Source organism: Ipomoea nil, unplaced genomic scaffold, assembly GCF_001879475.1.
Source record: "Ipomoea nil cultivar Tokyo-kokei standard unplaced genomic scaffold, Asagao_1.1 scaffold1833, whole genome shotgun sequence".
Classification (NCBI taxonomy): domain Eukaryota; kingdom Viridiplantae; phylum Streptophyta; class Magnoliopsida; order Solanales; family Convolvulaceae; genus Ipomoea; species Ipomoea nil.
In genome coordinates this window covers 92,582-164,670 of record NW_017618261.1, presented here as the reverse complement: position 1 = coordinate 164,670, position 72,089 = coordinate 92,582, and the positions used below count along the sequence as shown (strand labels likewise).

The 72,089-nt window shown below is 37.1% G+C and overlaps 3 protein-coding genes and 1 long non-coding RNA gene across 7 annotated transcripts in view; 3 read left to right on the top strand and 1 right to left on the bottom strand.

Moving 5' to 3' along the window:
- Nucleotides 1-24,173: 24,173 nt before the first annotated feature.
- Nucleotides 24,174-28,853, top strand: LOC109192736 (probable cinnamyl alcohol dehydrogenase 1). Its single transcript, XM_019343439.1, has 4 exons — nt 24,174-24,308; nt 24,537-24,636; nt 25,243-25,356; nt 28,604-28,853. The coding sequence occupies exons 2-4, from the start codon at nt 24,548-24,550 to the stop codon at nt 28,836-28,838; spliced, it is 438 nt and encodes a 145-aa protein (XP_019198984.1). The 5' UTR covers nt 24,174-24,308; nt 24,537-24,547; the 3' UTR covers nt 28,839-28,853.
- A 192-nt stretch (nt 28,854-29,045) lies between these two features.
- On the bottom strand, nt 29,046-30,952 carry LOC109192706. The gene is made up of 3 exons (XM_019343410.1): nt 30,785-30,952; nt 29,515-30,442; nt 29,046-29,380 (listed from the first exon to the last, which is right to left on the bottom strand). Exons 1-3 carry the CDS (start codon nt 30,950-30,952, stop codon nt 29,046-29,048), a joined length of 1,431 nt encoding a protein of 476 aa, XP_019198955.1.
- Nucleotides 30,953-35,665: 4,713 nt separating this feature from the next.
- LOC109192734 (probable cinnamyl alcohol dehydrogenase 1) lies at nt 35,666-38,373 on the top strand. 3 transcript variants are annotated; one of them, XM_019343435.1, is made up of 8 exons: nt 35,666-35,809; nt 36,044-36,143; nt 36,684-36,797; nt 36,899-37,129; nt 37,205-37,490; nt 37,586-37,736; nt 37,822-38,054; nt 38,211-38,373. In XM_019343435.1, the coding sequence occupies exons 2-7, from the start codon at nt 36,055-36,057 to the stop codon at nt 38,016-38,018; spliced, it is 1,068 nt and encodes a 355-aa protein (XP_019198980.1). In that variant the 5' UTR covers nt 35,666-35,809; nt 36,044-36,054; the 3' UTR covers nt 38,019-38,054; nt 38,211-38,373. The 3 variants fall into 3 exon arrangements, with proteins under 3 accessions (XP_019198980.1, XP_019198978.1, XP_019198979.1); XM_019343433.1 differs by having other exon boundaries at nt 37,822-38,267; XM_019343434.1 differs by having other exon boundaries at nt 36,023-36,143; nt 37,822-38,267.
- Nucleotides 38,374-58,771: 20,398 nt separating this feature from the next.
- The window catches only part of LOC109192737, a 16,265-nt gene continuing 2,947 nt past the window's right edge, over nt 58,772-72,089 (top strand). The window contains exons 1-3 of one of the 2 annotated variants that reach the window (XR_002056148.1): nt 58,772-58,858; nt 59,778-59,827; nt 60,720-60,733. This is a non-coding gene — a long non-coding RNA (uncharacterized LOC109192737). Of the gene's footprint in view, nt 58,859-59,777; nt 59,832-60,719; nt 60,734-72,089 lie in introns of those variants that run through there. The other variant, XR_002056147.1, reaches the window with a different exon arrangement.

Sequence of the window (72,089 nt, the reverse complement as noted above, 5' to 3'; positions counted from 1 at the left end):
ATCAGAAAGAAAAATATGTATGTTGTAGACTGGAACACAACCAAAGACTCTGTATGTCTTGTAGCAAACAACTCAAGCAATGTGGTTTGGGAATGGCACAAAAAGTTGAGTCATCTCAACTTCAAAACCATTAACAAGCTCGTGACGAGAAATCTAGTCAAAGGACTACCCAACATCACCTACAGAAAGGATCAGATTTGCGATGCATGTCAAAAGGGAAAGCAAATCAAATCATCCTTCAAGACAAAAACACACGAATCAAGTCAAAGACCTCTTAGTCTACTACATATGGATCTGTTTGGTCCTGTGGAGCCAGTAAGTATGAGTGGTAAGAAATATACTCTTGTTGTTGTTGATGACTTTTCCAGGTACACATGGACGATATTTCTCAGGAAGAAAAATGAAGTAGAGAAGAAGCTACCAGAACTTCTCAAACAGCTTCAAAATGAAAAGGAAGTCAACATTGTCAAAATTCGTACCGATAAAGGAACAGAGTTTGTGAATAGCGTAATTCAAAATTACTGCAATACTCAAGGAATTTTGCATCAACTATCAGCCGCAAGAACTCCACAACAAAACGGAGTTGCCGAAAGGAGGAATCTTACACTTAAAGAAGCCGCACGAGTAATGATAGCTGCAGCCGAGCTACCTAAACGCTTTTGGGGCGAAGCAATAAATACTGCTTGCTATACCCAAAACAGAAGTCTAATCTACAAGCTGCACGACAAGACACCTTATGAATTGTGGAAAGGGAGAAAACCTAACCTTAGTTATTTTCATTCATTTGGTTGCAAATGTTTTGTTCTTAATAATGGCAAAATCTATCTAAGAACATTTGATCAACGTGCAGATGAAGCAATATTCTTAGGATATTCTTCCACCAGCAGAGCATTCAGAGTATTAAATAAATCAACAATGATGGTTGAAGAATCCATTCATGTTGTATTTGATGAGTTCTCGAAAAGCAAGGAATCTCCAACATTTGGTATCAATATTCCTAAACACGTAGAGAATGCTAATGAAATTTCTGAAGATATTTTGCAGGGAAATAGCAATCTAAACTGCTCCGGAACAGAAATCGATGTGGAAGATGAAATAAGGGAAGAAGTAAGGGAATGTGTTGGGGTTGGAGTTGGAACTAATAATGAGGATCAACGAATGAATCAAACCGCAAATCCAAATCCTTCCACCTCACACGAACCCTCTACTTCTCAAGGAAACTTTCAACCGGATTTGAAGTGGCTAAGAAACCATCCACAAGATCAAATCATTGGAGAAATTCATGATGGCGTGAGAACTAGATCTACATTATAAGAAACCCTATTTTCATGTTTTCTTTCTCAGGTTGAACCGAAGGACATAGATGAAGCTTTAAAAGATCCTAGTTGGATTGAAGCGATGCAAGAAGAGCTAAATTAGTTTGAACGCAACGATGTTTGGGAGCTTGTTTCGAGACCATCTAATCACAACGTGATTGGAACAAAATGGGTCTTTAGAAATAAAGCAAATGAACATGGAATCGTTGTTAGGAATAAAGCAAGGCTAGTCGCAAAGGGCTACTCGCAAGAAGAAGGAATAGATTTTGATGAGACATTTGCCCCGGTTGCAAGATTGGAAGCAATAAGAATTTTTCTAGCCTTTGCAGCTTACAAGAATTTTACAGTCTATCAAATGGATGTAAAAAGTGCATTCTTAAATGGCCTACTCGAAGAAGAAGTATATGTTGAGCAACCCCCAGGTTTCAAGGTAAAAGGTAATGTTGATAAGGTCTATAAACTAAAGAAGGCATTATATGGGTTAAAACAAACACCGAGAGCTTGGTATGACACCCTATCAATGTTCTTAATTAGTTGTGGGTTTACCAAAGGCCTTGTTGACAAAACCTTATTTAAAATTCAAGAAAATGATCATATATTATTAGTACAAATTTATGTTGATGATATCATTTTTGGAAGTACTAATAAATTGTTATGTGAGAAATTTTCTAAACTCATGCAGAACAAGTTTGAAATGAGCATGATGGGAGAGCTAAACTACTTCCTTGGACTGCAAGTAAAACAACTGAAGGAAGGAATACTCATAAATCAGGCCAAATACACCAAAGATCTTATTAAAAGATTCGGTCAAGAAGGAAAAAGCTCAGTAAAAATTCCAATGAGCACATCAGTCAAATTAGACAAGGACGATGAAGGCAAAGATGTTCACGAGACGCAATATCGAGGAATGATTGGATCTCTATTATATCTCACTGCGAGTAGACCCGATATATCCTACTCAGTGGGTGTATGTGCAAGATTCCAATCTAAGCCAAAAGAAAGTCATCTACTTGCCGTCAAGAAGATTATCCGATATCTTAAAGGAACCATTAATGTTGGATTATGATATCCTAAAGAAGGAAATTTTGAACTAACCGGTTTTTCAGATGCAGACTTTGCAGGGTGCAAAATTGATAGAAAAAGTACCTCAGGAACGTGCCAGTTCTTAGGGGGAAGGTTAGTTTCATGGTTTAGCAAGAAGCAAAACTCCATTGCAACAAGCACAGCCGAAGCCGAATATATCGCTGCAGGGAGTTGTTGCGCACAAATTCTATGGATGAAGCAACAATTAAAAGATTATGGAGTCAATTGCAATGAAGTTAGTATTTTCTGTGATAATACTAGCGCCATAACAATTTCTCAAAACCCAGTACTTCATTCAAGAACAAAGCACATTGATGTCCGACACCATTTCATACGAGATCATGTTGAGAAGAAAGACATCAAAATCAATCACGTACCAACAGAAAATCAACTAGCAGATATTCTAACAAAGCCTTTGTGCGAATCACGATTTATCACTCTAAGGCATGAGTTGGGCATGATCGAAATGAGCTAAGTATCACGTTCTCTCTTCTTAAGCTCAATTTATTTAATTTAATTTTGGTTATTGTGTTTATTTTATTTGTCACGTACCTATATGTGTTAATTGCATAATTATTTATGTTAATTGTGTATTTGCATGCTATGTGATTTTGTGTTAATTAAAGTACATTTAAAAAAAAATCGTATCTTATAATCCTTAATTCTTAAGGTTGTCTTTTGCATCTTTTAATTAAGTTTGTATGTGTCTAATGTGTGATTTTACAAAATTTTTACCCTACTCACTAGCATAGCCATCTGTAAAGTCATAGAGTTTTTACCTGGCACATAAAAATTTACCTTGGAAAAGGATTTGTCTTGTTTGTATAACACATGTACATAGTGTCAGAGAATGAAATTTATTGTGCATCTACCCCATTGAATTTGGTTGATCTAATCATTATCTCTTTTTAACAAAATATTTTTGTATGTATCTTTTATGCATGTATCTAATTCATCTGAGATATCCTTGAGCTGAACATTTTTCATACTCAATAAATTGACCAAATTACCCTCAATTTTCAAACCCCACTAAGCTTATTATTAAGGGTATTTTCGTCCCTTTAGTCCTAAAAGTCTTAAAAGACTCTTCCACTTCCAAGCAAACCCAATTTCAAAAACCTTCTTCTCTCTCTTTTACGAGACACCATAGCCGAAACCTCTCAAAACCTCTCATTCTCACAAAACTTTGATACCCACTCCAAAATAACTTCACAAATGGCATCCTCAAGTAGAAAATCATCCAAGAACACACAACCCACGGAGAAAGTCAACACGGGGCATCTCCTCGACCCAGTCGATTTCAAAGGTGTGTGTACAAATCTAGTTCTTGCTCAAGAGATTTTGGATGGATTGGAGAAATGTGGACTACAAAAGGTTTACATGTTTCGTTATATGGGTATTTTTTATGATGAAGCATTTGATCTTTTCAAGCATGCTAAAATGAAGAACAATGTGATTAAATCTTCTGTTAATGGCGTACGGGTATCTATTAGTCAAAATGATATTAGGGAGTTGTTTGATTTCTCTAAGAATGATATTACTCTAGATAATTATTATTTTGATCAGTTTGAGTTTTGGACAAAAATTTGAATAAATGATAGTTTGAATGTACCCAAATTTTCTGGGAGGAAGTCCGAATTGTTCAAATGGGAATTTTGTAAACTTGTCGAAGTTCTTGCCAAGTGTGTATTGTGTAAATTAGGTGGATTTGATAAATCTACTTTACAAATAGCAAGTATGATGCATGTTGTGGTTCATGGAAAGAAGTTGGATTGGAGCGAGGTAATTTTCAACCGATTGGTTACCATGGTGAATAAAGAAGACAAGCCTAGTTATGGTCTCATGATTGGTGAACTCTTGAGAAGGAAAGGCATCCAAATGAAGGATAGAAAGTTAATTCTTTCTAGCAAGTACCTATTTCGGGTTAATGTCAAAAGAGAAAGAATTGAGGAACATGAAAGTGAAGAAGAACAATTGGATGATGACATACCCTTAAGCCGTGTGTTTAGAAAGAAAAGAACACCGAGAGTTGAGATTAGAGACCAAGATGAGACTGCTAATGTTGAGACAGTTGCTGCTGAGGAACAGAATGAAGTCTTGGATGCTTCCAACGCCATCCAAACAGAAGAAATTGAAGCAGTTCAAGAAGAAGAAGCAGGGGATGATGTAGGGGATGACCAGAGAGACGACACAGGGGATGACCTTATGGCAGATTTGGATACTCACTGTGTGGCAGATTTGAACACTGATTTTGTGGTGGCTGATGAACCAGTGTTACCAACTGATTTAGGGGCTGATCCAGAGGCCAAGGAAGGAGAACAACAAGAAGATGTTGAGATGAATGACCAAGCAAAGGAAGATGAAGTTCAAAAAGATGGTGATGAGCATATTGTTGTTGACATTTTGGAAGAAAATTCGAATGAAGATGAGGAAATTAACAAAAGTGACAAAGCAAAAGGTTCTAATGCTGAGGTGATCAAAGCCTTGAAGGAACTAAAAGAAGCCATTGGAGCACGTGATGAAAATTCTAACCCAACAACTGTTGAGTTTTTGAATTCTTTTGTTGACAGGTTAACTATAGCCCTTGAGGAGGAAAGAAGTGCTCAAGTCAATCTTGAAAAGTCTCATCATGCCGAAAATATGATGCACAAAATTAGGCATGAGAAGCTGCTTTTCAAAGTATGCGTGGAGGTTGAGGATCTCCGAAAAACAATTGAAAAGATTGACACTCATGGAGAAGATATCTGAATGATCAAGAAGGAGTTATCCACAATTAAGGATTTTCTCCAAGGAATGGCTAGCACGACCTTGCATACCGACTCGGTGGTCAAGGAAATTGTGACTTTATCCAAGAAGGGCACTGATATGGTCAAGACGATTTTTGATGACACCAAAAAGGGGGAAAGAGAACAACCCTCTCATTTTGGTGGCTCTCATTTTGGTGGTGGATTTGGACATGGTGGACAAGGCTCGAGCAGTTCGGGCGGTGCATACCTTCAGGGAGAAGGAAGTTCACCAAATGAAGATATCATTGCATCATTTGCCGCACTCGTACCGGATTGGACGAACTAAAGGAAGGAAGAAGCATTTTCGAATGTGCCAAGTGGTACACTAGAAATGTCTTTCCAACAAGCAAGGGAGATGTACGTGGAGCTTTTTCATGCTATCTTAAAGGACAAGTGAAGCAATTATATTATCATGCTAATTGCAAAGGTAATTTTATTAAGCTAAGCGCTAGAGTAAATAGCATGATAGGACCGTGAAGATGCTTAAGATTTCGGTACATTTTGCTAAGTTTGTAATATGGCTTGTTGAACTTGATGCAATTAATCTATCTAGTCATATTTTATTTAGCTTTATGCTTTTTAATTTTTAGACACATGTTTAGCTTTGTAAAATGCAATTTGAGGGAAGAAAACAAGTTGATAAAATAAATTAAAATTAATCCTCAAAAATTGCAACATTTTTACGTGTCTAAAAGTAAAATGTCTTTAGGTCTAAAAATTGTCAAACTCGTCAATTGGCTAGTCAAAATAAAATAAAAGAAAGAAAAATAAAAGATTATTGTTTTTTACTGGACTAAGACAAAATGATCTGGTATAGGTTTTGGCATCATCAAAAAGGGGGAATTTGTTAGGAATAAAATGTAATAGTTTTGATGAGCCAAATTTGTATTTTTAGAACCCCCCTATTTTATTTTGAGTCTAAGTTGTCTATTAGTCTAAGTCCCAAGTCAAGCCATAAAGTCTACGAATTCTTAGCAAAATATACTTATCCAGAATGTTACTATTTGAAAATTATTTATCTTGGAAGACACCAAAGGATGAAGCGGTGAAGTGGATAAAGAACTAGGTTGCTAAAGAAGGGGACGATGAAGAGGCTGATAGGGGACGACCAAGAAGCAGACTTGGATTAATTTGTGAATTAATCTAAAATGCTACTAAAGCCATTCTAGGAATAAAGATTAAATCCAGAAATATTAACTAATGAGTTAGTATGGTGTAGTGGTATAAGTGTGGGAGATATAAGTTGTTGGCTTGTGTTCAAATCTCATTGGAAGCAAAAATTCATACTTTTGAAAGATGACACTTGTTAGGTGCATGCTACAATGTGGACACTGGAAAGCTAAATTGACTACAAGTGTGGAAGCTTGTGGATGACACTTGTTAGGTGCATGCTACAATGTGGACACTGGAAAGCTAAATTGACTACAAGTGTGGAAGCTTGTGGACATGATAAGGAAGATGCACGTGAATTCTTCTACACATCTTCTTTCTCATTTAAATCTCTTACTATGCATCTTAAATCATTTCAGAAGAAGAAGAAAAAATGGTCGAAGATATATTTTTTACTCAAGCAAGAATCAGCAGCAAATCTTTTGGAAGATTTCATCATTTTGAATCCGTCAAGATAAGGAAATTATTTTTCGGAGAAGTTTCAGCTGATGAGCCGACATATATGACTTTTGAAGATTTGTCAGGTGAGGATTTTCAAACTCACTGTAAGAAGCCCATCTCTTGCATTAAATTACCGCAATGCAAGTTGGCAATAATGTGTAGCTGATCAAGATGAACGATCAATATCAAGTGATGCTACAACGGTAATATAGCTTCTTCAGCTATATATACCAGAAGACTTGAAGACATGAAGCTGTGAGTGTAGCTACAAGTCTGTGAGACACTCGTGGTTGTTGAGTGTAGCTGTGTGCGAGACGCTCGGTGGTGCTAAGTGTAGCTGGGTGCAAGACACTTAGTTGGTGTAGAGTATAGCTTTGTGCGAGAAACTCGGGAGTATAGCTTTGTGCGACATACTCGGGATTGAGTGTAGCTGTGTGCAAAACACTCGGGAAGTGCCTGTGTGCACTTGATTCACTATTTGTATCTGGGTGAACGAGATAGTGAATTTCCTCCTTGGAGTGAAAGGAGAAGAGCGGACTAGGAGGATTACACCACTTCTGAACCACTATAAATTGCCTCTCTCTCATTTACTTACTGCTTTTATTTATTATTGCATGCATACTAACCCATTTACTATTCGTCATATTTATCTATCTCATTTTTTAGGTTATGTGACTTTACAAGTGCATGCAGACACTATTCCATTTGGATTCATTCATTGATTGACACGTGATATCACACACATATTTAGTGAACCATCTCTTTAAATATTTTGTTGTCTTATGTTGAATATTTGACTGACCCATCTTATATTGTGCGAAAATATTCATCTGGGTTTAGTAGTTTTCACGTATGCATGCGGGCATAAATTTGCATACTGATTATTTGAGTCATACCAAGCATATCCATCATATTTCATGTGATATATCTCTTTAATTTTACGTAACACTTGGTTGTTTTAATTATTCCGCTGCGCATCTAAGTTTCATATCTTGTTACTTAGAGTTGAAATTACCAAAGTGTTATTAATTGTGAAAAAGTTTAAAAAGTCTATTCACCCCCCCTCTAGACTTTTTACCACCCTATCGGGACCAACAACTTGGTAACTCCAAGGTATATGCATTATCATTAACTCATGCCAATACTTTAAAAGGTCCATCCCCACGAGGAAGCAGTTTGGATTTCCTTTGAGTTGGAAATCTTTCCTTGCGCATGTGTACTCAAACTAAGTCCCCGGGCTTGAAGATCACTTGCTTTCTACCTTTATTGACTTGCTTTGCCACTTGCTCGTTCCTTTTAGCCATTTGCTGGCTGACCATCGCATGCATTGAGTTAACCATCTTAGCTTTCTTAGTGCCATCCGTGTTCAAATACTCTTTTACAAGTAATGGCAACAAATCAAGCGGAGTTAAAGGGTTAAAACCATATACTACTTCAAAAGGGGAAAAACATGTAGTACTATGCACATGCCTATTGTATGCAAACTCGGCAATTGGAATGCAATCTCCCCATGTTCTCACATTTTTTTTTTACTAACACTCTTAACAATGTGCCCAAAGTTCGGTTTACCACTTTTGTCTGTCCATCCATTTGAGGATGACAAGTAGTTGAAAACAACAATTTGGTGCCTAACTTACCCCATTGTGTTTTCCAAAAGTAACTCAAAAACTTGACATCCCTATCAGACACAATGGTCTTAGGTATGCCATGTAACCTTACTATCTCCTTGAAGAATAAGTTTGCTACGTTACTTGTGTCATCTGTTTTATGGCTGGGAATGAAGTGTGCCATTTTAGAAAAACTGTTCACTACAACAAATATAGAATCATGCCCTTGCTTAATTCTAGGCAATCCCAGAACAAAGTCCATCGAGATGTCGAGCCAAGGGTGCTCAGCCATGGGTAAAGGAAGATACAATCCATGAGGCATGCTTGTAGACTTAGCTTGCCTACAAATAATGCAATGCTCACAAACTCTACCAACATCCCTTTTCATTCTGGGCCAATAAAAATGTTCACACAAAACGTCATAAGTCTTGTGTATCCTATAATGTCCCATTAAACTCCCTCCGTGGGCTTCTTTGACTAGCATTTCTCACAATGAACAATGCGGAATGCATAATCTATCAGCCTTGTACAGGAATCCCTCATGCAAATAATATTTCCCATGTGACCCCCTCTAACATGCTGCAAAAAACACTACTAAAATCACTATCATGCACACATAATCCTTTTCAGTGCTCAAATCCCAGAAATCGTGCATGCAATGCAGTCAACAAAGTATACCTACGAGACAACGCATCAACTACAACATTCTCGTTACCATGCTTATATTTGATCACATATGGAAATGATTTAATGTACTCCACCCATTTTGCATAGCGTTTATTGAGTTTTCTCTGTCCTCGTAAATATTTTAGGGACTCATGATCTGTATGAATCACAAATTCTTTAGGCCTTAAGTAGTGCTCCCAATGTTCTAGTGCCCTAACAAGAGCATAGAACTCTTTATCATAGGTTGGATAGACTTGCCCCATTTAATTTTTCACTGAAGTAAGCAACTGACTTACCTCCTTGCATTAGGAAAATGCCTATACCCACCCCGGAAGCATCGCAATCTAACTCAAAGGCTGCTTCAAAATTAGGCAAAGCAAGTACGGGCGCAATGCTTAATTTTTCTTTTAGAAGGTTGAATGCACGTTCTTGCTTTTCCCCCATTGAAATCCCACATTTTTTTCTAATCACCTCAGTTAGTGAAGCAGCAATAATACTAAAGTCTTTCACAAATCGGCGATAGAAACTAGCTAAGCCGTGAAAGCTCCGTACTTCACTAACGTTTCTTGGTGTGGGCCATTCTTGGATAGCCTTAACTTTGGCACTATCCACTTCAATTTCATTGGCATTCACAATATAGCCAAGAAAATGAACGAAATTTGTGCAAAATTCACACTTCTTAAGGTTAACATATAATTGATGTTTCCTCAAGAGTGTAAATACTTTTCGTAGGTGCCCAATATGTTCTTCGAGACTTTTGCTATAGATTAGTATATCATCAAAATATACCACTATTTTCCCTATGAAGTCTCGGAGCACATGATTCATAAGTCTCATGAATGTACTAGCTGCATTAGTGAGTCTAAATGGCATAACAAACTATTCGTATATACCTTGTTTGGTCTTGAATGTTGTTTTCCATTGGTCCCCCTCACGTATTCTAATTTGGTGATAACCAGATCTTAGATCAATCTTAGGAAACATACATGCACCATGCAATTCATCTAACATATCATCTAGACGAGAATGGGAAAACTATATCTAATAGTTTTTTTTTATTGCACGGCAATCAACACACATTCTCCATGATCCATATTTTTTGGGCACAAGTAACACTGGTACTACACAAGGACTGAGACTTTCCCTCACATGTCCTTTGGACAATAACTCCTCCACCTGTTTTTGTATTTCTTTAGTTTCATCAGGACTGTATCTATAGGCGGGATGATTGGGAATTGGTGCCCCTGGAACCAAGTCTATTTGGTGTTCAATCCCCCTTATTGGCGGTAGTCCGGTGGGCATCTCTGTGGAAAAGATGTCCTCAAAGTCCTGTATCAAAGAAGACACTGCCTCGGGCAAATGCTTGAGGTTAGTAGTCTCAGGACTAGGTCCCTTATATAATATTATTAAAATTGACCTCCCAGCTTTTATAGCTTGTTCAACCTCTCTGTTTTTGCAAAAGAATTTTTTTTACTACTTCTCTCATCCTCTTGTGCACTCAATTCATTTTTTTCTTTTTTGTTTTTCTGTCTTGTTTTTTCTCTCTATTTCTTTTTCATTCAATTTCTTTTCATCTTCATAAATTTTTTGTGGCGACAAAGGTACAAGAGTGATTTTCTGCCCATTGTGTACAAAAGAGCACCTACTGCTATGTCCTTCATGAATAGTTTTTTTTGTCAAATTTCCAAGGCCTTCCTAGAAGTATATGCGCATCTTGCATCGACACTATGTCGCATAAAATTTCATCTATATATCTCCCTATAAAAAAATGTTACCAAAACCTGTTTATTCACTTTGATTTCACCTACTTTGTTGAGAAATTGTAATGAATAGGGCATAGGATGTTCCCTTACGGTTAATCCCAATTTCATAACTAGCTCGGTACTAGCAACATTGGCACAACTCCATCCGTCAATTATCACCTTACACACCTTGCCTTGAATATGGCATCGTGTATGAAAAATGTTTCTCTTTGTTCTCCATCGACTCTTGCTTGCAAATTAAGTAATCTCCTTACCATTAATGTTTCTCCTTCCACTAGATGCTCAATAACGTTCTCATCTTCACTTATCGTAGCATTCTCCCCTCTCAAATCATCTTGTTGATTTCCATGTTCAGAGTCTGTTTCTATTTTCACAGTTGAACGCATTATCATGGCCTTTTTGTTTGGAAATTCTCTTGCAATGTGTCCCCTTCCCATGCATTTTAAGCATTTAACGCCACTTGGTTTGCTTGTAGAAGCTTTCACCTTCCCTTTTTCATTACCCTCCTCGACTTCCTTTCCTTTAATTTATTAGTCTCAACTCTAGGCTTGCGTTCACTTTTTTCCTCCTTTTGCTCTTTGCCTACTTTCCAGTTATAAATATGTGCACGTCTTTTTTTCCTTTTGAGCTTCTTTTCAATTTGTATTGCCTTTTGTACTAGCTCTTCATAATAAAAAAAAAATCATACATCTCAATCTCGTCCTGAATATCCCAATTTAATCCCTTGATGAACCCAGATATCGTTGTTTCAAGATCTTCCCCAAGCCTTATTTTGGTCATAATCTTTTCAGTTTCATGATCATATTCAGCCACCGTCATTCTACCTTGGATAAGATCTTGTAGTTGTTGGTGTAATTCTCGATGGAACCAATTGGGCATGAACTTTTTCCTCATTACTATCTTCATCTCCCTCCAAGTTTCGAACGGTCTGTCCCCACTCCTTCTTCTACTAAGAACTACCTTACCCCCACCATAATATTGCATAGTCGGTGAATTCTAAGGCTGCTAAGTTTACTTTCTTCCTCTCAGAGTAATTATGACAAGCAAACACTCCCTCTACTTTCTTCTCACATTCTAGGTTTCATGATCATATCATATTCAGCCACCGTCATTCTACCTTGGATAAGATCTTGTAGTTGTTAGTGTAGTTCACGGTGGAACCAATTGGGCACGAACTTTTTCCTCATTACTATCTTATCTCCCTCCAAGTTTCGAACGGTCTGTCCCCACTCCTTCTTATACTAAGAACTACCTTATCCCACCATTCTTATACTCCCTTCTATATTCTCTGTCCCTCATTCTTCTCCTTCTATCATTTTCTTCTTCCCCATCTTGCTCACTCTCACTTTCCTCAGCCCTTTCTTCTTCATCCTCACACCTTCTCACATTACCTCTCCCATTTTGATTTTGTCGTTGAACTTCCTCAACTCTCTCAATTCGTTCACTCAACCCCTCAATCACATTACTAAACTTAGAGAATAGTCCTTTCATGGCTCTAATCATGAGGCGCATGTCAAGACTCAAGTCTTGCTCATCTATCTCACTTGGACCCGACATGATGTACCTTGCACGGCTACACAAAAATAAAATAGGACATCACGTCACTTCCTCACGCAGGCTCTTTAATGGGGTGGTCACTCGTTCTTTTACGACTCGTGTATTAAAAAAACACTCTAATAATCTAACCAAATTATACCCTCTTATTAGAAAACAAAGTTCTCTCGTCCGAGTTCTAATCGAGTTCTAACAACTAAGATCAAGAATTTCCGACCGAGTGGCTAGGTGAGTATATTCTGGGTTTTATTTGGTAATAATTTGTTTATAATTTTTTATTTTATTTTTTGCTATTGGGTTATATCACCAGGTAATTGGGTGGGTAACACAATTTGGGTAAGTTTAAAGAAGATAATAATTCTAGATGAACAAATAATCCAAGTAACACGAAACAAAAAATTACTCTTACTGTACTTTTTTTTTTTTTTGCTATTCTATTTTTCTCCTCTTCTTCTTTGTTTTTTTTTTTTTTTTGTTTTTTTTTTTGTTTTGTTTTGTCCTTTCAGGAAATAATAGTATGACAAAATATGTGCTTTACACATTGAATAAAAGTTCATAGTACACATGCTAGAGTGCTAAAGTTTCTTTAGATTTTAGCAAGTTGGTAGCAATGTATGTAGTTCATGAAAACAACCAATTCTAAATGTCTCAAGGTGATATGAAGATCTTACGTGTACCAATTGGATAACTAGGCTTTGATACCAAAATGTTGCGAACCGGCAGTCTGGAGTGAAGCTACGATCTGCCGAGGGATGTTTGGATCAGTCCAGTTGGTGTCTACATAGTTATGGTAGTTTCAGCGAAAGAAACAGACAGTTGACAGGTTGGTTTGTTGCAGGTTTAGGGAGCGTTGGTTTGGAGTTAAGGTGTTCTTGTTTTTGGATTTTGGTGTATAGCGGTTTGCCACGTCCGGCTGTAGAACGATAAAAACCGAGGATGACGCCACAAGGCTGGTATTTTCCTTTATAAGTCGAAGAGCTCACATAGGATCCAGTGAGAGAAAACTTGTGTTATGATGCACAATACTTTGATTTCTAATCTTATACATTGTCTGACTTCAAAGCAAAATAAAGAGGCTATTTGTACTACTATAACAGCTTTATTTTCAGCTAACTAAAGAGAAGAAATAACTAAAAATTGGGCTAAGAATTAGCTACTATTTCAAGAGACTAGGACCAATTTGTTAAGCTAGAAAATTGAATTTTCAGCCAACTAAAGAGAAGAAATAACTAAAAACTAGACTAAAGATTAGCTACTATCTCAACAGACTAGGGAGCAATTTGTTAAGCTAGAAAATTGAATTTTGAATTCAATTTTTATTTGCAAGTCTCATTCCCATTATTTGGCCAGCTTCTTTGAAACTCAATCCTGGACCGCAACCAAATTGACATATTTAGCTTCACTTCCCTCCCTAAGTTCCCATAGCTCGGTCTTCCTGTTTTTAAACTTATTTATGAGACCATTTAATGTTTTTTGCAGCCTCTTTGCCCTTACCCGTGAGATAGGACCTTCCATGACTCGCAACGGGTCTTACATATTATTAGTTTGTCCTCCGTTGTCCTCAACACTCATTAAGGAAATCCATCCAAAATAATTCCAAGGTGTTATCCTTTGATTTAATTATCAATGATATTAGGGGAATAACTAAAGAGTTTTCAAATCTCTGTTTTATGTTTGTTAAACGATCTACGAACATGGTAGCACATGCTGTAGTAAGGGAAGCCTTGTCTAAGTCATATGGAAAATTATACCGTGCACCAGGACACACAATGCATTGTGCGCCCTAGCCAAAACGACGTCGTTTTCCGTTTCTGCTGTTAACTTTTTTTTTTTTAAAATATTTGTTTCGGATATACAGAATTGTATAGTAGAATACACATAATCTCCTAACATAATGCTCATAATCTAATATAATACATAATACACATAAACTCTTAACATAATACACAGAAATTCTTAACAGAATACAAGTAGTGTTAAAAAAAAAAAAAAAAGGACATTTAACATAATACCCAAAAACTCTTAACACAATACACATAAACTCTTAATAGACACAAACTTTTAACAGAATATACATAAAACACATGTTAAAAACAAAACTGTAACGGAATTGGACGGACGGAAAGGTGTCCGTCGTGTCAACTCCCCATACAACTTATAAAAACGACGTCGTTTTGGGACAAGGCGCACAATTCATTGTGTGCCCGGTGCAGGATATAACGATTGAAGTCAGATTGTGCGGTTTGTTTTTATTTTCCGTTTTCCTCTATCGTCCATGTATTACAACTTGACTTGAATTAATGGAAGTTATCTTTTCGTTCAAAAAGAAAAAAAAAATTACTTATTATTGGATTGGTGGAGTATAAGATTTGCTAGTTTATGAAATATTAAAGACCTTATGGTCAAGCTGTTAGAATATTTTATTCTAATGTTATTGTGGTCCATGTATTAAAGTGGTCTGGACAATTAAAATCCCGTTGTGATAGGTAATAGGAATAAAATATGTAATGGATCAAGGGGTTATTACTCCCCTCTCTTTGGCTTTCAATAAGGCTATTTAAGCCTACTTAATATTTGGTTTATGGCCATTATTGCCATAATTCCAATAATCAATATTGAAATGTAAGTTATGTAAAGAAGGCAATATAAAAGGGCATACGAATTTTCCTATCCTTATCATTGTGAAAACTAACGTGAAAGACCAGAACGAAAAGCTTCATCATTCTCTCATGGAATCAGGTTAGTACTTTAACGCTTCCGATTAAAGTATTGGTTAAATCATTCCATGTCTATTGTTATAATTTTATATGTGGTATCAAGAGCAAGGTTAGGTATAATGATTTACCAATTTTGTTTTGAAATTTGTGTATATATATACGTTAATTTCAATTTGTGTATATATGCGTTAATTTTGTATTGTTATTATATATATATATATATATATACATATTATGGTCGTGTATATATATATATATATATATATATATATATATATATATATATATATATATATATATATATATATAAAAGTTTTGAATTGATTCGACGGATTAAAGATGATTTTGACAATTAAAGATTAACCGTGTCTGAATTATTCCGTCGTCGGCTAGACGGTCGGTGCCGTCGGTAGCCACCTTTTCTCCAGCCTTGCGGCTGGAGAAAGAAAGCAGCAAAGCTGTTGCTTCTCCAGCACAAGGCTGGAGGTTTTTTGATGGGGCCGTGAAGGGCTCTAGCCAATTTGGCTAGAGCCCTAAGCCCATTAATTTTATTTTTTCTTTTTTTTAATAATAATAATAATATATTATTATTATTATTATTATGGATGATAGTTAGAGAAGAAAAGATTTGTTGGATTCATGAATTATTATGGTTTGGTGATTTGTGAATTTGTATGGCTCTCAAATTATTATTGTTATTATTATTATTATTGTTATTTTGTTTATTGTTGTGAGGAGCTTGTTAGTCACCAAAGTGGCCTTGCTAAGGAAAAATTAGATTAAAATAAATTATTGGTTTGGTGATTCGTGGATTTTTATGGTTCTCAAATTATCATTGTTGTTATTTTGTCTATTGTTGTGAGGAGCTTGTTAGTCACCAAAGTGGCCTGGCTAAGGAACAATTAGATTAAAATAAATTAAATTTTTCCTACTTAAATTGTTTTTAGTCTATTAAGGATTCTGAGAGTCACCAAAGTGACCATGTTATATAATATTTGGACTAAATGGATGTTATGTATGGCAATAAAATTTTATTTCACTCATTAAGGATGTCTATTTTTTTAGCTTGTTAATCACCAAAGTGATCTAGCTAGATGGAGATAGATGATGATTAAAAATAGAATTTATTTTGCCCAAATCATTGAGATGCCTTAGATGACAATTGCAATAATTATAAATTATATTGCTATGAGATTGCCCAAAGGTGAATCACTGCAAATAATTTATAATACTTAAAGAATATGATTTTAGTGCTTTGTCAAATAGCTTTGTTTATCCAAAGATGACTTGGTTATTTGACTAGTACTTGATTATTATTATTATTGTTTTATGTATTGTTGGTATCTATTAAAGTTATGTAAAGTCTGAATTGGTTATAGGCTTAGCATAAAAGCATTAAAATGTAAATATGAAATTTCAGCGTTTGCTCAATTCTCGGCTTCAATGAATGCTGTTGTGAGGTTCAATGGCCTCAATTATCAAGACTGGTCTGAACAAGTCCAATTCTACTTGGGCTTAACCAGACTAGACCTTTCCTTAAACACAAAGGAACCTGCAGCCCTCACAGACAAAAGCTCGCAAGAAGAGAAGGAATATCATGAAGAATGGATGAGGTCGAATAAAATGTGTTTAAACCTCATGAAGATTACCATGGCAGAAAATATGAAGCCGATGATGCCAAAAGTGGACATTGCATCTAAATTTCTAGAAACAGTGAAAGAGCTATTTATGTCTGAAATTGCAGATAAGTCAATTGCAGGGAACCTGATGACGGAACTGACTTCTAAGAAGTTTGATTGGTCTATGCCAATCCATGATCACTGCGATCAAATGGCCAATATTGCAGCAAAATTAAAGGGGATGGGGATGGAGTTGTCTGAATCATGGCTAGTTCATCTAGTCATTAACTCACTTCCACCAGCAGAGTTTAGACAGTTCCATGTGAACTAAAATACTCTTAAAGAAAAATGGAGTTTTAAAGAAACCAAACATTTGCTGGCTCAAGAGGAAACGAGATTAAAGAAGTTAAGAGATCACTCCATCCACTTCACATCTCAAGGAAATTCAAGCACCAATAAAGGGAAACCAGGTAAAAAGGGCAAGACCCAACATAACACTCAGTCGGGTCAAGCCCAGAAAAGAGTCAAGTGCTTCTTTTGTAACAAAATGGGGCATTTGAAGAAAGATTGTCCGAAAAGAAAAGCTTGGTTTGAAAAGAAGGGGATTCAGTTCGATCCAACCCACAAGAAAAACTGATGAATTCTTGTTTATGGGAAACAGGATGAATGCACGGATAGAGGGAATAGGGACGTATAGATTGATCCTAGATACTGGATATCATTTGGATCTAGCAAATTGTCTCTATGTCCCTGACTGTGCTAGAAATCTTGTTTCAATTAGTAAGTTAGATATGTTGGGATTTTACATCAAATTTGAGAATCGTACTTTTCATTTATGTAAGGACAATAAATATTATGGTTTTGGTACTTTAATTGATTCTCTTTATCGTTTTAATCTTGATGTAAATTTTGCTGAATCCTTATTTCATGTTGAGAGTAGTATAGGAGTTAAACATAGTGCATTAACGGAAAACTCTGCTTACTTGTGGCATAAACGTTTGGGACACATACCCAAGGAAAGGTTAGTAAGGTTGGAGAAAAATGAAATCCTCCCTGCCTTGGATTTTAGTGATTGGGATGTGTGTGTGGATTGTATTAAAGGAAAACAAACCAAACACATAACCAAGAAACCTGCTACAAGAAGTAGTGAGCTGCTTGAAATAATTCACACCGACATTTGTGGACCTTTCGATGCTCCTTCTTGGAGCGGCGAAAGGTACTTCATCACCTTTACAGATGACTACTCACGATATGGCTATATATATCTACTGCATGATAAATCTCAGTCTGTGGGCACTTTAGAGGTGTTCATTAATGAGGTTGAAAGGCAGTTAGATAGAAAAGTCAAAATTGTGATGTCAGACCGGGGGGTGAATATTATGGTAGGTCTGACGAAAAAGAACAATGTCCAGGTCCTTTTGCTAAATTCCTCGAAAGCAAGGGCATTTGTGCACAGTATACAATGCCTGGAACACCACAGCAGAACGGCGTGGCTGAAAGGCGGAATCGAACCCTCATGGATATGGTTAGGAGTATGGTAAGTAATTGTACCTTACCTTCTTCATTGTGGATGTATGCGTTAAAGACCGCTACATATTTATTAAATCGGGTTCCAAGTAAAGCAGTTCATAAGACACCTTATGAACTATGGACAGGAAGGAAACCGAGTTTAAGGCATCTCCATGTATGGGGTTGTCAAGCAGAAGTAAGGTTGTATAATCCATGTGAGAATAAACTTGACCCAAGGACAGTTAGTGGTTTTTTCATTGGCTATCCAGAAAGGTCTAAAGGGTACAGGTTTTATTGTCCTAACCATAGTATGAGCATTGTAGAGACTGGGAATGCTCGATTCATTGAAAATGGTCAAAATAGTGGGAGCACAGAACTACGTAAGGTGGACATTCAAGAAATTCATGTTGAAACCTCTTCACATGAAAATTTCTTTCAAGATGTAGTTCCGGTTATCACGTTGTCATCCTCTACTGCACCGGAACAACATGAGAATGTTTTAAACCCACATGAGGGTATTGTGACCAATGAAAATGAATCAATCACAATTCAGCAAGAAATCAATGAACCACGAGAAGAAATGACATTAAGGCGCTCTACAAGGGAAAGGAGGCCTGCCATTTCTAATGACTACATGATATATTTTGCTGAACAAAAAAATGATTTGAGCATTGATAAGGATCCAGTTTCTTTCAAACAAGCCATTGAAAGTGACAGTTCTGAAAGATGGTTAGATTCCATGAAAGATGAGTCGAAATCTATGAAAGTCAACAAAGTTTGGAACCTTGTAGAATTACCTGAAAATTCAAGAAGAGTCGGGTGCAAATGGGTCTTTAAGACCAAACGCGACTCTAACGGTAATATCGAAAGGTATAAAGCTAGACTTGTTGTCAAGGGTTATACTCAGAAAAGTGGCATCGACTATAACGAGACCTTTTCCCCAGTTTCCAAGAAGGACTCGTTAAGGATTGTCTTGGCATTGGTGGCTCATTACAATTTAGAGCTTCACCAAATGGATGTTAAAACTGCCTTTCTAAATGGTGATTTAGAAGAAGAAGTATATATGGACCAACCAGAAGGGTTTTTTACCACAGGAAAGGAACACTTGGTGTGTAAATTAGAAAAGTCAATATATGGACTTAAGCAAGCTTCTCGACAGTGGTACATTAAATTTGACAGTATTATTACATCTTATGGTTTTGTAGAAAATACTGTTGATCGGTGTATCTACATGAAAGTCAGTGGGAGCAAGTTTGCTATTTTGGTCTTATATGTTGATGACATTTTACTTGCTGCAAATGATAAGGCCATGTTGCGTGATGTTAAAGTATTTCTTTCCAAGACCTTTGAAATGAAAGATATGGGTGAGGCATCCTATGTGATTGGAATAGAAATATTCCGAGATAGAACACAAGGATTATTAGGATTGTCTCAGAAAGGATACATTAACAAGATCTTGGAAAGATTTAAGATGTATAAATGCTCTCCGGGAGTGGTTCCAATGCAGAAAGGAGACAAATTAAGTTTAGCTCAATGTCCCAGAAATGAACTTGAGCAAAAGCAAATGGAAGGAATACCTTATGCAACAGTGGTTGGATGTTTGGGATATTTACAGACTTGTACTCGGCCAGACATCAGCTTTGCTGTTGGTATGTTGGGTCGATATCAAAGTAATCCCGACATAGAACACTGGAAGGCTGCGAAGAAGGTTTTAAGATATCTACAAGGCACGAAAGATTACATGCTTACATATAGGAAGTCAGATCCACTTGAAGTGATTGGCTATTCTTATTCAGACTATGTTGGGTGTGTAGATACGAGAAAATCTACATTTTGTTATTTGTTCCTATTAGCTGGAGGAGCAGTTTCTTGGAAAAGTGCGAAGCAGTCAGTCATCGCTACTTCCACTATGGAGGCAGAATTTGTGGCATGCTTTGAAGCCACAAATCATGGACTATGGCTGCGGAATTTGATCTCGGGGCTTAAAGTAGTCGACAGTATTTCTAGACCTTTGAGAATTTATTGTGACAACTCCGCAGCAGTGTTATTATCTAAGAATGACAAGTACTCTAAGGGTGCTAAGCATATGGAATTGAAATACTTGTCAGTTAAAGAAGAAGTACAGAAACAGAGAGTGTCAATTTGGCATATTAAAACTGAACTTATGGTTGCTGATCCTTTGACCAAAGGTTTAGCGCCGAAAGTCTTCTCCTGTCATGTGGAGAGTATGGGAATTTTGGATAGAGCCTTGTTATCATTGTAATTTTGGTTTTCAGTTTTATGATATATTGACTCCGTTGAATTCAATTAATGTTATATCTCTGTTTGCACCTATGGTTGTCAGTATCGAAATTAAAGTTGACCTATGATGCATGGAAGGGAACATGTTGTTCAAATAACGTGCGACCGCCATGATCTAGCTAACTTTAATTTGAGTAAAGGTTCATTGATGTTTTGGGATATTTCGCGAATTAAAGTTATCCTAATGCATCAACGATACACATGGACCAAGTGGGAGAATGTTAGAATATTTTATTCTAATGTTATTGTGGTCCATGTATTAAAGTGGTCTGGACAATTAAAATCCCGTTGTGATAGGTAATGGGAATAAAATATGTAACGGATCAAGGGGTTATTACTCCCCTCTCTTTGGCTTTCAATAAGGCTATTTAAGCCTACTTAATATTTGGTTTATGGCCATTATTGCCATAATTCCAATAATCAATATTGGAATGTAAGTTATGTAAAGAAGGCAATATAAAAGGGCATAAGCATTTTCCTATCCTATCATTGTGAAAACTAACGTGAAAGACCAGAGGGAAAAGTATTCTGAAAAACACTCTACAAACTTGCATAAAGAAGTTGTGAAGAAGAAAAGGTTGAAAGCTTCATCATTCTCTCATGGAATCAGGTTAGTACTTTAACGCTTCCGATTAAAGTATTGGTTAAATCATTCCATGCCTATTGTTATAGTTTTACACAAGCTGCATAACTATGGTTCTCTGTCCTCTTTCAAACGGGAGGTCATAGATTTGAATTCCAGTGAGGGTAGGGTAATGACTTTTTGTGCTTTAAATAGGTTAAGAAAGTATATATGGACATATACTATATTGTAACAGAGTTAGTAATACTAAAAAAATATAAATAATTATAACACTTATCATAAGTCATGTTATATTATGCTACGTTTTTGTGTAAACACTACTGAAATTTCTAAAATTTTCGACCACCTGGAAGTGATCTTAAATCAAGTTGAAAACCTTGTTCCGACCACTTTTGGTATCCGGAAAAACCCTTGTTACTATTTCCGACCACTTTTTACTTTCAACTTGATTTAAGACGATCACTTTTAGGTGGTGGTCGGAAATTCAATAATTTCCAGTAGTGAAATAATATTTTATAAATTTTACTTGTAAATAATATTTTATAAATTTCACTGTATTTTTATAATGAGGAACGGAACGGTAATGTTAATGTTGATACAGAGCTTCCGAATTCGTAATTCGTTTTTATTGGCTGGTATTCTAACGAATCATTCATTTTTACGAGCCAAAATAAACGAAAGGAAAAGAACTGACATAACTACATAAGTGCTGAGGAGGAAGGTCATACATTCTTCTCCGTATTAGTGGAATCTCTGTGGTGGTTTTTGTGGTTTTTTTTTTAGGCCAACAGGAGAGAGAAAGAATGGAGTCACAGAAAAAAAATAAAATAAAATAAAATAAAATAAAAAAGACCTTTTTACGTAGAAATGGTAATTTCAATATGCTCTGTAGATATTCATCCCATATAAATCATGTTTTTTAAGTGGTAGTGAGTGGGGTCGAGTGTGGGTCTTAAAAAATTAAATCCAATGGTGAGTTGGGTTAGATTCGAATTTTATGTACAAAACTTGTTTAGAACCCATTCAGTGACCCACTATATGTATATATATATGACAAATTATATTGTGCACCAGGACGCACAATGCATTGTGTATCCTTACCCAAAACGACGTCGTTTTGTACATTTTTGTGTGTCTGCTGTTAACTCTTTAAAAAAAATTATGTTTTGAATGTACAAAATTGTATAATAGAATACACAGAATTTTATACCTGAAAACACAGATTTTTATAATTGAATACACATAACCTTTTTTTAAAGGATAATACACATAATCTAACATAATACATAATATACATAAACTCTTAGCATAATACACATAAACACTTAACTCTTTAAAAAAAATCCATGTTTCGAATGTACATAATTATATAATAGAATGCACAGAATTTTATACCTGGAAACACAGAATTTTATACCTGGAAACATAGAATTTTATAACTGAAAATTTCATGTTTCGAATGTATAGAATTATAGGAATAAGGGTCAAATAGGCCAATGAACTACACACCAAACTGCAATTAGGCCATCGAACTCAAAAAAAAAAATGCAATTGGATCTCTGAACTACACAAATTAATGCAATTAGGTATAAAATGACTTGTTTACCTAATACTTTGCCGACGTGGAGGTTGTGGATTTTAAATAAAAAATTAATTAAAAAAAAAAAAAAAAACAGAACAACCGGAGACGATTTCGTCTCCGGCCGCCCTTCGTCTCCCTGGCCATGGAGACGAAGAGACCTTCCTCCATGGCCAGGGAGACGAAGGACGGTCGGAGACGATTTCGTCTCCGGCCGTTCTGTTTTTTTTTTTTTTAATTTAAAATTAATTTTTTTTAATTATTTTTAAAAAATTCGCAACCCACATGTCAGGTAAATAGGTCATTTTAGACCTAATTGTATGAATTTGTGTAGTTCAAAGACCTAATTGCATATTTTTTGAGTTCGATGGCCTAATTGTAATTTGGTGTGCAATTCAATTGCCTATTTGACCCTTATTCCAAAATTATATAATAGAATGCACAGAATTTTATACCTGAAATTAACAAAACGACGTCGTTTTAGGAGGCGGAGGCGCACATTGCTATGTGCGCCCTGGTGCACGTACGATATAACGATTGGTATATATATATATATAGAATAAAATAAATACTAGTATGCACTTAATTATAAAAGTTCCTAGAACTTTTAATAACTTTTTACTATTGTTACTTCTAAACTAATAAGTTTATTTAAAAAAACTTAACAATTTAGTTATTATATTTGACTATTTCTATTATTTTATGTTTTAATATTTTTTTTGAATGCTATTAACTCTATTACAATGTAGTATGTGTTCATAACTACTTTCTCAACCTACGGAAGCACAAAGAGCTAATAGCGTCTCCACTGAGGCTCTCCACAACCTCCCATGTGGGAGTTCAACTTGATGTCATTAGATCACAAGGTCCTTGGGTTATGTTTTAATATAATTAGTGAATTTCATTATTTTATTATATGTAAGTTATTTAAATATTATTTTTAATTTTTTTAATAAGATAATAAGTGGTGGATAATCGTAGTAGACACTTGCATGCACCTGATGAAGTGGGGGTGGATTTTGAAAAAGTTCACCTGATGCGAGTCGTGGGCAAGAGTGGGTGAGAAAAATATAAGATGGGTCGAGTGATAGATGTAGCTCTCTCCAATCCACACCTAATCCAATTCCTATTTTTATGTGCCTAGCATACACGCGCTATGCTTGGCGCGTCAGTACGGTGCGTGGAACGCCGAATGTGTGATTTACACGTTAGATGCCTCTCTCCTGAAACCCACAAAATTTTTTGATTTATTGAAAAAAAAAATCAAGAAAAAATCATGTTACTTATCAGTGCAATAGACCTTGTTCTAGTTTTTTCTCTATAAAAAAGCAAGAAAAAATGCCCTTAGATAAAATACAACTCCAATTCCGTCCTAAATAAATTAGTCAGCTTATTGATTTATTAAGAATATTCACATATAGTAATTGTATTCTCATATATTAATTGTGACTAAAAAATCAACACTCCTCATTGTACTAATTTACCATTGTACATCTGGAACACAGGGATCGTAAATCTCAATCGCAATCCAACGAAACATAATAGGCTGAGGCGTTATCTTCAGTCAACAATCGAACTGAAAGCGGAAACGGGGAGGATCTTGCTGTTCATTTGGTACGTACTGAAACCACCCATCTTTCAAACCTTCAATCTTTAAATCTATTAATCGCTATTGTTTGACTTGCTTATTTTTATACCCGTGTTTGTTATCGTGTCTATGGTCTATTAGTACTATCAATCAACAAAGAGAAAGAATTGCTATGGATAAAAGATTTCAAATAATTTATTTTCTTGTAAGCTAATTGATACTATTATATCTAGTACTCTGATTCTTCTTCCCAGAATTTACAAGCATGGCTTCTTCACATTCAACGGACAACTGCCTCGGATGGGCTGACAGAGATCCGTCCGGAGTTCTCTCTCCTAATAATTTTAGCTGCAGGTACACCCAACCTCTTTCATGAGTCCCCTCAAAGCCCCTTCCCTTCATTGTGGGCTTGTTTGGTAAAAAATTGGCCTATAGGCCAATTTTAGCTTATTTGACCACTATTAATTGTTTGATTTAGTTAAAATATTAATATAAATGTTTGGTTAATTAGCTTTTTGCAACTCCAAAAAGCTAAAATTAAAAAAGCTACTCCTAGCAACTTTTTCAATTAGCTTTTGAGAAAAAAAATTATACCAAACAGCTATCAGCTAACAGCTAATTTACCAAACACTTTTTTACAATCAGCTAATGTTATCAACTATTTATACTCTCTAATTAACACAATCAGCTAACAGCAAACAACTATCAGCTAACAGCCATTTTACCAAACAGGGCCTGTATCAATCCACCCACTTTGTCATTGTTGAGCATATGTGCAATCCAACTACCAGTTAGGCTTTGTAGTTGAAATGAAGCACAACCCCGGCCAAAAAATCATGAGTTTGAAGTTTTGTGATCCAACTATCAGCTTAGACTTTTAGTTGAGATGGTGCTTCAATTGTCATGCTATCTTTTGACTGATTAGTCATAATTCTTTTCTTCACTGGTTAATGTTGATAGGGTTGTTGGGAGTGATGATGTTTCACTAGATATTGCATATTGTGGCGTCTATTATGCTGATGTTATCTGGACAAGGAATATACATGGAACATCCAAGTACCCTTTAGTGCCTGGGTATGATGCCTAGGGGTGTTAGCGAATAGAGCGGCAAACTACTTGTGTTCGTGTTCGGTAAGCGTTCGTTTATGTTCGTTTGTTAAGGTAAACGAACATTAACAAACAAAATTTAGAGCTCGGTTAATAAACGAACAGAGATTGAACAGTTGAAAGCTCGTTTGCTAAGAGATCGTGAACAAGCTCGTTTGTGTTCGTTTACTAATGTTCGTGAACAAGCTCGTTTATGTTCGTTTAATAATGTTCGTGAACAACCTCGTTTGTGTTCGTTTAATATGTTCGCGAACATGTTCACAAACATATATATTATATTATATTATATTAGTTTTGTAGTTGTGTTGTTTGTTTGATTATTGTTCGTGAACGTAGATTATTTATTATTTACGAACGAATTATGATCATGAACATGTGCAAGTGTTTGTTTATTAAGTGTTCATGAACGTAAATGAATATGTTCGTGTACGTGCTTGTTAATGAACATGTTTGTGAACGTGTTTGTTAACGTTAACGAACACGTTTGCGAATGTGTTCACGAACGTTAACAAACACGTCCGCGAACATGTTCGTTAACATTAACGAACATGTTCGTGAACATGTCTGCGAACGTTAACGAACATTAACTGTGACACCCCGTAAATCCAAACTCTAATCAAGGATTAATTAGAGAAGTAATCCTAGTCTCTTTGTTAATTTATTCTTAAAAATCCTGAAATTCAATAGTCGAGGGACTAGATTTTGACTAGTCACTTAAGTCAAAGGGTTGTACCTTGTGCTTCTTCAGTTGTGCCCTTGTTCCCTTGTCTTTCCAACTTTAGTAAGGGTAGGAATGTCTTTCTACCTATGGTTTGTGGTTCAAGCTAACCTAGCAACACTCCTTCATTTCATTCACCCTACAATCTAAACACAAAAATCTCTAGATTCTCTCTAAAAAGGTGTAACTTCTTCTCCAAGCTAGGATTTGAGCACCCAAGTCTTGCAAGTTTGTCTCCCAAGATTCCTACTTTCTTCATCTTGAGCATAGGGGAGGGTAAGATCCTTGGTCTTTTGGTGTTTTTAACCTCCTTTTAGGTGTTTTTTTTTCTAAAGATAGAATCTTTGTTGTCTTTTGGTTTGTGTATGAAGTTGGTGTGGAAGAGGAGCTTTAGGAAAGGCTTTCTAAGGGTGAAAAGAAGAAGTTATTAGGCTACAAAGGTAACTCATGCTTTACAAAACCTATTTTCTTACTTATATGATGATTCTTAGCTTCTACTTGTGATTCTTGTGTTGATTTGTGAGATTTGATGCATTGTCTTGTGTAATGCATGTTTAGAGCTTGTTCTTAGGGTTCTTGAATGTCATTGCTTGGCTATTTCTTGGGTTCAAGTCATATTGTTGTTTTGTGTGAGATTTTGGGTGTTTTGGACTTGTTGTTGAAAATCCCCGAAGGGAATTGTTGGTGTACAGGTGTGTACCCGCGGGCGGAACGGCGGGCAGGGCCCTACCCGCCGCCCCACCCACGGGGTACGTGGTTCATCGTGAGCATGTACCCGCGGGCGGAACCGCGGGTGGTTGTCCACCCGTGGCCCCACCCGCGGGGAACAAGTATGGTTGTTGGCGGGGATTTGTTCTCCGTGATTCTTTTGACTCGGTATTGATGTTTTGACCTCCCGATGTTGTTTTATTGGGCTATTTGTGAGTCTTCTTGATGTTTCGTATGTCTAGAACGGTATGTTAGGAATCCATGTAGGATTTGGTGTCTTGAATCGTGCTAAGGGTCCGACTTTGTGATTCGTTGGACTATTGTGAGTCTTGAATGTTCTTTGGAACTACTTTTGGTTTACCCGCTTGATAAGCATGCTAGTTTGATGTTGAAATGCTAGTATGTGTGGTTTGTTCTTTCCTATTGGGATTGGCAACTTGTGTTGACTATCGTTTGGTGTTGGATTGTGATCTATCGTTGTTGAGTATGGTTTCATGTCTCAGTTGTGATCTCTTGATTGATTCTTATGATGTGAACGTATGTAATCGTTGTACCCTTTGATTGATACTTGATTAAGGTTATTGTGGAATCTTAGTCTTCTTGGTAATGATGATGACTTGTGTGAGTATGATTTATATGTTGGTGGTTGTTACTTGAGCTTGGCTCACATGGTGGTGGTTGTGTGAAATGAATCGTACCATCGTGTACTGATATGTTGGTGGAAATGTTGGTGGTTGTTGGTGGGGGGACGACGGTTCCCGAAGGCATAAGGTTGGACTCAAAAGTACAGGGGTTACTCGGAGGTAATGGTTGGAACTGAAATAAGGCCGGGGGTAGCCATAAGGTTGGAACAGGGCATAAGGTTGGAACTTGGAACTTGGAACTACGTTACTTGTGACATGTAGTTGTCACTGCGGCATGTAGTTGTCGTTATGTGAATGTGTAATCTTTGCTCATGAGCATGTCTCGATGTATTCTACTTTGTGATCAGTAGAATGCATCTTGAGTTGTTTTGTCTTTCATGTTTCTTGTCTTGTTGTTGTTGTAAGGATGGTGATTCCTTTTCCTTTTGAGAGTGTTAATAAGTCTTTGAAGTTGACTTCTCTCTATGGCTTTTGAAATGATATATATTGTATTCCGTTTCAAAATGGTTTTGACTTATACTTATCTATATATGCTATTTAACGCGTATTGATGGTTTACAAGCAATGTTCGCTAACCGGGTGTTATCCCCATGTTTTTCCCTTGTTCCACAGGTTGTGAGTAGATGCCCGAGAGCGCTAGACTTGAATCGATAGATAGCTTAGTTACCTTGTCTAGACGTTATGTTTTGATGCCCTGTGAGCCTTTTGAGCGGCCTGTGTGCCTTGACTCTTTATGACTTGTTGAATTGATTAGGTTTCCCGCCTGTGCACCTATATATGAGATAGGTGTGACATAACATACCCTGGTTTTATATAGCTTCCGTTGTTTTATGTCTTGATGATTAGATGTTTGCATGTGCATTTAAGTTTTACAAATGTGGTAAAAATCGGGAGTGTTACAATAACGAACGCTTAACAAACGAACATGAACAGGATTTTCAAAAACCTTAACAAACGAACACGAACACGAACACTCCAAATTTCTTAACAAACAAACACGAACAACCTTCGTTCGTTTATGTTCGGTTCGTTAACAGCCCTAATGATGCCTTTATCATAAATTAATGACAATTTGATGCTCTTTTTTTTTTTTTATCTTCCTCTTCTTTTGAATTTATATTTATTTGGTTTCTCTACTTCCCAGACATGAGATTGTAGGAATTGTGAAAGAGGTTGGTTCTGGGGTTCAGCGGTTTAAAGTTGGCGACCCTGTGGGAGTTGGAACTTATGTTAACTCTTGCAGGGAGTGTGAGTATTGTAACGAAGGATTAGAAGTTCGGTGTTCAAAGGGATCTGTTTTTAGTTTTGATGGCATCGATGTAGATGGTACAATCACCAAGGGAGGATACTCTAGTTACATTGTTGTTCATGAAAGGTGAATTCTTTTCCACAGAGCTAGAATTGAGAAAGTCGTGATAGTGTACTTGATATGCTGGATATCGACAAAAGCTAGCGAGGCAACAAGAGATTTGTTCCTTAGAATAAGAAGAAAGTGAGCGTGCGGCAAGCCCCTTTTTTGGAACTCAATAACATAAGTGTATTTCGCAACATCACAAAAAAAAAAAAAAAAAAGACTTTTTGGTCCACTAGTCCTTAAACGCCTGCAACTTAGCATAGAAAACCCATGCAATGAGGTCAGGCCTGTTTTGCGCTTCATCGACATGCTGCAGAAGGCTCCTGATTTCTGGCCAATTAGGATTACATGTAATTGTTAAGAAGAGATCAGGTTTGTACAAGACACATTGCATCCGACTCCGCATATCCCTAGGGCCTCCAATGAACGAAGACGGCAAAATAACTCTGCGACCAACATCAATTCCAAAAACAACACCAACACCAACATTGTCCACAAGGCCCTGATAGTTATCAGCCCGGCAAAATTGTTGTTTCTGCCTGAAGTAATCCAGTCGCTGTGTCTCAACTTTAATTTAATCTAAATTTCAACAATAAATTGTTGGAATAGCTGCCCGCTATGGAGCAATATAGATCTGTCTCCTTAGCGTATTTGAAATTTATAAGCGTAGTATTCTCTGCAGGACACACTCTGCCACTTACACCCTTCACGAAAGACCGCATCCTCTGCCCTAATCAATTCATCGGCAGTCGTTAGGTCAGCAGCAACAATAGAGACCGAGTTTGTATAGCCAACGGGTTGCACATGAGATGACCGTCTAATTTTCTGAATACCCTCATGCAATCCCACATCACCAAGGGGAAACAATAGCAGATATTGTAAAGGATCATAACAGCCATAATAGTATTGAATATTTTGACTGCGGCCACAACGGGCATATACGCGAATACGCCTATTTTCACGAATGCCATCAAACTCTTCAATCCAGACAGCTGCGACCTGCGAAGTTGTTGGGGTATTATAAACTCTCTGATCAAGTGAAGGTGAGGAGTTCAAACAAATACTGAACTCATCAGAATGGACCACATCCTTTAGGCTCCTAAAAAAACGTGCATACGGATTGCAATCCAAGAGTGCGACCAAATTCTTGACAGTGATTTCATTTAGGCGTGAACACGACCTCAGTGTTTTTTCAATTTCATGATCCGTATCAAAAAAATACAATTGAAGATTACGCGGAGGGCAACCATCAGGCAACACGTCATCAATAAAATGATACATCTGACCCTGATCTTTAAAAGTATAAACGCCCTTATTACGCTTGCACAAGTTCGGGCCAGTCTTATGTATGACAAGAGACGTGAACGCAAATGTATTATTGTATGTCCTAACAGATGCCCTGAAATTCCTGGCCTCATCATCATTTGCAGTATACATCTGCCTTAATAAGTTTGGCATCTCATTTGACACAAGGCCAACTTCACCTTTGCAACAGCAGAACTGAGGTTGTTCATAAGGCATACGAATTGCACCACAATAGCTATAATCAGGTACACGCAGCAAAGTCATAGATTCAGCTGCATCGCAGTCCCAGTGGATAAAGAAGTCCAACAAACAGAAAACGAAATCCTAGTCGTACAAAAAGGAATGTATAAAGGAGCGTAATCAAATAAATGAATAAATGTCCGTGGTTGAAATTGTTAGAAATATGTGCATTTATAAGCAAAGAATATAATTAAATGGATTTGTGTGAGTCAACATTCACAAAAAGAAAAAACATTCCAGTAACAACAAGGCATTCCAGATCGCGAACACAAGAAACATAACAAAAGAAGCAAAATAAAAAAAAATAAAAAAAAAATAAAAAAAAAAAGGTCAGTTGTAGCACCATAAAAGAATCAAACAATAACCAGCTAATTTCCCAAAAAAAAAAGAATATGATTGTGCACCTGTGTTATGTTCATTACACACAGAAGTTGATGCTTGGCCATTTGATAGCCCGGCAACAACATCCGGTGGTGGAATAGTATTACGTTCATCAGCAATCAGCCGTTGCCATGCAGTTGCAGTTCGCGTTCTCTTCCGTTCGCGCGCCTCCTCGGCAGTAAAACGCTTTTGACCTTTTGCTTGCGTCTGCATTGTTCAATAAAACTGCAAACACAACCATTTTTTAGCACAACAAAAAGCACAGGAAAACATGAGCATCTAACAACAACAGTTATAACTAAACAAGGGAACATCCAAAAAGGGAACAACATTTCAGTAAATCAGTAAATAAATTGGCCTATTTCTTTTGATTTGTTTGGAAAAAAAAAAACAATACAAATGTAATGTTTTTGTGTATAAAAAATTGTCTAAAAGACACGCATTCCACAACAGCTTATCAAGGTACGCCCAACACTAATGATACGATGAATCTCTGCAGGGCCGACAATTGCAGCCAGCAACGCGCAATGATACCTTTGGTTCTGGGTCAGTTAACGACCGAGACCTTGAACGGACAACGCGTTCATAACAAGTTTCAAAGTCCATATAGTCGTTGTCGCCTTTAGGGGCCTTCAGCATACAACGACACCATCCAAAATGAACCTCTTTATTCACCGACTATATGTTTGATGCCATATGTTTGCGGCGCATATACGCAAGTACACGGTTAATTGATGCCATATATTTGCGGCGCAATTTAGAACCATGCCTAACCGGTAAACAACGCGGCTAAGACAACATAACATAATAATAATAATAATAATAATAATAATAATAATAATAATAATAATAATAATAATAATAATACAAAAAACAGGAAATATATAATACGGAGTGTATATATATATATATATATATATATATATATATATATAATATAATATACTGTAATATATTAGAAAATATAAACCATTTGATGCCGTCTGCATTTCTGCCGCAAAAAACACGAAGCATAAACCGAGGGCGGAAAACAATTCCAGATCAGCAATCTATCCGGTAGAGGACAAAGCGTTAAAGTCAAAAATCGATCGACGCGCAGTCAAAATATAGATAGAAGTTGAAAAGCAACGACAACAAAAGAGAACATAATAACGACAGAAAATACGGCAGTATCAATTCAAATGTATATACCGTAAACGATACCGCACACGATATATATCAGCAAGACGATTGTTTGACGGTGACAAAATGCACGCCCAGGTGCAACTCAGACCAAATGACGAAGACCCAAAGAAAGAACCCAAACAGAAACGCCGGTGAAAATAGAACTCAATCCCACCTAATAAAACAACATAAATAGAAACTACGGTCAAAATATAACTCAATTCCAGCTAATAAAACAACAGAAATACTAATTTAGATTAGATCAGGCACAAGGGGAAAAAATAGCCGATAAAAGACACATCGAACACAGAAGCTGTTTGCGAAACGGCGGCCTGCGTCAGAGCTATCCCACAACAGTCAACACATAAAGAAATAACACATTTATCGTGAGGAATGTCGTTACAACGAAGAGAAGCTGTATTCCAGCAAACACAAAAAGAAACAACAACAGAAACTGTATTCCAACGAACACATAAAGAAACAAAAGATTTCTGGGGAGGATTTTGGGCAAACGGCAAACAACCCGCAGATTACAGACGACGACCTTAAAGCAAAATGAGCTCAGTTGTACATCTCTCCTCATGTCTCGTAAATGATAAATGATAAATGATAAATGGCGAAGCCAGCGCACATCAAACGCAATGATAGTACAACGCGCGACGTGCGTGCGGGGTAAAAGTCGAAAATGGGAAAAAAAGTCTAAACAATAGTCATACATTTCAGAACATTCATTGTTCCTTTCGGCGAACGGGTGGTCAAGAACAGCAGTAGTTCACTTCTACCCCAACCACACGTAGGCAAAACGACACCATTCACAAGGGCATAATAGAGAATTCAAACCGAACAAGCAACGTGGGTGACGAAAGCAAATGTCATCAACAGGCCAACGCCTGCCGGAAACCGATTCATGCGCCGATTCATCGGTAAGGGCAAAAGCGCCAGAGGTTGGGCAACAGTAAGGGCAAAACCGTGATAGTTTTTTGTCGAATACCACAGGGAAAGCACAGAGTACAAGGAAAACCGCCTGAAAATATCATGGGCAAAAATCATTGAGCCTTTATGCGTATTTATAGATTAGTGGAATCTCTGTAGTGGTTTTTGTGGTTTTTTTTACGCCAACAGGAGAGAGAAAGAATGGAGACACAGAAAAAGAAAAAAAGAATTGACCTTTTTACGTAGAAATGGTAATTTCAATATACTCTGTGGATATTCGTCACGCATGAATCATGTTTTTTGAGTGATAGTGAGTGGTGGGTCGAGTGTGGGTCTTAAAAAATTAAACCCATGGTGAGTTAGGTTAGATTTGAATTTTATGTACAAAACTTGCTTAGAACCCATCCAGCAACCCATTATGAATATATATAGAATAAAATCCTTTATATAATAAAGCTATATGGTTTGGAAAATAACTAATGTTACAATTAATGCCACAACATCCTTTATTATAAAAAAAAAAAAAAAAAAAAAAAGCACAACATTTAAAAAATGAATTAATTTCACTTTTGGTCCCACGACTTTTGATGTTCTATCACTTTTGGTGCACAACTTTAAATTTTTTTAATTTTGGTGCCTAACTTTGTTATTTTTATCAGTTTTGGTCCTTTTGGCGAATTTGACAGCGAAATGTTGCTGGATTTTATATTGTTAGACGTAAAATCATCATCCCAAGGCAACATCTTCAATATCTAAACAAAATCATCCTGTAAAATCATATCTATATGTGTTTGATGATGAGAATAATGTGGAAGACGGGCAGAAACCAGACAGATCTATGGGATTTATATTTTCGACCATTGGCAAACTCTTTTTTTCCTCTTAATATGGTTTTTCTTTTGTTTAAATATTGAAGATCTTTCCATGAGATGACGATTTTGCCCCTAAAATATAAAATCCAGATATATTTTACCGTCAATTTGGCTGGAAGGACCAAAACTGATAAAAATAACAAAGTTAGGCACCAAAATTAAAAAAATTTAAAATTGTGCACTAAAAGTGTTAGAACATCAAAAGTCGTGGGACCAAAAGTGAAATTAATTCTTTAAAAAATAATATAGCTATATATTATATAAAAAATATACTTTTAAAAAATAAAATAGCTATATATTATATAATCATATAAAAAATGAGTTCAATTAGAGTTTAAATTTACACATACAAAATTTGAAATTTGCTTTCCAAATGTAATTATCTTAGTTATTATTCGTATTATGAAAATTATAATATAGATGAAGAGAAAATTTCAATTTTGGTCATCTAACTATAGGGGCTTTGTTAATTTTAGCACTTGACTTTCAAAAGTATCAATTTAGTACCTTGACTATGCAATTTTTATCAATTTTGGTCATTCTGGTCAAATTGCCTGCCAAATTTCGTCGAAAAATTTTAACAGTTAAAAGATTAATTCGTCGGAAAAGATGAATTCACCGGAAAAAATACCCTCATTATTTTAACTGTTAAAATTTTCTGGCGAAATTTGACCGGCAATTTGACCAGAGTGACCAAAATTGATAAAAATTGCATAGTCAAGGTACTAAATTGACACTTTTGAAAGTCAGGTGCTGAAATTAACAAAGCCCCTATAGTCATATGACCAAAATTGAAATTTTCTCTATAGATGAAATACGATTAAGAAAAAATTAATGTAATTATGTAACTTCTCTCTATAAGTTTATTTGAATATGCACATAATTAGAGATTATATTAACCATACAAAATTATAATTTTAATATTAATTTTAATTTTAATTGTAATTTTGTATTCTATAAAAATAATAAATACTTGACCAATGGAAGCTCAAAAATATTATTATATTAAATAATTTAAAATATTTTAATTTTTCTATTTTTTATTTATATTTATAATAACATAATTTTTTTCCCGTGCATCGCGCGGGTGAATTACTAGTAAGTACTAGTATGTAATTAATTATAAAAGTTTCTAGAACTTTTAATACGGAGTAACTTTTTACTATTGTTATTTCTAAACTAATAAGTTTATTTAAAAAAACTTAACAATTTAGTTATTATATTATATTTGAATATTTCTATTATTTTATGTTTTAATATAATTAGTGAATTTTATTATATGTAAGTTTTTCTTTTGTATGCTACATAGAGCCAATAACGCCCCCACTGAGACTCGAACTCATAACCTTTCATATAGGAGTCCAATCCGGGTGTCATTAGACCACAAGATATTAGCTATTATATGTAAGTTATTTAAATATTATTTTAAAATTTTTTTAATAAGATAATAAGTGGTGGATAATCGGAGTAGACACCTGCATGCACCTGAAGAAGTGGGAGTGGATTTTGAAAAAGTTCACCCGATGCGAGTCGTGGGCGAGAGCGGATGGAGAAAATATAATATGGGTCGGGTGATGAATGTAGTCCTCTCCAATCTACACCTAATCCAATCCCTATTTTTATGTGCCTAGCATACACGTGCCATGCTTAGCGCGGCAGTACGGTGCTGGAAGGCGTGATTTGCACACGTTTGATGCCTCTCTCTGAAACCCACAAAAAATTTTGATTTATTGAAAATAAAAAATCAAGAAAAAATCATGTTCCTTATCAGTGCAATAGACTAGTTTTTTCTCTATAAAAAAAAAAAAAAGAAAAAAGAAAAAATGCCCTTAGATAAAATACAACTCCAATTCCGTCCAAAATAAATTAAAGTCAACTTATTGATTTATTAAGAATATTCTCATATAGTAATTGTATTCTCATATAGTAATTGTGACTAAAAAATCAACACTCCTCATTGTACTAATTTACCACTGTACATCTGGAACACAGGGATCGTAAATCTCAATCGCAATCCAACGAAACATAATAGGCTGAGGCGTTATCTTCAGTCAACATTCGAACTGAAAGCGGAAACGGGGAGGATCTTGCTGTTCATTTGGTACTGAAACCACCCATCTTTCAAAGCTTCAATCTTTAAATCTATTAATCGCTATTGTTTGACTTGCTTATTTTTATACCCGTGTTTGCTATCGTGTCTATGGTCTATTAGTACTATCAATCAACAAAGATAAAGAATGGCTATGGAATTAGATGGAAAAAAGATTTCAAATAATTTATTTTCTTGTAAGATTATTGATACTATTATATCTAGTACTGTGATTCTTCTTCCCAGAATTTACAAGCATGGCTTCTTCACATTCAACGGACAACTGCCTCGGATGGGCTGCCAGAGATCCGTCCGGAGTTCTCTCTCCTTATAATTTTAGCCGCAGGTACACCACAACCTCTTTCATGAGTCCCTTCAAAGCCCCTTCCCTTCATTTTATCAATCCACCCACTTTGTGAGCATATATAATATATAAACGCAATCCAACTATCAACTAGGCTTTTAGTTGAAATGGAGCACATATTTAATTTGGTATCAAAGTCAAACACATGCCAAAGGGTTTGAATTTCTGCATCACACAATAAAAAAAGAGACTATGGTCTACGTGAGGGGCGTGTTGAGCATATAAACATAAATGTGTAATCCAACTATCAGTTAGGATTTTAGTTGAAATGGAGCACATGCTTCAGTCTGGTATCAAAGTCAACCCTATCCCAAAGGTCATGGATTTGAATTTTTGCGCCACCCAATAAAAAAAGAGACTATCACTCACATGTTGCCCACATGAGGGGTATTGAGCATATAAACATGTGTAATTCAACTATCAGCTTAGGCTTTTAGTTGAGATGAAGCACATGCTAAAATTGTCATGCTATTTTTTGACTGACTAGTCATAATTCTTTTCTGGACTGGTTAATGTTGATAGGGTTGTTGGGAGTGATGATGTTTCACTAGATATTGCATATTGTGGCGTCTGTTATGCTGATGTTATCTGGACAAGGAATATACATGGAACATCCAAGTACCCTTTAGTGCCTGGGTATGATGCCTTTATCATAAATTAATGACAATTTGATGCTCATTTTTTTTAATCTTCCTCTTCTTTTGATTTTATATTTATTTGGTTTTTCTGTTTCCCAGACATGAGATTGTAGGAATTGTGAAAGAAGTTGGTTCTGGGGTTCAGCGGTTTAAAGTTGGCGACCCTGTGGGAGTTGGAACTTATGTTAACTCTTGCAGGGAGTGTGAGTATTGTAATGAAGGATTAGAAGTTCAGTGTTCAAAGGGATCTGTTTTTACTTTTGATGGCATCGATGTAGATGGTACAGTCACCAAGGGAGGATACTCTAGTTACATTGTTGTTCATGAAAGGTGAATTCTTTTCCACAGAGCTAGAATTGAGAAAGTCGTGATAGTGTACTTGAATGCTGGCTATATTTTGTACAGGTATTGCTACAAAATTCCAGAAAATTACCCTCTTGCCTCAGCAGCGCCATTGTTGTGTGCTGGAATTACTGTGTACACACCGATGATGCGACATAACATGAATCAGCCTGGTAAGTCTTTGGGTGTGATTGGACTAGGTGGTCTTGGTCACTTGGCGGTGAAGTTTGGCAAAGCTTTTGGATTGAAAGTAACGGTTTTCAGCACCAGTATATCAAAGAAAGAAGAAGCTCTGAATCTTCTTGGTGCAGACAATTTTGTGATCTCGTCTGATGAAAAACAGATGATGGTAAGACGCTATACGCCTGGAGGATTGTGTGTTTGTGTTGATATATATCTTGCTGAAATGCAACAAAATGAACACGTTGACCTTTCTTCTTATAGGCACTATCTAAATCATTTGACTTCCTGATTAACACGGCATCTGGAGATATCCCATTTGATCTATACTTGTCACTGTTGAAGACCGCTGGTACTCTTGCTTTGGTGGGGTTCCCTAGCGAAGTGAAATTTAGCCCCGGAAGCCTAAACTTGGGTATAAATTATCTAAATGCTCCTCCGCTTAGCTCATTTCACCTTATGCAGCAGCTTGTTATGATTGTGAGTCTAATATTTTGCAGGTATGAAATGCATTGCTGGGAGCATTACTGGCGGAACAAAGCTCACACAAGAATTGCTGGAATTTTGTGCTTCCCGGAAAATTTACCCAGAAATTGACATTATTCCTATTCAGTATGTGAATGAAGCTCTTGAAAGATTAATAAAGAAGGATGTGAAATATCGGTTCGTGATTGACATTGGGGGCTCCCTCAAATAGGGTGGATGTTCATCTTTTTTGTTTTTCCACAACTCCTCAGTTGATGTATGTTTGGGGGTAGTTGCAAAGAAATATGATGGCCCTCCAACGATGCTGATTCTTTGAATTGAAAGTTCCATCTTGTCAAAATTTGTTGAAACATGACAGCCATTAGTTCCATGCTATGAACATTATATTATGGTACTAAATATTCAGTTTATATACTTAGCAACAAATATCAAAATAAATTGTGGTGTTACATTCGGGTTTCAATTTGAGTTTCTACACTGAAAGGCCATGACTTAGAAACGATGACGTCTGTTATTGTCACAATAAGTTTTTCTTTTTTATCAGATTAGCTAGCTATTTGAGTTGATTTAACTCGAAGTCACTATAACAAATAATTTTTTTTGGAGAAAATATCATTTTTAGTCCCTAGACTATAATACATATATCAGTTTTAGTTTTTAGACTATTAAATTTTTAAATTAGGTGTATGATTATTCAATTTGTATCACATTTGATCTTTGACTATTAATATTTTCAAATTATGTGCTTGAGTATTTAATCTGTATCACATTTAGTCCTGTTAAATTTTCCAGCCAACTTTTCAGCCAAGTCACATGTGGTCGGCTAATTTATTTAATTTTTATTTTAAAAATTATTTTAAATAAAAACACTTTAAAATTAAAAAATTAAAAAAAATTAAAAAACGCAGAGAATCGTTGGTTTCACCGACGAACTACGTGGGAAATATGAGTTGAGCCCTCTCCTCGTTTCGCCCGCTGGCCTATTGGGATAGCAGCCTTCGGGCTTTGCCTGCCTTCAGCTCGGCCGGGGAAAGCGATGGTCGGCCTACTATGTGCACCTGTAGGGATTAGTGTGTGAGACCACGATCGGTAGTTCGTTCTGCGTCGCCAGCGGCCTCAACTCAAAGACGCAGGTTGCTCTCTCTGGTTGAGGCTGCTAGGCCTCTATTAGAAAGCGTTGCTTGTTCTTTCGAACAGCTCTTTCGCCGGAATCGATGTTATTGATCAAACCCCTGACCTTTCCACTAAGCTCGTTGACCCAAGACTAAGCGCTTTGAGACGACCTAAGAGAATGAGTGGCGCAACCCCTTCTCCTAAAAAATGTCCAGGGTTTGGGACAGCTTGCGCAATGTCTGGCTTCACTTGCATTGGCCTATCTCTATCCAATGTGAGAGACCAATTGCCTTAGTTATAAGCACTGTTGCAAAAATCGGTCTAGGCGCCCCCAGACCATGGCGATTTCCCTCCTAGGCGCCCGCCTAGGCGACCGGCCGCCTAGGCGTCCGCCTAGCGCCTAACTCGGCCACCTAACGTCTAACTTAGCCGAGTTAACTCGTCCATTTCGGTCGAGTTAACCCGAGCAGCTCGGCCTGACTAATTTTTTATCACTATATATATATATATATATATATATATATATATATATATATATATATATATATATATATATATATATATATATATAATATGACATATATACATCCGTAGACTAGTTTGATACTTTGAATCTTTGGATGATTGAAATATTTGAGTATTTCATATTTGAGTATTTTTAATTTTTAATATTGTTTTGATGTTATGACTTATGAATTATCATTATTTCATTTATTTGGATGTGTTATTTAATTGAATGTTGGAAACAGCATCATTAAAATTGTCAAACTGCAAGTCTACCACTATTTTTTTGGCGCCCGCCTAGATTCCGCCTAGGCCGCTAAGGCGCTAGGCGCTGCTTGGGCGCCCGACTAGCGCCTAGCGCCTACTGCAACCTTGCAGGAAGGCGTTCTCGAGACATAGCTTTCTAAGTTGAATCCAAAATCCCAGCTATTACCTGGTGCGGCTGTAACACCCTTAAATTTTAAAACTTTTAATGCTTATGAAATAAAGGCAATTCTATCATTAAATCCCAAACAGAGAATAACTAAACATAATCATTGGGGTGCTATGCCACATCTGAGCTGGAGGACTCAGATGCACAGGCTAAACTATTCAAACAACAGAAATCCTCAAATCAATGTCTAGTACATCATCATGGCACGCAGGCCGATAAAAGAACTAAACTAGCTAAGTCCACGGGTCCGACTAGCGCGCTCCGGAGCTACTCATCTGTGCCTGAAAGCCAAATATATCTGTTCAGCGAATAATGCTGGTAACCCACTCCAACGCGTTAAGTACAATATAGGTAGATATATATAAGGAAAATCATTTTGAAGCCGGAATACATATATACTTATGAAACTCTAATTTAAAACCGAGGATAGACTCAATCAAGCAAAGGTAGGCACATTCAATTTAATCACACACATAAAGATTCTAGCATGCACCCTAAGGTCACAAGACTATTCCATATCAATCATATCAGTATTCAATCACTATTCTAATCACAATAAATCACGTTCACACATTTGGTGGTGCCGCAGGACCCTTCACGTGCCCATACACGAAATGCCAATGCATATAGCTCTGGCATGACCCCGAAGCACCCTGCCTGTACCGCAGCACAAGGAGATTGATAGCAACCAATCGATGAACCGCAGCTCATTAAATCATAACGTTTGATCGCAACCAAACGGTGGACCGCAGCCCGATGATTATGTATATCTGATCGCAACCAGATTATGGGCCGCAGCCATATATATATATATATATATATATATATATATATATATATATATATATATAATAGCCGATGGTTCTCAACCCATCCAACTGCCTGTATAGCCAATTGATCGCAACCAATTGGGGTATCATGCACAATTAACACATAAGCCAAGCACATGCAACCCACATTGCCACATAACGAGGGGGGATCATTGGGGAACACTTATTAAAATAACCTATGCGTGGCCAACCACATTAAACTACTCGAGACACGCCTAAGGAGCCATGCACCTTCCTCCTAGGCCAATGGGATACCAATTCGACTAGCATGCAATACACACGACTCTTTTATCCTAAGAATGGTACACGATACATCAAACTAGACTCATATACGACAAACGGGGGTACAACGGGACACGGGGAAACATCAAACGGGGAAAAGCACCACCATTCGCACCGGAATACCAACGGGTGCCCGGCGGGTGGAGTGCCACCCGCCAACGCCGAGTCACGAGGCAGCGGGTGCCCGGCGGGCAGTCGCCTGCCCGCCGGCTGCCCGCTGCTAAGAGTGCGTTGGGCAACAGGTAGGTGGTGGGTACCCCTGCCCCCACCTACCCCCACTGATTCCTATGTAATAAAATTGGTCCCGGGATCCCTCGTGGAACGCGGAACCATGTCCAGACACATTTAAACATAAACGACGACACCACGTAATCAAGTAATGGATTAAAACCAAGAACCACACCAAATACATTTTAACATGACTCCTAAACATGCCAAGACTCAACACCCGAACATGAAAAATCCCACCCAAACATACCAAGAATAACACAATACGAAATCCACGTTTTAACCCTAGGGCTCTAGTCATAATTAAAACACAAGATTGTTTATATAATTTATCTTAGAATCAATAACATCAAGATTATCACATAAGCATCAAGATTAACACATAAACATCAGAATCATCTCATAAACATTAAGATTATCTCATAAACACCATATCAATTTCAGGCAAGCTTTATCAAGACGCAAGCACAGAATCACATATCAAAGGAGCCAATGAAGAAGATTATAGCAAGGAAAATAGGTTTTGTTGAGATATGGGTTACCTCTTAGCCTTAATTAGAATCCTTGGCTACTAAGGTTCTTTCTCTAAGATCTCCTCTTCGTGATTTCTCCTACGTTTGGTGATAGGGAATTCTTGGGAAAACTTGTGTGGTGGAATTTCTAGGTGCCTCCTAGGTCATTATATATATTTAATAGTCCTAACTAAGGTCTGAAAGGTAAGGATTCACTTATTCTACTCCTTATAGGACTAAGGTTTTGGTTTAGGGATAAAGGTCCATGATCCATGGTGGACCCCTTCTTAATTAATTAAGGGATTTTAACCTCTTTTAATGGCAAGCAATTAAATAATTAGTCTGGGTTAGAGGCCGTAACACGGGGTGTTATAGCGGCCCCCCACGCTCCTCCTTTGTCTCCGGGAGGTCAAAGGAGATAGCCTAAATTTACGTAATTACCCCTCTCTCAGACGGTTATCTAACAGAAATATAGACGGAGGACCAAAAATGTCCTCGCCACAATAACTCTGTCCATAAAATGGCAAATTTTTTTATAAAGGACTAAAATTGTCCAAGCCACTATAAATTTAGGACTAAAAATGTCTTTTACTCTTTTGATATATATTGCAAAAATCTCCGTCCATGCATGCGCAAGTACTTCACAATTTATGCATTTTGGAGGAAATAATACCTGAACATTGCCGGAAGTCCAGTGATTGAAGAACAAAAGATTATTGTGAACTTGGGTCTTGGCCGGCCAACCGAAAGGCCAATTGTTATGTCGTGAAATCGTGTCCACTTTGTAAGATGGGCACGGTTTTATTATGATATTGTTTGGTAATTTTGGAGTAACGGTGCTGTTAGTAGCACCGTTTTTCTCCACCAATAATTTTTTTTTTTTTTTTTTTTTTTTTTTTTTTTTTTAATTTTGTCAAAACAATTCAGCAAGACATTGTGAATATATAGTTAAAAAATTATGAATATAGAGTTCAGAAATTACGAACATAGAGTGTTATAATTATGAACATCTACTATACTAATAAGAGTCAAAGAGAGTTAGACCTATAATGGGTAGAAAAAATGACAGTCAAATTTTTTAATCAAATGAATGGCTTAGATTGATCAGATTTTAATTTTTCCTTGAGATTTCCTAATTTATCCTTAATTATATGATTATCCGTTAACTTTCTTGTTAATCTTTTCCGTTAATTTCTGTTAGTTCACTGTTAACTTATTAATTTCAATAAGAAAGGTCTTAGGTTCGAACCCCATCCCAATCAAAGTTGGCATAATTAGTACTCTATTTTACTCTGATTAAATTAAATAATAATTCAGTAGCTACAACAAAAAATAATACATATGCATTTCTTCAATTTAGAATATGTGTCTACAATGCCTTTATTTAAAAAAAATTATTCATTATCAATAAATTAAATAAGAGAAAATAATTTCATTAGTTATATTCTCTTTATTTTTCTCCAATATAAAAATTTTTTACATTCAAATTCATCAATTGATTATATTCGCTACATTGTCCCTATAATGTCTTTATTCAAAAAAAATTATTCATTATCAATAAATTAAATAAGAGAAATAATTTCATTAGTTATATTGTCTTTATTTTTCTCCAATGTAAAAGTATTCTTTACATTCAAATTCATCAATTGATTATATTCACTACATTATCTATTATCTTTTTTTGTGCAGTATTTTTTAATTAAATATCAAAGTTATAACACAAAATAATACTATTTATTTATTTATTTACCAAGTATTTTATTAATACCATGAAAAAAATAAAAAATTATAATTAAGCCAATCATATTAACTACTTGAGGGATTTGTTGACAAAGAGATATTCAAATCACACAACAAATTGAAGTGGAAAACTATCTCGCAATATCCTTATTTAACCATCAGCAGTTAGCGGATTTGACCAGCGAATTATATCTTGGTAAAAAGATATTTGAAAAAAATTAACTGTTTAAATTAACATGTAAAATGACCTAAAGGTATACATAATAATAATAATAATAATAATAATAATAATAATAATAATAATAATAATAATAATAATAATAATAATAATAATAATTATTATTATTATTATTATTATTATTATTATTATTATTATTAGTATTATTATTTTTATTTTTAAAAAATAAAAATAAAAATAAAAATAATTTAATAAAAGAAATAAAATTAAAGAATTAAAAAAAATAAAACATATAGGGAGTCGAACGTGGCATGAGAGCCTTGAGACTCCTATAAAAGGAGGCTTAAGGCTCCAATTTAAAAATTAAGCTTGCCAATCCGTTGATGGGTAACAGTGAGCCAACGAAACTAACTCTTGTTATTCAAGGAGTTGAAATGACTCTACAATAATTTTTTTTTTTTAAAATTTTATTTATAAATATAGAAGTGCTTTGGGGAAATCATTCTCAAAACGCTAAGTGAAATATTGTAAATTGCAATGTTTGTATTTTTAGTAGTTTGGAACAAATTTTTGCTTCAAACTGTTGAATAACCAAACACTTTCTTTAGCATTTTGATCTTTGGGTTACAACATATTTACAAATCGTTCAATATCTTTGGATTACATTATAATTAATATTTTTAAATTTTTACTACATCTAAATTCCTTAAATTAGGAATTTCTTTATCCATAATAATTTATTCAATAATAATGGTTGAACTAAATTAACACTGAGCAAAACACCTAAAGGGCTGGTACCGTTGATTCATTCACTGATCTTGTATATATGTGCATTCATTAAATATATTAGAACCATTTGCAACAAAAATATTTGGACACATAAAACATTAGAACATGAAAGTAATATAGGAGAAGTTCATACATAAGTAATTGAATGTCGAATTTGTTTATTTAAATATGTAACTCATAGTATATGAATACCGTGTAATATAGGAGATTCATTATAATTGTTGCTAAACTTTTTTTAAATAGTAACCAAGTATTTTTGTTGAAAAATGTTCTAATATATTCGGTTACATTATAATTAAAAATTTTAAATTTTTACATCTAAATTCCTTAAATTAGGAATTTCTTTATCCATAATAATTTATTCACAATAATGGTTGAACTAAATGAACACTAAGCAAAACACTTAAAATGACTGGTACTGTTGATTCATTCATTGATTTTGTATATATGTACATTCATTACATATATTAAAACCCTTTGCAACAAAAATGTAGTTACTATTTAAAAAAAAGTTTGATATGGAGTTCAATAATTATGAACATAGAGTTCTATAATTATGAACATAAAGTTCAGTAATTATGAACATAGACTTCTAGAGTTCAAAAATTATGAACATAGAGTTCTATAATTATGAACATAGAGTTCTGTAATTGTGAATATGAAGTTCAATAATTGTGAATATGAAGTTCACAAATTATGAACATAGAGTTCTATAATTATGAACATATAGTTCTATAATTATGAACATATAGTTAAGTAATTTTGAACATAGACATCCTGAAGACAAACATCGTTAACAGTGAAAGAAAACAATTTTCTTTTTTAATTGACACGACATCGTTTTCTATCAAACGACGCCGTTTTGGAACTGTGGACATAGTTCCACAACATAATTTGCCCCGAAAGGCGGTGCAATCATTATTATATGTACCATAGTCCACACAGCTATACGTGTGGAACATAAATAAAAACTACATTTTTATTATACTAAAGGTACATTAATTTTGTACGTAAAGTATATTTTTTGAAAGTACATTATTTTATATATGCTATTAAATAATGTAATTTTAATACACAAATAATGTACTTTTAACATATTAAAAATGGATCTTATATTCATGGTCCACGCAATAATATGTCAACGCAGTGGCCCTGAGGGCAATTTATATCCTGCACCACGGCGCGCGTTGCATTGTGCGCCAGATGCAAAACGACGTCGTTTCAATTTTTTATTATTTTTTTTTTTTGAAATTTCGCTACCCAGTGTTTGACAGTTAATTCTCCTTAAAAAAAATCTCATGTTCAAAAATGTACATAATGTTATACATGAATATACATAATTGTATACATGAATGTACATAATTGTATAACAAAATATACATACTGTTTTTAAAAGATAATACACATAATCTAACATAATACATAATAAACATAAACTTTTAACATAATACACATCAACTCTTAACATAATACACAAAAATTTTCTGATTCGGATATACATAATTGTATAAAAAAAATGTACATAATTGTATAAAAAATATACATAATTGTATGTATAAATATACATAATTGTATGAACAAATATACATAATCACAGCAACTTCCTACCGCGCCTCTCAAAACGACGTTGTTTTGGAAGGCGCGCGATGCACAGTGCTACGCGCGCCGTGGTACGGGGTATAACGATTGGGCCCTGAGTCCCTGACAATAGGGAGAAGTAAGTGATACGTCATTGACAATAGGGAGAAGTTTGTGATACGTCATTGATAATGTTTATTTCCTTATTTTTCTGTTGTTAGTTGTTACATACGTCTCTTTTTATCTCTTTGACTTTAATTCAAATTGAAACTTATCAATACCACTAGCGTGTTAGTAAGTTGCAAGGTGGGTTTGAAATTTATGTTGGAATTTTTAGCTGACATTTAAATAGCTATTTTGTAATATAAATATATGTAGGTTCATTTTCAATTTGAATCGAGTCAAATTGTATTTGGATTTTTCGTAGTAAGAGTGTAAGATGAAAAAATTGATATATAGTACGCTCAAAATAGATAATAGGTGAATGAGAAAATTATTCTCAAAGTAGACTTATTTAAGTTGGAAAATGGCGGTGGAAAGGCTTGGAAGAAACACTTGTCTCGCACTGGTTTGGAAAGTGGATTTGCACCACTATATATACAATAGTCTTGTAGAATGTGATACGGTACTCAAGCCAAGACCCTAACTCCACCACAAAAGCTAACTCATGAGTGGAGGTTTGGTCCCAACTTAAGTACCACTCCACAATCTCTTGTGGAGCCGATGTGGGATCGTATCATCATCCACCCCTTGAGAAGCCGACGTCCGCGGCGGCTAACTCTATGTGACACTCCGAAAACCAAATTCGACTAAGGGATTAATTAAATAATTAATCCTATTTCAATTGGTAATTTAATTCCTAAAATCCTGAAAATTCAATAGTCGGGGATTAGTAATTGACTAGTCAACCCCAAAGTCAAGGTTGTACCTTAAGCTTTGTAAGGAGTTCCTTTGTTCCTTACACCTCTTCATGTAAGTAAGAGTATTCATGACTTTTCACCTTGTGTTAGTATTGTAAGCTAACCTAGTAGAACACCCTCATTTCTCTCCTTACACTTTCCAAATTCTAGATCCACCTTCTCTCTAAAAAGGTAGATAGTTTTTCTTCCAAGCCAAGTTGAAGCTTTGTCAAAACTTCAAGAGTTGTCTCCAAGATTCTACCTTTCATACATTTGGGCATCTAGGAGGGTAAGATCTATGTTCATCTTGTGTTTTTAGTGCTTTCTAAGGTGTCTTTTCTTAAAGATAGAATCTTTATGATCTTTTGGTGTGTTCTTGAAGTGGGTTTGGAAGGTGAGCTTTGTTAGGAGCTTGGTGAGGTGTTAAGAGAAGGTTTTTGTCTTCAAGAGGTAACCCATGCTCTACAAAATCTATTTTGCTTACCTATGTGATGATTTCTTGGATTCTACATGTGATTTTGCTATGAAATGTGAGTGTTTATGCATTGTCTTGTGAAAATGCATATCTAGAGCTTGTGTTTAGGGTTCTTTTATGCCATTGCTTGGCTATTTCTTTGATTCAAGTCATTTTGTTGTATTTGGTGAGATTTGGCATGTTTTGGACTTGAATTTGAGCTTGGAGTTGAAAATCCCCGAAGGGATTAATTTTGGTACATGTGTGTACCCGCGGGCGGAACGGCGAGTAGGGGTCCACCCGTCGCCCACCCGCGGGGTACAAGAGCCTCGTGGGTATGTACCCGCGGGCGGAACCGCGGGTAGTGGCCTACTCGTGGGTCCACCCGCTGGGTACAATGTATGGTTGTGTGGGGATTTGTTCCCCGTGATTCTTTTGACTCGGTATTTGGTCTTTTGACTTCCCGATGTTCTTTTGTGGAACTCTTTGAGTGTCTTCTTGATGTTTCGTATGTCTAGAACTATATGGTAGGAATCCATGTAGGTTTGGTGTCTTGAATCGTGCTAAGTGTTCAACATTGTGTTTCGTTGAACCGTGATGAGTCTTGTGTGTTCTTCGGAACTACGTTTGGTTTAACCGTTTGATAAGCATGCTAGTTCGGTGTTTAAATGCTAGCGTGTGTGTTGTTTGTACCTTCCTATTGGTTGATGATGACTTGTGTTATTCATCATTGTTGTTGGACTGTGATCCATTCCTTGATTGAGTATGGTTTCATATCTTCGTTGTGATCCGTTGATTGATTCCTGTTGAGGTGTGATGTGTGTGTGGCTTTACCTGGATTGCACGATTTGTGGTATGAGACACTAGTCACCAAGGTATTGCAGTGGTCCTCGTGGTGGCCATGACGTGATTTTGGAGTTGTGACCTTTGTGTAAGCTTCACGTATTTCCTGGGTGGCATGTGTTGCCGTGTGTGTGATCGGTACCCTCGTGTACTATGAAATCGGTGGTTCTGTTGGAGATCTGTTGGAGTGGGGACGACGGTCCTCGGAGGAAAAAGGTTGGACTTGGTGTACAGGGGTTCTGGAGGTAAAGGTTGGAACTAGATATAAGGTTAGAACCGGGCATAAGGAAGGCATATCAACTCGTGATGGGTGATTTCACGAGGGCTTGTGTAGCCGTTGTTGTGAGTTCTCTTCTTGTGACGTGTGTAGTCACAAAGGCATGTGTTGCCTTGGAATGTGTTGCCATTGGGTGTGTCCTTAATCTCTTGTATCATGCATGTCGGGTGTTAATCTATTGTGTGATGATAGATTATGCCTTGAGACTTCTTGTGAGTCGTTGTTATTCCTTGTTGTCTTGGGATGTGTTCCCGTGTTCTTGTTGAGAGTGTTTGAGTCTTGTGTTGACTATTACTCTTGGTTTTGGACTTATATATATGTATTCCGTTTCGAAATGGCTTTACAAACGTATATCTTATCTATGTATGATATTTCACATGTATTGGTGAGTTACTAGCATTATTCGCTGACTGGGCGTCGTCCCATGTTTTATGTGTTTCTTTCAGGTGATGTTTAGACGAGTGCGCGGTTTAGTGCCAGCTAGTGTAGCTCCTCCCTTATGTTTTGTGGCCTGTGAGCCAATTTAGACTTAGTACTTTGTTATGTTGGTTTTTAGATGTTGAACAATGCAGATGTTAGCCTGTGCGTTCACCCCTGGGTGAGCGTGGCATAGCACCCCTTCACTTCCAGTTTATATATTTCCTCTTTCAGTCTTCCACTGTGTTTGATGTTTTGGTTTAGATATCTGCATGTTTAAGGGTTTAAATAGCATGGAAATTAGGGGGTGTTACAGTTGGTATCAGAGCCTTGGTTTGAGCCTAGGAGGGTAAAGTCTAGACTTCTAAGTGGCTAAGTGTGGTTTGAGACCTTAAAGCGACCTTAAGAATCTAAGTGTTAGGCTTAGGACTCTAGGTTGCGCGGTGAGCTGAGTGTTGCTTTAAGTTATGTGCTTGTTTGTTGTCTTTTTGGTAACCGTGTTGTTGTTGTAGAAGTTTGCGATGTCTCCTCGTCGACGTATCGTGCCGTTTGAAGAAGTGTGTGATGCCGCCAAGAGACCCAGGACAATAGGAGTTCGTAACACTCCTAGTGTAGTTGAACAATGGATTCAAAGTGGTACGTCCACTCGAGTAAGTCCCAGCGCAGCTACCTTGCCATCGTTCCGTTATCTAAGAAGACGTGGTGGGTTGGGGGTTAGAGTTTGTCAGAAGAGTTAACCCAAGAGAGGACCCTCATCCTAAGCGAGGCTCGGGCGGGGGACAGTGATGTAGTGATCAGAACGTTTTTGGTGCATGCCGTTCCAGCAGTAGTTTTTTGTTCGATTCTGGGGCGTCCAACTCGTTCATATCCCCGGAACTCGTGAAGAAGTTGGGCCTAACCGAAGGTGTCGGGGTGAAGCTAAACGTCAAGGTGGAATCAGGAGAAGTTAAGGCTTGTGATCGTCTCTTCAACGACGTTAAGATAGCCATCAGCGGAGAAGAGTTTTCCAGTAATCTAATACAGTTCGGCCTGGACGGGGTAGATGTGGTCCTGGGTATGGACTGGCTAGGACGGTTCAGAGCCCAGATCTTGTGTGGTGAACAGAAAGTGGTTTTGAGAGGACCAAGTGGAAGGAGGGTGTCGTACCGAGGGTCAACAAAAGAACCAGGGATCAAGTTAGTGTCCATGATGAAGATGAAAAAGTACGTGGAGAAGGGCCACGAGATCTTCTTGTGCTCAGTTGAAAACCTGGAAGCCAAAAGGGACATAGCTCAGGCCATACCTGTTGTATGTGAATTCCTTGATGTCTTCCCCGAGGAGATTCCGGGAATGCCTCCTCCAAGAGAAGTTGAATTCTCAGTGGACCTTATACCCGGTACCGCGCCCATATCCAAAGCTCCCTATCGTTTAGCGCCCAAGGAGATGCAGGAGCTGAAGACTCAGTTGCAAGAGCTGTTAGACAAAGGTTACATCCGGTCGAGTACATCAGCGTGGGGGGCACCAGTGTTGTTTGTGAAGAAGAAAGATGGAAGCATGCGGTTGTGCATCGACTATCGTGAGTTGAATCAAGTCACAATCAAGAACAAGTATCCCCTGCCGTGGATAGACGACTTGTTTGATCAACTCCGAGGTGCCGGGGTGTTCTCCAAGATTGATTTAAGGTCAGGTTACTATCAGTTGAAAGTGGCAGATCAGGATATACCTAAGACGGCGTTCCGAACGCGCTACGGCCACTACGAGTTCACGGTAATGCCGTTCGGATTAACCAACGCACCAGCAGTGTTCATGGATCTAATGAATCATGTATTCAAGCCTCATCTAGACGACTTCGTGGTCGTGTTCATAGACGACATCCTTGTGTATTCTCGGAATAAAGAAGAGCATGTGGGTCATCTTCGGACAGTACTGCAGATTCTGAGGGAAAAGCAGTTGTACGCCAAGCTTTCGAAATGTGAGTTTTGGAAAGATAGCGTAGCATTCTTGGGCCATGTGATAGACAACAGAGGTATATCGGTGGATCCAGAAAAGATCCGAGCAGTGAAAGAATGGACCGTGCCGACAACCGTGGCGGAAGTAAGAAGCTTCTTGGGTTTAGCAGGTTACTACCGAAGGTTTGTGTTGGACTTCGCTAAGGTGGCTCAACCGTTGACAAAGTTGTTGAAGAAGGATATGCCCTACCAATGGAATCAAGCTTGCGAATTAGCGTTCCGGGAGTTGAAAGAGAGGCTCACGACCGCACCAGTGCTAATCCTACCATCCGGAACAGAAGGGTTCGAAGTATACAGTGATGCATCTAAGAAGGGACTAGGTTGTGTGTTGATGCAAAATGGGAGAGTGATAGCTTATGCATCGTGACAGCTTAAAGTACATGAAGAGAATTGTCCCACGCACGATTTGGAGTTGGCAGCCGTGGTTTTCACTTTGAAGATTTGGAGGCATTATCTGTATGGCGTGCGTTGCAAGATCTTTACGGACCATAAGAGTCTCAAGTATATCTTCACCCAGAAGGATCTCAATATGCGTCAGAGACGGTGGTTGGAACTCATCAAAGACTATGAGTTGGATATACAATATCACGAAGGAAAGGCAAATGTTGTAGCAGACGCTCTGAGCAGGAAGACCAAGCATGCCGTTAGTTCCATTTGGGTAGTGGATGACGAGCTTTGCAAGGAATTTCAAAGGATGAACCTAGAAGTGGTGGAACAAGGTGAAGTTGAGCCGGAAGCCCGTCTTTTTAACCTAAAAGTCGTACCTACGCTTTTGGAAGAGATCAAAGCAGAACAATGGAAGGATGCTAGCTTGATGAAGGCAAGAGATGACCTGGAAAAAGGAAGAGGGGGACCATTTGAGTTGTCCACGGACGGAGAGTTGAGGTACGCGGGCCGTCTGTGTGTACCTACATCTTGTGACCGGTTGAAACGTCAGATTTTAGAAGAAGGCCATAATACACCTTATTCTGTACATCCTGGAGGCGACAAATTGTATAAAGACATGAAGAATCTTTTCTGGTGGCCTAACATGAAGAAGGAGGTGGCAGAGTTCGTGGGCAGATGCTTGACTTGCCAAAAGGTGAAAGCGGAGCGTTGCAGGGTTAAAGGCTTGGTACAACCTTTGGAAGTTCCACAAGGAAAATGGAACTCCATATCTATGGACTTCGTGGGAGGCTTGCCGGCAACCCGTTCCGGTAAGGATAAAATCTGGGTAATAGTTGATCGCTTGACCAAGACCGCTCGCCTTATCGCGATGAAAGAGATATGGACAATGACGCAGTTGGCCCAAGCCTATGTTAGTCAGGTAGTGAAGTATCATGGAGTGCCAAAAGATATAGTCTTCGATCGGGATCCAAGGTTCTTGTCACAGTTTTGGAAGTCCTTGCAAGCAGCTTTAGGGACCAAGTTGAATCTCAGTACCGCCTTCCATCCGGCTACAGACGGACAAACAGAGAGGACTATTCAGACTATCAAGGATATGTTGAGGGCATGCATGCTGGATTTTCAAGGATCATGGGAGGATCACCTGGACTTAATAGAGTTCTCCTATAACAACAGTTATCACTCGAGTATACGCATGGCTCCTTATGAAGCTTGTGTTGGGAGGATAAGGTTAATCCGGTAGTCTTAGGACCGCAGTTCTTGCTTGACATCGCATAAAAGGTTAAACAGATTCAGAGTAGGATGAAAGCGGCACAAGATCGTCAAAAGTCCTACGCCGACCGAGCAAGAAGGCAAGTAGAGTTTGCGGTTGGGGATAAGGTCTGGTTAAGGGTATCTCCCACCTGGGGAGTGATGAGGTTTGGAAGGAAGGGCAAGCTAAGCCCCCGTTTCATAGGACCTTATGAGATACTCGAGAAGGTTGGAAACCTAGCCTATCGGTTGGCTCTACCTATGGAGTTGGAGCGGGTCCATAATGTCTTCCACATATCCCAGCTTAAGAAGTATGTTCACGACCCGACGCATGTTCTACCACCAGAAGTGATCCCTTTGGACGATGATATGTCTTATGAAGAAAAGCCGCTCAAGATCTTGGATTCTAAGACCCGGGATACGCGTAGGAAGTCGGTGAAGATGGTGAAGGTTTGGTGGTCACATCATGGAGTAGAAGAAGCTACTTGGGATTTGGAATCGACCATGAGGGAGCGTTACCCAGAGTTGTTCTCGGCAGGTACCTTATCCTATCGTTTGTTAGTTGTTTGTTGCTTGCCTTGTATGCTTGTTCTTGCTTGTTGTTTTGTTGTTTAAATAGTTTTGTAGTTGGTGGTTTGAGATGGTTGCCTAGTTCTTAGATGTTGGCTAGAAGTTGGTGTTTGTGTTGGGACTAGAGTTCGTTATGCTCAATATATCCGTTTGATTAAATTCTTGCCAATCCCTGTTTTGAATTCTTTCTTGCCTTGAATTCTTGTGGAATCTTTTGGATTTTGACCAAAAGAGGTTGTTCTTGACACTCATGTCACATTGTTGTTCCTTTTCACCGTTTGTTTTAATTCGTCGTACCCAAGCTTCGGGGACGAAGCTCCTTTGAAGGGGGAGAGGATGTGACACCCCGAAATCCAAATTCGACTAAGGGATTAATTAAGTAATTAATCCTATTTCAATTGGTAATTTAATTCCTAAAATCCTGAAAATTCAATAGTCGGGGATTAGTAATTGACTAGTCAACCCCAAAGTCAAGGTTGTACCTTAAGCTTTGTAAGGAGTTCCCTTGTTCCTTACACCTCTTCATGTTAGTAAGGGTATTCATGACTTTTTACCTTGTGTTAGTATTGTAAGCTAACCAAGTAGAACACCCACATTTCTCTCCTTACACTTTCCAAATTCTAGATCCACCTTCTCTCTAAAAAGGTAGATATCTTTTCTTCCAAGCCAAGTTGAAGCTTTGTGAAAACTTCAAGAGTTGTCTCCAAGATTCTACCTTTCATACATTTGGGCATCTAGGAGGGTAAGATCTATGTTCATCTTGTGTTTTTAGTGTTTTCTAAGGTGTCTTTCTTAAAGATAGAATCTTTATGATCTTTTGGTGTGTTCTTGAAGTGGGTTTGGAAGGTGAGCTTTGTTAGGAGCTTGTTGAGGTGTAAAGTGAAGTCTTTTAGTCTACAAGAGGTAACCCATGCTCTACAAAATCTATTTTGCTTACCTATATGTGATTTCTTGGATTCTACTTGTGTTTTGCTATGAAATGTGAGTGTTGATGCATGATCTTGTGAAAATGCATATCTAGAGCTTGTGTTTAGGGTTCATTTGTGCCATTGCTTGGCATTTCCTATGATTCAAGTCATTTTGTTGTATTGGGTGAGATTTGGCATGTTTTGGACTTGAATTTGAGCTTGGAGTTGAAAATCCCCGAAGGGATTAATTTCGTTGAACCGTGATGAGTCTTGTGTGTTCTTCGGAACTACGTTTGTTTTACCCGTTTGATAAGCATGCTAGTTCGGTGTTTAAATGCTAGCGTGTGTGTTGTTTGTACCTTCCTATTGGTTGATGATGACTTGTGTTATTCATCGTTGTTGTTGGACTGTGATCCATTACTTGATTGAGTATGGTTTCATATCTTCGTTGTGATCCGTTGATTGATTCCTGTTGAGGTGTGATGTGTGTGTGGCTTTACCTGGATTGCACGATTAGTGGTATGGGACACTAGTCACCAAGGTATTGCATTGGTCCACGTGGGGGCCTTGACGTGATTATGGAGTTGTGACCTTTGTGTAAGGTTCACGTATTTCTTGGGTGGCATGTGTTGCCGTGTGTGTGATCGGTACCCTCGTGTACTATGAAATCGGTGGTTCTGTTGGAGACGGGACGACGGTCCTCGGAGGAAAAAGGTTGGACTTGGTGTACAGGGGTTCTAGAGGTAAAGGTTGGAATTAGATATAAGGTTGGAATCGGGCATAAGGAAGGCATATCAACTCGTGATGGGTGATGTCACGAGGGCTTGTGTAGCCGTTGTTGTGAGTTCTCTTCTTGTGACGTGTGTAGTCACAAAGGCATGTGTTGCCTTGGCATGTGTTGCCATTGGGTGTGTCCTTAATCTCTTGTATCATGCATGTCGGGTGTTAATATATTGTGTGATGATAGATTATGCCTTGAGACTTCTTGTGAGTCGTTGTTATTCCTTGTAGTCTTGGGATGTGTTCCCGTGTTCTTGTTGAGTGTGTTTGAGTCTTGTGTTGACTATTACTCTTGGTTTTGGACTTATATATATGTATTCCGTTTCGAAAATTGCTTTACAAACGTATATCTTATATATGTATGATATTTCACATGTATTGGTGGGTTACCACCATTATTCGCTGACCGGGCGTCGTCCCCTGTTTTATGTGTTTCTTTCAGGTGATGTTTAGACGAGTGCGCGGTTTAGTGCCAGCTAGTGTAGCTCCTCCCTTATGTTTTGTGGCCTGTGAGCCAATTTAGACTTAGTACTTTGTTATGTTGGTTTTTAGATGTTGAACAATGCAGTTGTTAGCCTGTGCGTTCACCCCTGGGTGAGCGTGACATAGCACCCCTTCACTTCCAGTTTATATATTTCATCTTTTAGTCTTCCGCTTTGTTCACCCCTGGGTGAGCGTGACATAGCACCCCTTCACTTCCAGTTTATATATTTCATCTTTTAGTCTCTTTTAGTCTTCCGCTTTGTTTGATGTTTTGGTTTAGATGTCTGCATGTTTTTGGCTTTAAATAGCATGGAAATTTGGGGGTTTTACACTCTAGGCGGCTCACACTCCGGACACTCCGGACCTTATCAGGCACCAGGTAACCCTTTTCTAGGTCGCCCCCTCCGCCAGGCCGGCGGGTTTTACACTCTAGGCGGCTCACACTCCGAACACTCCGGACCTTATCAGGCACCAGGTAACCCTTTTCTAGGTCGCCCCCTCCGCTAGGCCGGCACCGGATGAGTGGACGACTTCACTCTGGATAGCTTTCACTCCGGACTCTTCTCGGTTCCCTTTGAACCTTATCAAGCACCGGGTAGCCCTCTTCCAGGTAGCCCTTTCCCACCACACTCCGGCCTCTCAACAAGAGCACCAATGATACGGTACTCAAGCTAAGACCCTAACTCCACCACAAAAGCTAGCTCATGAGTGGAGGTTTGGTCCCAACTTAAGTATCACTCCACAATCTCTTGTGGAGTCGATGTGGGATCGTATCAGTATGAGTTTGAATTGTATAGCTTAGAGATCGTCTCTCACGCGCGGGGGTGCAAACCAAATTTCAAAATGAGGCTATAAAGACTAGGCTCAGGCAAATTATGCTGTGCAAACGGCATCGTTTTACTTAAAACAAAAAAATTATTTTCGATTGCCGTTAGTTACGTAAACATATATTCATAATTTTATAATTTCACATTCTGAATGTATAGTTATGAAGTTATGGATGTGTAGTTATGCAATTTTGAATGTATAGTTATCAAGTTATGGATATGTAGTTATGCATGCAATTCTGAATGTATAGTTATAAAGTTATAATTTCACATTCTGAATATATAGTTATGAAGTTATGGATTTGTAGTTATGCAATTCTAAATGTATAGTTATGAAGTTATGGATGTGTAGTTATGCATGCAATTTTAAATGTATAATTATGAAGTTATGGATGTGTAGTTATGCAATTCTGAATGTATAGTTATCAACTTATGGATGTGTAGTTATGCAATTCTGAATGTATAGTTATGAAGTTATGGATGTGTAGTTATGCAATTCTGAATGTATAATTATGAAGTTATGGATGTGTAGTTATGCAATTCTGAATGTATAGTTATGAAGTTAATGGATGTGTAGTTATGCAATTCTGAATGTATAGTTATGAAGTTATGGATGTATAGTTCAAATTATGCACAACATAACGCCGTTAATGGCAATCGAAATTGATTTTTTTTTAAAGTCGAACGTTAAAACGACGTCGTTTTTGCAACCGTGTGCACCATGCATGGTGCAGATGGTTGCACAGCATAATGCTCCCTAGGCTCAAGCTTAGGCCGCTTTGAGTCTATTTAAGGCCTACATGTTAGCGCCTATATGTGTAAAAAAAAATTTAAAGATATACTTAGACTAATACAAATATACAATAATACATAACTAACATACGTATATCACCACAAATTCACAATTAGCAGGAAGATTGGAAATAAAAAACGAAAAAGAATTGGGAATTTTGGTAGTTAGGGTTTGATAATTCGATCACATATATACTTGGAGTTATATTGTAAATAATATATATATATATATATATATATATATATATATATATATATATATATATATACACTAGTACTCCACCCGTGCGTTGCACGGTATGAAAATAAAATAAAAAAAAAGATATATATATATATATATATATATATATATTATTTTATGTATACAAACTCATAATAATTAGTGAGAACATGAATATAATTAAGAGTTTATAACAAATAAATAACAATATAGAAAATATTATTATACGATCTTATATGTTGCAAAAAATGTGTGCTTCTTGCACATGGTTTGGAAAATAACTTAATAATTGTTTTTAATGGAACATTCAACATCGGCAACCTAATTTTTCAATTAGAGAAACAAACTGAATATCTTGGACCACTATTAACTTTTACTTTTTTCCGTTTCTCCTCGGACCAAAAGAAATGCACTACAATGAGCAACTTAAAAACTGCATCTCCAATGTCAATATACAACTCTACAATAAAACAAATACATGATTCATTACATTTAATAAATTATCAAGAATTCTAAATCAAAACTATAATAAATAATGTATAGCTTCAAATGAGCCTCTCATAATCTAATATTGATTAGCCACACTTTTACTCAATTACTTATAAGTATGACATTAATGTTGTCTTCAAATAAAATATATTATAGTTACAAAGGAAATAAACATTTTATACTAATTTAGTTAAATTATTAAATTCATTTGTTCTAAAATTATATATATATATATATATATATATATATATATATATATATATGATGAAAAAAAAAGAGCAATATATATTTACAATCTTAAAAGTGACTATAAACAAATCTATATCTATATTAAAAATGTTTGCTTAGCCACACCTGTAAGATGTAAACATAAGGTCAAGTTTTTTTTTTTTTATTTCCTTTTTAACCTATCCGTATAAAATAATAATAATAATAATAATAATAATAATAATAATAATAATAATAATAATAATAATAATAATAATAATAATAATAATAAATAATAATAATAATTGCAATAATAATAATGATAATAATTTCCACGGACAGTTTCTAATATATACATACATACATACATACATACATACATACATACATACATACATACACACACACACACACACACACACACACACACACACACACACACACACACACACACACACACACACACACACACACATATATATATATATATATATATATATATATATATATATATATATATATATATATATATATATTTCTACTGGCAAATTATTGTGTGAACGATGGTCCACATAATTGTATGAATCATGAATATTAAATACATTTTTAATATATTAAAAATACATTATTTTTATATTGAAAGTATCTTACATACATATATAATGTACCCTTAGTATATTTAAAAAATACTTTTTATTTATGGTCCACACAATTGAGTAGACCATGTGCCATGTAATAAGGATTGATTTTTACTTATCTGGACCAATCAATCTATATACATATTATTATGTCTGTTATATAAATTTCTGCATCCAGCCCAAATTTGCAGCCCAATATAAAATCCAACCAACCCGGCCCTCCATTTGTTATAAAAAATGGGTTCGCTGTCTCCCTCCGATCTCTTCTCTGTCATCTTCCTCTCCATCTGTCATTGCATGTATATCTCTCTTGTTTAGTTACTCTGTCCAAATCTCTCCACGTTCTCTACTTCGATGTCAATGAGAAACCAGGTATATCTCTCTTGTTTAGGATGAGACTGAAGAATGCATTTCTTCCCAAGTCAAGGAGAAACCAGGTTTGTCCTTGTCATTCTTAACCTTCGTTACCTGCAATTTAATATTAGAATTGTATCCTGTACTATTTTTTAATAAAATAAAAAAAAATATACTTAATTTCTTCCTCTATGTGTTGGTAATAATCCGATGTAAAATAAATTTCTTAAATCCTTTTTTTTTTTGTTATTTAATCTAAATTATTCTTTACATATATACATTAATTTCAATTTTTTTTTTGTCAAAAAATAAATTTGAATTTCTGTGAGATTAAAATTACTGTAATATTATGAAAAAAATTTATATATATACACACACACACATACCGCTTGAGAATAAAAATACCCTAAACACAATAAAAATATAGTTATTGTGATGCATTTAAATTTTGTTAAATGCAGTAAGTTTTACCTATGCATTCTGCCCAGCCTGAGTTAGATCACCAGTCCTAGTTGAAAGATTATCTTCACCAATCTGCAAGCTTGAACAGTATTTAGAAACCTTCTCACATCTATGCAAATGTTAAATGTAAACTCTCCACCTGGTCCTTTCTGGTTACAATATATATATATATATATATATATATATATATATATATATATATACACATTATTTTTTGGAAACATCTATAAATGCTTTTGTTACTTACCTCGTCATGAAATTACACACACACACCCAAAAAAAAAAAAAAAAAAAAAAAAAAAAAGCTAGAATGTAAGGCTACATAAAAACATTTTAAGAATGAATAATTGGAATGGTCAGTAAGTAAAGAGTCTAAATATGAATTTAATGACATGAGAAAAAAAAAAAAAGATCTAGTCTTTGTATACTATTGACTATCCAAATCAGATGGAATGACAGATTTATTTATGAAATTAATTTGTTTCAATTGCATTTTTTTTTTCTGATTTTAACATGAGTTATTTTATAAATATGTTGCAGATTTGAGACCCATGCGTACAGCAAAACTGGAAAATACTGCAAGACAAATAGTAAGTCAATATTTGATAAAGAGTTTGAATCTAAAATAGCAGGTATGCTTATATTGTACCTTTATCTTCAATATTGTGTTTTCTCTTTCCATGTATTGTAGTTGACCCCTTCAACTTTTTCATTCTTCTTGCATTTGTTTGCTATCCACTTGAAAAAGTTTCCCTTCCGAATGAATATATAGTGAACATGTTTGTTTCTTGAATGCCATATATATCAGCTTGTAGAGAACTCAAAAGTCGCTATTTAGAATTGCTATAGTGTACTCAATGCTTGCTATCAATGATTACTGGATTTACTGCATAGTGGTAGGGCTAGCTCTATAATGCATACAAACATAAAAATGAGATTGAAGTTCTCCTATATTTTTTTTTCTCAATTTGAGTAGTGTTGACAATGAGAATAAGTCATACTTGGTATATAATTTGGAAGATTTCATTCATCTTAATAGTTATTGATGAGAACTCTGCTCACAGGACAATATCTAGTACTCTATTTCTCTAATTTGTGTATATATATAAATTCATAATTGTTGTTTGAATATAAAACAGTGAACAAAAAATATTAACTTAGGATCTTCCTCAATGAGGAAATCTATAAGTCTTGTTATGGAGAGAGTATATCTCCATCACCTCTCCAATAATATCTGATATTATATAACGAAGTATGTATTAGAAGTATATTTTCTATGATTTATATAGAATATAAATAACATGAATGAGAAGTTGTACCTGTTAGTTCTTACTGATCAACCTCCTTTTTGTCTAGCTAACAATGTTTTGAAAGAAAATTACAAAATTTATCTACTTACCTCTGCATCATGAAATAAGCATTCCATGCTTTTGATTGTTTTTTCCATGCTTTTGATTGTTTTTTTGTTCTTGATTCAAACAGCTGATATGTTTGCTTTAAAAGTACTCTCATAGCTTTTCGGGTGTGATAAAGATGAGTTTGAGACCCAAGAACAAAGTGGCTAGACATCAAGCTTCAATTGTCAAAGAAGAATGCAACACTCGTTTTTTGTTTCCTTGTAACCTTTTTTCTATATGTAAGCAAAGGTCTATGTAGGCTGTGTAGATGATGTAGATGATTACCAAATGTTCACGCCACACAAAACTTTGGGAATGGGTATATGAAAACCACACGCTACATTGATATTTGATTGATTGATAGGAAAAAGTACAGGATACTCAACCAATAAGCAATAAGAATGGCTAAAAAATAGTCCAAAAAGTCAACAACCAAAACAATAGCAAAATAGTTTTCAACAAAAAAAAAGGTAAAACAATGACGTTTTCAATGAGCGGAAAAATGCTTGAATCTCATTGGCTAGCTTCCGTTTCCCATGGGCGGGAAAACAAATTTCTTTTTTTTTTACTAAAAATGTTTAGCTTTATTATAATAGAAGATATATATATATATATATATATATATATATATATATATATATATATATATATATATATATAGGGAAGAGATTAGGTGCATTTGAGGCTTCCCGTGCGGGTGGACGCACATTAAACATTAATCTGACGCACTTAAAGTATACAACACACGCTCATTAAACACACAAACAAAACACCTTCAGAACACAAGCGCATGCATGTTAAGTACAAGTCTCACGCATGTTAAGCACAAGCCTCACGCATGTTAAGCACAAAAACAAACTCACCTTAAGTTTTAAAAACAACTCACATTAAGTACACACTCATGCACATTAAGTACAAAACTCACGCACATTAAACATAAAACTCATGCACTTTAAAGTTTCAATAACAACTCGCATTAAGTACACACACTCACGCACATTAAGCACAAAACTCACGCCCTGTTATTACGCACAAGACTCACGCACATTAAGTACAAAACTCACACACATTAAACATTACACACTCACGCACATTAAGCACAAATCTCACGCACATTAAGTACAAAACTCGGGCACATTAATCACCCACACAACCGCACGGGAAACACTTAAATGCACTTGAACCTGAATATATATATATATATATATATATATATATATATATATATATATATATATATATATATATATATATATATAATGTTAAATATATAGCTAAATAGGCCAAACATCTAGGCTTAAATGCTAGGCCTTGTATATATAGGCCTGAGCCTATTTAACTAAATAGGTTTTAAAATAGGCTTAAGCTTAACCTTGTTACTAAATAGGTCAGGCTAAGCTACGCCCAAACTAGGTCAAGCCATAGGCTCCTACCAAAAGGCTTGGCCTATTTCATCTGATGTCTAGTTATGGGGGTTAAATATATGGCCCCTACCAAAGGGCCTGAGCTATTTAATCCCTGGTTATGGGGGTTAAATATATCAGTCGTTGTATCGTAGACCGCGGTGCACATGCACTGCGGTAAAAAACGGCGCCGTTTCTTTAAGTAAAGAAACGGCCCGCCGTTACCGTTAACGGAATCCGCATATTTGATGTATTAAACACCAACTGACACTACAGTATATCTAAACCGACACTGCCTCACGATAAATGAAACTGCAGTTATATCAAAATGATACTGTAGTTGTGGTGAAGTGAAACTGCAGTGTAATATAAAATGAAACTGAATAACATTTCACATATTTGAGTGTATATTGTACAATGAAGCTGTTATTATATCAAAATGATCATGTAGTTGTGTTTTAATAAAACTATAGTGTATATAAAATAAATTTAAATAACATTTTCACATATTTGAGTCTATAAATATCGAATGAAACTGTAGCTATATCGAAGTGAAACTGTAGTTGTGTTGAACTGACACTGCAGTGTATATAAAATGAAACTGTTTCAAGGAATAATAACGAAGCAGAAGCATAACTAATCAGCTGTTAATAGCAGTTAATACACCAACTCTCAACATCCTTGTTAGAAGTTAGTTAAAAGTTAGTTACCTTTCAGTTCAGGAGCTTGTGTTAGTATATAGTCCATCTCTGTACTCTTTCTGGATTTGATGAATAAAAAATGTCCTTTTACTTCCTTCCAAATCTGTTAGCTCTCAATTCATTCCCTTGTCTTTCATTTCCGCAATATGGTATCAGAGCCACTGAGAGCTTTCTGAAGTAAATCATCATGGCAACAACAGCGTGGCTATCTATTGGCACAAGAGGAACTCCAATGGATAATGCAGCGGCGGCGGCGGCAATTGGAAACCAGATGCCTGCTCCAACTCCGACGACCGGATCAAACGTGACAGAGGTGAGATACGATCCGGAATCCCAGTCGAATCCCTACTTCCTGCATCCTAACGAGAGTCCAGCGTTGATGCTCATCTCCACACCCTTGGATGGTTCGAACTATCATCCATGGGCTAGGGCCATGACAATGGCGTTATCATGCAAAAATAAACTCAGATTCGCCGATGGTTCCATTCTCAAACCTTCGAAAGACGATCGGAAGTACGAAGTGTGGGAACGCTGCAACGATCTTGTGATGACTTAGATCATCCGATCATTGTCTCCGATGATTGGACGCAGTGTACTCTGGATTGACACTGCATACGGCATATTGAGAGATCTAAAACGAAGATTCAGCAAACAGGATCTCTTCAGGATCGCAGAAATCAAGTGTGAAATCTATCAAACCAAACAAGGTGATAGCAGTTGAATGAGTACTTCACTCAACAAAAATTGTTGTGGGATGAACTTCAAATTCTCAGGCCTACCACAATTTGTCAGTGCATTACTAAATGCGAATGTGGCAAGAAGATAGATGAGTTAAATGAACAAGTTGAAAAGGACAAGTTGTCCATATCCCTTATTGGCTTACATGATAGGTATACTGGTGCAAGGAATCAAATGATGCTCATGAGACCCCTCCCAGATTTATGTGAAGCCTATTCCATAATAGCACAGCAAGAGAGACAATTCCATATTGGATCTAGTGGTTTTACTAACCAAATGCATCAAGCTGGTGAGAATGGTGCTATTGGAAATGCTCTAATGACTAGGGCAAATGGTGGTTTTCAGCAGAACTACAAGAAGTTTGCAAGCAACAACAAGAAGCCTGTGTGCACTTTCTGTGGATACACAGGACATACAGAGGATAAATGCTATAAAAAGCATGGGTATCCACCGGGTTGGAAGCCAAAACCTAGAAGCCAAGGCATGGTGAATCACACTCAAGGGCCAACAATGATTCAACAACCAAGCAGTGATGAAGGTATCTCATTCACTCAAAATTACTTGAAGAAGTTTCTGGAATTTGTTCAAATGCAGAAATTATGTGGGGAGAAGGGATCCTTTAGTACACCTCTTGACCAGCCAGCTCAGGGGGCACATGCCAACATCATATCTGCTAATCTCATGCCTGGGGCTCAAACTGAAGGTACTGATCCTTGCTCTAACTCTGCAAATGTTAAAGAATATGAATGGATATTGGATAGTGGTGCTACCCACCATATTGTGTGTTGTTTAAGCCTGTTGACAGATCCAAAGGAAGTCTATAATATGCATGTTAGCCTGCCTAATGGGCAGCAAGTGGCCATTACTTATGTAGGATCTGTACACCCGTCACATGAATTCTTACTGCACAATGTGCTCTTTGTTCCTGGTTTTCAGTATAATCTCATATCTATGGGAGCCTTCATTAAAAGCTCCAATTGTACTATAGAGCTGCAAACTGATAAGTGCACAATATAGGGTGCTATCCATGGCAAGATTGTGACACCCCAAAAATCCAAATTCAATTCATGGATTAATTGAGTAATTAATCCTATTTCAATTGAGGAATTAATTTCTAAAATCCTAAAATTTAATAGTTGGGGACTAGTATTTGACTAGTCCACTCCAAAGTCAAGTTGTACCTTGAGCTTTGAAGGGAGTTCCCTTGTTCCTTACACTTTCTAAAGTTAGTAAGGGTATTCTTGATCTTTCACCAAGTTTTAGTATTGTAACCTAACATAGAAGACATCTTCATTCTATCCCTTACAATTTCTAAAATTTAGCTCTACCTTCTCTCTAGAAAGGTGAGTAGCTTTTCCTCCAAGCTAAGTTGAGACCTTGCCAAGACTTCAAGATTTGCTTCCAAGATTCAACCTTTCACCTATTTGGGCATCTAGGAGGGTAAGATCTAAGCCTATCTTGTGTTTTTGGTTCCATCTTAGGTGTCTTTTTCTTAAAAGTAGGATCTTTATGATCTTTTGGTTTGTTCTTGAAGTGGGTTTGGAAAGTGAGCCTTGTGGGGAGCTTGTTGAGATGTAAAGTGAAGTCTTTTAGTCTACAAGAGGTAACCCATGCTCTACAAAATCTATTTTGCTTACCTATATGTGATTTCTTGGATTCTACTTGTGTTTTGCTATGAAATGTGAGTGTTGATGCATGATCTTGTGAAAATGCATATCTAGAGCTTGTGTTTAGGGTTCATTTGTGCCATTGCTTGGCATTTCCTATGATTCAAGTCATTTTGTTGTATTGGGTGAGATTTGGCATGTTTTGGACTTGAATTTGAGCTTGGAGTTGAAAATCCCCGAAGGGATTATTTTGTACAGGTATATGACCCGCGGGCGGAACGACGGGTAGAGCTCCAACCCGCCGCCAACCAGCGGGGAACGTAGGCCGGTGGGTAGCGTGTGTGTTGTTTGTATGATGTTTCGTATGTCTAGAACTATATGGTAGGTATCCATGTAGGTCTTTGGTGTCTTGAATCGTGCTAAGTGTTCAACATTGTGTTTCGTTGAACCGTGATGTGTCTTGTGTGTTCTTCAGAACTACCTTTGGTTTTCCCGTTTGATAAGCATGCTAGTTCGATGTCTGAATGCTAGCGTGTGTGTTGTTTGTACCTTCCGTTTGGTTGATGATAACTTGTGTTATTCATCGTTGTTGTTGGGCTGTGACCCATTCCTTGATTGAGTATGGTTTCATATCTTCGTTGTGATCCGTTGATTGATTCCTGTTGTGGTGTGATGCGTGTGTGGCTTTACCTAGATTGCACGACTAGTGGTATGGGACACTAGTCACCAAGGTATTGCAGCGGTCCTCGTGGTGACGTGATTATAGAAGGTTTGTTTTGGATTTCGCCAAGGTGGCTCAACCGTTGACTAAGTTATTAAGGAAAGAAGTGCCTTTCGTTTGGGATCAAGCTTGTGAGTTAGCATTTCGAGATTTGAAGGAGAGGCTCACGACTGCACCAGTTCTAATATTGCCATCAGGAATGGAAGGGTTTGAGGTATTCAGTGATGCGTCCAAGAAAGGACTAGGTTGTGTGTTGATGCAAAACGGGAGAGTGATTGCTTACGCCTCACGCCAGCTTAAAGTTCACGAAGAGAATTACCCTACACACGATTTGGAATTGGCCGCCGTAGTGTTTGCCTTGAAGATTTGAAGGCATTACCTGTATGGGGTGCGTTGCAAGATCTTCACAGATCTCAAGAGTCTTAAATATATCTTCACTCAAAAGGATCTCAATATGCGACAACGAAGGTGGTTGGAAGTCATCAAGGACTATGAGTTGGATATTCAGTATCACGAAGGAAAAGCTAATGTAGTGGCGGACGCCTTAAGCCGGAAATCGAAGCATACCGCTAATTCCATTTGGGTAGTAGCTGATGAACTTTGCAAAGAGTTCCAACGGATGGACTTGGAAGTGGTTGAATAGGGCGATGTTGAGGCAGAAGTCCGTTTTTACAACTTAAGGATTGTACCTGCATTTCTGGGAGAAATTAAGGAAGAGCAACAAAAGGATGCATACTTGATGAAGACTCGGGATGATCTAACTAAAGGGAAAGGGGGACCATTTGAGTTGTCTACGAATGGAGTGTTGAGGTATAAGAGACGGTTGTGCATACCCGCGTCCTGTGAGCATTGGAAACGACCGATTTTGGAAGAGGGTCATAACACACCCTACTCGGTCCACCCCGGAGGCGACAAGCTATACAAAGATGTAAAGGGCTTCTTTTGGTGGCCTAACATGAAGAAGGAAGTTGCAGAATTTGTTGGGAAATGCCTCAATTGCCAAAAAGTTAAAGCGGAACGTTGTAAGGTCAAGGGGTTGGTACAACCATTGGAAGTTCCACAAGGAAAGTGGGACTCTATATCTAAGGATTTTGTGGGAGGACTGCCGACAACCCGTTCGGGTAAGGACAAAATCTGGGTGATAGTTGATCGTTTGACTAAGACCGCTCGCCTTATCGCAATGAAATAAACTTGGACAATGACGCAGTTGGCTCAAGCTTATGTTAACCAAATGGTAAAATATCATGGAGTTCCGAGGGATATTGCCTCCGATAGAGATCCAAGGTTTTTGTCTCAATTTTGGAAATCCTTGCAAGCGGCTCTGGGAACCAAATTAAGTCTCAGTACTACTTTCCACCCGGCCACCGATGGACAAACAGAGAGAACCATACAGACTATCGAGGATATGTTGAGAGCTTGTATGCTAGATTTTAAAGGGTCATGGGAGGACCATTTGGACCTGATCGAGTTCTCATACAACAATAGTTATCATTCTAGTATACGCATGGCACCCTATGAAGCCCTCTATGGTCAGAAGTGTCGCAGTCCGTTATGTTGGGAGGATCTTGTCAATCTGGTAGTGTTGGGACCGCAATATCTGCTTGACACATCTGAGAAGATTAAACAGATACAGGAAAGGATGAAAGCGGCTCAAAATCGTCAAAAGTCTTACGCCGATTTGGCTAGAAGACAAGTGGAATTCTTGGTTGGGGATAAAGTTTGGTTGAAAGTGTCTCCCACCCGGGGAGTAATGCGGTTTGGAAGAAAAGGGAAGTTGAGCCCTAGGTTTATAGGTCCGTATGAAATCCTGGAGAGGGTTGGAAGTTTGGCCTACCGTTTGCCGTTGCCCATTGAATTAGAAAGAGTGCACAACGTGTTCCACGTATCGCAGCTCAAGAGATATGTTCACGACCCAGCTCATGTTTTACCACCGGAAGTAATACCGTTAGATGAGGATTTGTCTTATGAGGAGAGGCCGCTCAGAATTTTGGACTTCAAGACTCGGGACACACGTAGGAAATCCGTTAAGATGGTAAAAGTTTGGTGGACACACCATGGAGTTGAGGAAGCTACTTGGGAGCTGGAGTCAACCATGCGGGAGCGATACCCAGAGTTGTTCGTAGAAGGTACCTTGTTTCCATCGTTTGTTGTTTGCTTTGTGTGCTTGTCTTTGTGGGATGCTTGTGGCTTAGCTAGCTTAGTAAGTTGGTGTTTGGAGTTGGTTGTCTAGTTTTTGGTTGTTGTCTAGAAGTTGGCGTTGGTGTTAAATCTAGAGTTCGTGATGCTCAATCCAACCCTTTGTTAAACTCTTGCCAATTTTTGATTTGATATAAGCCTTCCCTCTTGTTTGGAATTCTTGTGAAACCTTTTGAGTTTTGACCAAAAGAGCTTATTGTTGAACCTCTTGTCACAATGTTATTTCCTATCACCGTTTGTTCTAATTCGTCGTACCCAAGCTTCGGGGACGAAGCTTCTTTGAAGGGGGAGAGGATGTGACACCCCAAAAATCCAAATTCAATTCATGGATTAATTGAGTAATTAATCCTATTTCAATTGAGGAATTAATTTCTAAAATCCTAAAATTTAATAGTTGGGGACTAGTATTTGACTAGTCCACTCCAAAGTCAAGTTGTACCTTGAGCTTTGAAGGGAGTTCCCTTGTTCCTTACACTTTCTAAAGTTAGTAAGGGTATTCTTGATCTTTCACCAAGTTTTAGTATTGTAACCTAACATAGAAGACATCTTCATTCTATCCCTTACAATTTCTAAAATTTAGCTCTACCTTCTCTCTAGAAAGGTGAGTAGCTTTTCCTCCAAGCTAAGTTGAGACCTTGCCAAGACTTCAAGATTTGCTTCCAAGATTCAACCTTTCACCTATTTGGGCATCTAGGAGGGTAAGATCTAAGCCTATCTTGTGTTTTTGGTTCCATCTTAGGTGTCTTTTTCTTAAAAGTAGGATCTTTATGATCTTTTGGTTTGTTCTTGAAGTGGGTTTGGAAAGTGAGCCTTGTGGGGAGCTTGTTGAGGTGTAAAGTGAAGTCTTTTAGTCTACAAGAGGTAACCCATGCTCTACAAAATCTATTTTGCTTACCTATATGTGATTTCTTGGATTCTACTTGTGTTTTGCTATGAAATGTGAGTGTTGATGCATGATCTTGTGAAAATGCATATCTAGAGCTTGTGTTTAGGGTTCATTTGTGCCATTGCTTGGCATTTCCTATGATTCAAGTCATTTTGTTGTATTGGGTGAGATTTGGCATGTTTTGGACTTGAATTTGAGCTTGGAGTTGAAAATCCCCAAAGGGATTATTTTGTACAGGTATATGACCCGCGGGCGGAACGACGGGTAGAGCTCCAACCCGCCGCCAACCAGCGGGGAACGTAGGCCGGTGGGTAGTGTACCCGCGGGCGGAACCACGGGTGGGAGCCTACCCGTGGGTCCACCCGCGGGGAACACTTCGGTGTTGTGATGGGATTTGTTCCCCGTGATTCTTTTGACTCGGTATTTGATCTTTTGACTTCCTGATGTTCTTTGTGGAACTATTTGAGTGTCTTCTTGATGTTTCATATGTCTAGAACTATATGGTAGGTATCCATGTAGGTCTTTGGTGTCTTGAATCGTGCTAAGTGTTCAACATTGTGTTTCGTTGTACCGTGATGTGTCTTGTGTGTTCTTTGGAACTACCTTTGGTTTTCCCATTTGATAAGCATGCTAGTTCGATGTCTGAATGCTAGCGTGTGTGTTGTTTGTACCTTCCGTTTGGTTGATGATAACTTGTGTTATTCATCGTTGTTGTTGGGCTGTGACCCATTCCTTGATTGAGTATGGTTTCATATCTTCGTTGTGATCCGTTGATTGATTCCTGTTGTGGTGTGATGCGTGTGTGGCTTTACCTAGATTGCACGATTAGTGGTATGTGACACTAGTGACCAAGGTATTGCAGCGGTCCTCGTGGTGGCCGTGACGTGATTATGGAGTTGTGGCCTTTGCTTAAGGTTCACGTGTTTATGGGGGATAACATGTGTTATCCGGGGCATGTGTTGCCATGTGTGAACGGTACCCTGTGTACTATGAAATCGGTGGTTTTGTTGGAGGGACAGTTGGAGGGGGAACGACGGTTCCCGGGGGAATAAGGTTGGACTTAGTGTACAGGGGTCCTAGAGGTAAAGGTTGGATCTAGATATAAGGTTTGGGGTAGCCATAAGGTTGGAACAGGGCATAAGGAAGGCATATCAACTCGTGATGAGTGGTGTCACGAGGGCTTGTGTAGCCGTGGTTGTGTGTTCTCTTCTTGTGACGTGTGTAGTCACAAAGGCATGTGTTGCCAATGGTCTTGTCGTTACCTTTTGTGTTGTGATTAACCTTTGTGGTTTGGGATGTGTTCCCGTATTCTTGTTGAGAGTGTTGAGTCTTGTGTTGACTATTGATCTTGGTTTTTGATTTATCTACTTATATATTCCGTTTCGAAAATGGTTTTACAACTTATATCTTACCTATGTATGTTATTTCACATGTATTGCTTGGTTACCAGCATTATTCGCTGACCGGGCGTCGTCCCATGTTTATCTTTGTGTTCTTTCAGGTAATGTCTAGACGAGCGCGATGTCTAGTGCCCAATAGTTTAGTACCTTTCCTTTGCTTTTGGCCTGTGAGACGATGTAGTGATAGACTTATGGTTTTGGGATAGTTGTGTACACAATGCAGATTTTACCGCCGTAGCGTTTATCATTGATTGGTAAACGTGGCATAACACCCCTGTTTGGATTTGCTTTTATCCAGTTACCTTTCTATCTTCCGCTGTGCTAGTATTTTGTTGTGTTATCTGCATGTGTTAAGGCTTTTTATATAGCTTGTTTTGGGGGAGGTGTTACAAAGATGATTGGGTTGGCTGAACTCAAGAATGGCTTATATCATTTGATTTTCCCTGTTAGACCTTCTGTAAATACTGTTTCCATATTGAATAAATGGGCCTTGTGGCATGCTAGGTTAGGGCATGCCTCACATGCCAAGATTCAGTTGCTACATAATGTTGACTCAACAATTCAAGTGAATAAAAGTTTGATTTGTGATTATTGTCATTATGCAAAATAGAAGAGACTTCCTTTTCAATCCAGTAATTCCATTTCAGCTGCCTGTTTTGATTTGCTACACATGGATATTTGGAGTCCCTATAAAGTTGCCACCATTCATGGTCATCATTACTTCCTCACCATAGTAGATGATCACAGTAGGGCAGTGTGGGAACATTTGATGAGAAAGAAATCTGAGGTTAGAAGTTTGGTTGTGGGATTCTGTAAAATGGTTAAGAATCAGTTTGGAGTGCACATGAAGAACATAAGGACAGATAATGGTCTAGAGTTTCCCATGTCTGATTTTTTTAGTCAAGAAGGAATACTGCATCAAACATCTTGCACATACACACCTCAACAGAACAGTAGGGTTGAGAGAAAGCATGGACATCTCCTATCCATGGCCAGGGCTCTCAGATTCCATGCACATTTGCCAGAGAGTTTCTAGGGAGAATGTGTTCTACATGCAGCCTATCTCATAAATAGGTTGCCCTCTGCTGCTATTAATCAGCAGATACCTTGCCATGTCTTGCTCAAAAAGGTTCCACAATACCAGCATTTGAAGGTTTTTGGTTGTTTAGCCTATGCTGCCACCTTGGGTCCAAAGTTGAAGTTTGATGCTAGGGCCAAGAAGTGTGTTTTTTTGGGCTATGCCAATGGAACTAAAGGATATAAACTCTATGATCTATACTCCAAAGTGATGTTTCTGTCAAGAGATGTGGAATTTTATGAAGATATGTTTCCTTTTCAGTTAACTGCTCATCCCGAGAAGCAACCTCCCCAGATCATTCTCCCATGTGATACATCAACAGGCCATCTTGATGACTCTCAAGGCCAATCCAATATTACTCTTGACAGTCCTGAGCCTCACAGTCTTGACAGTCCTGAAGATCAGTCATATGTTGAGCCTGACAATTCTCAAAACAACTCACACACTGCTGATAGCCCTGAGCAGTCTCAGATTGTTGAGCAATCACTAGAACAGCCTCATCAGCTAGCAATCAGGATATCCACCAGGCAGAAGTATACCCCAGCTTACCTAGGGGACTATGAGTGTCAAAGTTCTGTTGTAAAGTCCTCCCCTCATGACATATCTAAGGTGGTAAATTATACTAAACTCTCAATGTTAGGAATAAAGTGTAATGGTTTTGATATGCCAAATATGTATTTGTAGATCCCCTAATTTTATTTCTATAGGTCTAGTAGAGTCTTAGA

Excerpts from the sequence above, each read along its gene's own strand:
- LOC109192734 (XM_019343435.1), top strand. The coding sequence starts at position 36,055 with ATGGCTTCTTCACATTCAACGGACAACTGCCTCGGATGGGCTGCCAGA. Across the intron at positions 36,144-36,683 it reads CCTTATAATTTTAGCCGCAG|GGTTGTTGGGAGTGATGATG; the intron begins GTACACCACAAC and ends TAATGTTGATAG. Across the intron at positions 37,491-37,585 it reads CTGATGAAAAACAGATGATG|GCACTATCTAAATCATTTGA; the intron begins GTAAGACGCTAT and ends TTCTTCTTATAG.
- LOC109192706 (XM_019343410.1), bottom strand. The coding sequence starts at position 30,952 with ATGCAGACGCAAGCAAAAGGTCAAAAGCGTTTTACTGCCGAGGAGGCG. Across the intron at positions 30,443-30,784 it reads ATGGCCAAGCATCAACTTCT|GATTTCGTTTTCTGTTTGTT; the intron begins GTGTGTAATGAA and ends TTGTACGACTAG. Across the intron at positions 29,381-29,514 it reads TGCGGTCTTTCGTGAAGGGT|TTGAGACACAGCGACTGGAT; the intron begins GTAAGTGGCAGA and ends ATTAAATTAAAG.
- LOC109192736 (XM_019343439.1), top strand. The coding sequence starts at position 24,548 with ATGGCTTCTTCACATTCAACGGACAACTGCCTCGGATGGGCTGACAGA. Across the intron at positions 24,637-25,242 it reads CCTAATAATTTTAGCTGCAG|GGTTGTTGGGAGTGATGATG; the intron begins GTACACCCAACC and ends TAATGTTGATAG. Across the intron at positions 25,357-28,603 it reads AAGTACCCTTTAGTGCCTGG|ACATGAGATTGTAGGAATTG; the intron begins GTATGATGCCTA and ends TCTACTTCCCAG.